Source organism: Arvicanthis niloticus, chromosome 10, assembly GCF_011762505.2.
Source record: "Arvicanthis niloticus isolate mArvNil1 chromosome 10, mArvNil1.pat.X, whole genome shotgun sequence".
Taxonomy (NCBI): domain Eukaryota; kingdom Metazoa; phylum Chordata; class Mammalia; order Rodentia; family Muridae; genus Arvicanthis; species Arvicanthis niloticus.
Genome location: NC_047667.1, coordinates 25040913 through 25099009, shown reverse-complemented (window position 1 = coordinate 25099009; position 58097 = coordinate 25040913). Strand labels below are relative to the sequence as shown.

At 48.8% G+C, this 58097-nt stretch overlaps 1 protein-coding gene across 6 annotated transcripts; it reads left to right on the top strand.

The window, feature by feature from the left end:
• Positions 1-15418: 15418 nt before the first annotated feature.
• On the top strand, positions 15419-46516 carry Igfn1 (immunoglobulin like and fibronectin type III domain containing 1). 6 transcript variants are annotated; one of them, XM_076941261.1, is made up of 24 exons: positions 15419-15484; positions 16744-16792; positions 17205-17327; positions 19069-19208; positions 20767-20866; positions 22161-22205; positions 22409-22454; positions 23033-23210; positions 24019-24132; positions 25363-25531; positions 26703-26975; positions 27716-32158; positions 32627-32751; positions 33186-33327; positions 33666-33965; positions 34567-34866; positions 35389-35562; positions 36532-36660; positions 38719-39021; positions 39788-39876; positions 41999-42194; positions 43133-43318; positions 44104-44430; positions 44926-46516. In XM_076941261.1, the coding sequence occupies exons 2-24, from the start codon at positions 16786-16788 to the stop codon at positions 44937-44939; spliced, it is 7923 nt and encodes a 2640-aa protein (XP_076797376.1). In that variant the 5' UTR covers positions 15419-15484; positions 16744-16785; the 3' UTR covers positions 44940-46516. The 6 variants fall into 6 exon arrangements, with proteins under 6 accessions (XP_076797376.1, XP_076797374.1, XP_076797379.1 ...); XM_076941259.1 differs by having other exon boundaries at positions 43019-43318; positions 44926-46515; XM_076941264.1 differs by lacking the exon at positions 38719-39021 and having other exon boundaries at positions 43019-43318.
• The last annotated feature ends 11581 nt before the right edge of the window (positions 46517-58097 follow it).

Sequence of the window (58097 nt, the reverse complement as noted above, 5' to 3'; positions counted from 1 at the left end):
GTTTGCTGCTCCCTGATAGAAGGTAATTCAGAGTGGGAACTGTGTGGGCACTTTAGCAGGCTGCAGTGGTGTGCCAACAGTTTCTGTGTATGATGCTAACCAGATAAGATGCACCCTGGGTGTGTACCAATAGGGAATACTGCCTCTCCTACACACCAGAGGCCATGAATAGACAGAAACCAATGGCTAGGATGCTAGGATGCTGTCTCAAGAGTAAGGATCCCTGTAGGTGTTTAGGCAGCTATGTTCACCCCCGTCCTGTTTAGACAGCTGCCTCCCAGGGAAAGGAGTCCCATAGGACAAACACCTTATGTTCTGTGTTGGAGCTCACAACCTCACTACACCTTTTCTGATGTACCCAGGAAAAAAAACACAATGTAAGTCCTCACTAGCCAGCGTGTAGCCTCTGAAGAGCTCATTGTCGGGGGCCTGCTGCTCAACAGCATTGAGGAAGTCCTTACTGGAGAGGAGCCCTGAGGAATCATCTCCAAGGGGCTGGCCTTGCTTTGATTTCTTTGGGACGCTCTGAAGCATCTATATACTCGGTCTCTTCCAACTTCAGCCCTTAGCTTAACCCTTTTTATTCCTCCAGCTCCTCCAGGAAGCTTCCCAGATTGCTCCTTTTCTGAAGTCTTGACTGAGGTCACTGTGTCTGTTCCCATCAGATATTCCAAGTCCTCCACCGCTGTCCCACTGTCATTGTCACACCCCTGGACCTGGAATCACTGTCTCCTCTTGGTGATTCATTCATTCATTCATTCATTCATTCTCTCTTTCTCTCTCTCTCTCTCTCTTTCTTTTTTTTCTTGCATTGGTATTTTGTTTGCATGTCTGCTTGAGGGTATCAGATACCCTGGAACTAGAGTTACATCCAGTTGTGAGCTGCCATGCGGGTGCTGGGAATTGAACCAGGAACCTCTGGAAGAGCAGCCAGTGTTCTTTACCTCTGAGTCATCTCTCCAGCCTTCATTGTCTCCTCTGAATATTCTCCAGGAGAGGAAATTGGACCCCAAACCATGTGAAGACAAGGACACCAACCCTTAGCATAATTCGTGAATTATGGCAGTTGATCAGTAGATGTTTATTAAAATGGTGTCAGTGAGTGAGTAACTGTTCCCATAACTATCATAGCAATGTCTCCATTATGTTCCTTACAGTGTTTCCTAGAAGTATGAAGGAGCTGAGACCCTTCCTTGTCATAGATCTAAACTCTCCCTTTTATCATTGGAATAAATAATTCTGGTTTTTCCCTAAAAGGGGTGAGTATGGACTCACTGTACCCTTCGATGGCTCCAATGGTAGTTAGGGTTAAGAGTTTCATGCTTCAGCAACTTAAAGGAAGCCTTCAGCAACACCTTCCACCACTGGAGAGGCTATGGGCCAAGGTTTACTCTAGAAGCTCAGGTGACATCCCTGGGCCATAGCAATGTCTCCTACAAGGCAGGAAGAACTTTCCAGATAAGGCCGTATAGACCTATCAAATCCTCCTATCAAATGGAAGGGGCAGAGGTGTCTACTGCAGAGCGTGGGACATAGGTGGAAGGTGACAGTGAGGACTTGGTGCCCCATCATGTCTCTGCTTAATAACCACCTATGATGGGGAGGGGGAGAAGGGAAGAGAGACGTGTCTCCAGTCTACTCTGACCACCTCTCACCAAGCCTGTCTCTCATCTCTTTGCAAACTAGCCCTGTTCTCTTTTTTACCTCCTCTTTTTTTAGGCCCACCACAAGTGACCATAAGTGCATCCCTTGTGCAGTATGAGGCTTGTTGCCAGGCATTACAGCCTTTAGTGAGATGACCTTTGATGTATTCTTGGGGGAAACCACAATGAACCATCCTGGCAGCTCAGCCAGATTATGGTTATGAGCAAAGCAAGCCTTGATTACAAGTAAAGCATGTTTATTGGTATTAAAATTGATTGCAAACAAATACAACATTCTCTTTCTGTCCCCAAACCTCTGACTCCTTAATTGGCCATCAGGACAGTGGCTTGATTTTTATTTTTTCCAGGATTCCTTTATTTCCAGAGTCTCCACAACTCCATGCCATGGAAGAACTGTACCCCCCCCCCACACACACACACAACCCGCTCAATCTCCGATGATTCCAGCTTCTCCTTTCTTCTCTCCTTACAGGTCATCCGTAGCAGAAGAGCTGAGCAGTCAACTCAGCACCCAGACAGCTCATTCATGGCCACAGTAAGAGGTGCTAAATCTGTAGTCAGTCAATGGCAGCTGCTACAAGCCAGATCGGTAGAGTAGGTCTGTCTCAAGTTCTGAGATCAGCTTCGCTGGGCAGTGAGCTTAACCCCTGGCATCTGTAGTCTGGGTTGTCCATGCTTACTATCCTGCCCACTCCTTGCTGTGCCTCAGTGCTATCATTCGGTAAACATGTGATATGTTTAATCTGCTCTGATCTCTGCCCTTAAGGATCACATCTCCTGGCACAACCCTCGAGGCTGAGTAATTCTCGGACAGCACCCAGGTTGAGGCACTGTGGGGGACAGCAGAGAGAGAAGACCTCATCCTTTCCTTGGGGCTATCCTGGGGATTGTGATGAGCGTGCATGGGTGGCTCCATGTGCAGCCTGTGCTTGGCCAGTGCTCATAGGGAGCTGAAGAGGGAGACAAGCCACAGGGAGCTGAACCAAATGGTTTCTAACAGACTGGCCTTCAAGCTTTGAAAAAAAAATTATGCTTGACAGAAAGAAAGATACAAATTCGGGGCTCACACATGGCTCAGTGTTTGAAAGGACCAGGATACAGTACTTAAAGGTTAGGCTGGAGTAAAACTGAACAGTACCAGGGTTTTCTCTCTTTAGCTCAGATACTGAAGAAAAGTGATGATGAGGAGGCACTGAGAAAGGACTTATAATTATCTATAATTATCTTTTAAAGCACCACCACCACCATCATCATTATAATACTCTTAAGACTAAATTTTCATGAAGCCAAAGGGGTGTGTGTGTGTGTGTACGCGCGCGCGCGCCAATGGCAGCAGTGTAAGCTATAGCTGAGGCATGTGACACCCTGAGCAACTCCAAGTCCCCGCCCAGGACAGGAATCTAAAGTGACGGTCGTTAAAGATCACAAGGTGCTTTGGTTTGGTTTGGGTTTGTTTGTTTGTTTGTTTTTCGAGGCAGGGTTTCTCTGTGTAGTTCTGGCTGTCCTGGAACTCATTCTGTAGATCAAGGCTACCCTTGAACTCTGCCTTTGAAGATCTGTCTGCCTCTGCCTCCAGAGTACTCTCTGCCCCCGACCCCTCACCCACCAGCTCTCCATCCCTCAACAGGATAACTAGTTTTGAATGAAGGATTCATGGCATGTCTTTCAGACAGGAAAATAGCTCCAGTTCCTGGCCCCTTTCTGTGGCTCCCTTGCTTCTCGTGCAGACACCAGCCACAGCCTCCTCATGGTTCTCTCTGAAGCACACTCGCACTCCACAGCATGTCTCTCCCTTACTGGCTTCTTTTACCCTTCCTCTCACCTGCGCCCCTCCAACCCTAGCACCACTATCTTCACGTAGCCGTTTCTTCCCTAGCCAAGAACTACCAGGCTATGAACAAGCTGGCATGGAACTTGGACCCTTAGCGCCTCTGGAGAACACACGCCTTCAATTGCACAGCTTTCAGAGTTCCTGATGCAGTCTTTCCCCGCGGAGGCAGCTTGAGCCCATGTGGCTCATCTCAGTGGGGAGCATATGTGAAAAAGCCGAGGCTCTATTTCCTCATCTTTGGGCCTCAACCTTGCGACTCACTACCCCATCATGCCTCCCTGTCAATGGCACGTGATTTTTCAGGCCACTGGCTAAACATGTTCTCCTCCTTGTCCAGGTTAGTTTTGTGTCAACTTAGCAAAAGCCAGGGACATTTGGGAAGAGGTAATTTCAATTGAGAAAAGCCTACCTCTGATTGGCTTGTAGGCAAGCTTTCAGGGGCATTGTCTGGATTAGTGATTGACATGGGAAGGCCTGGCCCACTGTGGGCGGTGCTACCCTAGGCAGATTATCCTGGGTTATATAAGAAAGCAGGCTGAGCAAGTCGCGTGGAGCAGGAGAGTAAGCAGCATTCCCTCCTGGCTTCCGTTTTAGTTCCTTCCTCCAGATTCCTGTCTTGTTTCTCGTCTTACTTCCCTTCATGGTGGACGGTGATAAAGAAAGAGTAAGCCAAATAAACCCTATTCCTTCCCAAGTCGTGTTTGGTCAGGGTGTTCATTACAGTAATAGAAACCTGAGACTCTTGTCTCCCCTCTGCTTCTGTCTCTACTTTTCTCTCATTCTCTGCTGCCTTTGTCCAGTGGCTGCAGCCCCATCCAGCTGACCATAGCTGATGTGCACTTGCTATGGAGTCAGACCAATTGGACTGAGGGGAGGGTGGAGAAGAGGCCATTGATGTGAAGGCCATTGGTACATCTTGCCAAGGAGCTGCCCAGGTACATATTCCTTCACTACATCGCTGCCAAGTTAGACTCTGTGCAGAAAACTCATTGTCCAATATGATAAGCATGTGATTCTTGCCCTGGAGAACTCTTTATTAGTGGGTTACACAACCCCTACCAACAATTACTCAGTTAGATATGCTTAGCACAGCAGTAGATCCCATGGCTCATACACACATGCACTAGGCCTGTTCACCACTTCTGCCCATGCTGGTCCTCTCTCTTCTAGACTGGGCTACAGACCTACCCTTCCTCCACTTACCTCTACTTCCATCTGATTTCAGTCCAGAACCTAGAGAGCTCCTTTAGTAATGTGGTATGTCTCGTCATCTTTCTGTCCAAAACCCTGCAGTGGCTTTCCATTCAGAGTCAAAGTCAAAGTCATTTCTCCATCAGACGCTATAGTCTAACATGGCTGCCATCTGCTTGCCTCTCCCATGAAACCTGCTCACTCCCTCTCTGTTTAGTTAAGTCCTCCTCATCCATTCATAGACGGCAGATAGTAAAGTGGAATTCAAACCTGAGGTCTGTCTGGTCTAAATGCCCACACCCTTTCCACTGATGTCTCTTTCATGAGTGGAGCATTACCAATGTGTTTCAGTCATATGACTGGGAAATGTCAGAGACAGGTCTTGAACCCCGGTTCACATAATTGTAAATCCCTCATCATTTCTGGAAGATCCTGAACATCCACAGTGTAGGTTTAGGAAGTGATGTCGCTGCTAGTTCAAAGCACTGCGATCACCACAAGCTTTCTGCTGTCTTAACTTCTACTTTGTTTGTGGTCTTGGTCAACTTTCAGCCAAAAGTTGTTTTTAACTGATCTCAGGAAGTCAGCCAGGAATGGGGAATTCCTTTCTTTAAATTCTCATGCCACCCAGGATATGAAGGCCAGTTTCTTTGAGATGTAGCTCAGGCTAGCCTAGAACTTACTATGTAGCCCAGTTTGGCCTCAAATATTGGTTGACAGGTAGACCCAATTAAAAAATAAACATGTGAAATTGTATGGGGTTTTGCTGTTTGTTTTATTTCTCTGTGTTGAGGGTCAAGCTATCCCTGCTTTCTACATTGAAGGTGCCCAGGGCCAGGAGAGAAGCTGATGAAAACCTTCATACTGCCATCTGTAGATGCACCATGAGGAGACAGAGAAAAGCCAGCAGATAAGATAACTCTTGGGGGAACCACGAGGCTCAGAGAACCATCCTCATCCCTATGGATTGTGAGTAAATAGGGCTGAGAGTCCTGGAGAGCTTCCTCTAGCACGGGAGAGGGAACGCACAATTATTAACTCCAGGAGAGACACAAACCGTGAGCATCAGCTCTTCAGACGCTCAGTTCTGTGAAGCCACCATGCTGTTACACTGCCAAGTGAGTTCTGATCAGGGACACAAATCAGTCACCAGGCACCAAAGTCCTTTTCCGTCATGGGCATTAATGAGACTCAGCTGGCTCCTGTCAGTCCCCTAGGAACAGGCGTCTAACAAAGCAGGTTGACAGGTGGTCCCCCAGGGCCCACTCTCAATTATCTGAGGAACTCCCTGGGTACTTTCCAGAATTAAAGGGAGGTGGGAGGCAGGAGAGTTTCAGGAAAAGAGAGAAAGGAACCTAAGAGAGAGGAGCACACTGTGTGTCTAAAATCAACCAATGCAGGCTGGGCAGCTGGGCCATGCAGCGGTAAGGGGTACCACGGAGCTAAATAAGGGCTTCCTGACGTTGACAACTGCACTAACAGTAGTCTTCTGCTGATGAAAGGTGATCAATCTCTCTCTCTCTCTCTCTCTCTCTCTCTCTCTCTCTCTCTCTCTCCCTGTTTTGTTTTATACATGGTCAAGGCCCTGCCCAGAGAGCAGAGGCTGTGTGCTTGGCTCCACCCCCAGCAGTCCTGCATCACCAATTGATGCTCATGCTATCATCACTTCCCTAATCCTCAATTCCCTACCTACCACATGGGGACAGGAACCCCGCCTCCTGAGGAGTGTGCCACACTTATGTGACACTGCCACTCGGGGCACTTAAAAAAAACCACACATACTTATTTACTTCTTTATTACTTTTGGAGATGTGCTTCAGCACTGTGTGAGGTCAGAGGGCAACATGCAGGAGCTGCTTCTCTTCTTGCATCATGTAGATTCTGGGGATTTGAACCCAGGTCATTAGGCTTGGCAGCAATCACCCGTACCCCCTGAGTGTTTCTGCCAGCCCTCTGTTAGGTACTTAGCTACTGACCTATACTAGCCTTCAGATCTACCTAACCTTATCATCATTCACTGGACTCTGAAAACAGGTCAAACCTTCTCTAGAATGTTGAGTTTGACTCCTGCAAAAGAGCCCCAACATCCATTTCTAGTCTTGATTGAGAAATTAAATAGGTAGTAATCAGTTATGGTGAGGGCACATGCTAAGAATGAAAGAAAACACAGGAATTTTAATAGTAAGACCTCCCAGAGCTGGATCTTACATCTTACAGAGTCAAATGCCTTGCATATCCCCAAATGCACCCCACATTCTCTTTCTTACTTTATGGTGACTCGAGTAGCATTTTGGGTATTTGACAGTCTTTAATTAATTTGCCTCTCAAATTCTGGTATGGTAATCAAATTCTGGTATGTGTTGTTTTCGCCAAACCATCACCAGTAGGAAGTTTGCTCTTTGCTGTGTCTCTCTTTAGTTCTTCCGCTGCCAATCAGTTCTCATCTCTATTCAGGAACTAGATGGGATGGCTTTGGCAAGCCACTTGGTAGCCCTGTGATTACTGGGTAGTATTACCATGTGGGCTGAGTCAGGAAAGGGCTGCTGCGTTGATCCTGTATTCTCCTTCGGGCCTACACTTTGAGCATTTGACCAAGCACGTTTCTAAACTGAACTTCCAATCACAGTGTAATTCCATTGGGTCCTATTGTTTCCTAGTGATTATAATTCTCATTTTCAGACACACACACACACACACACACACACACACACACACACACACACACACACGGCAGTCTTGTTATACAGAGCCATAACAGGGAACTTCTCCCCTTGAACATCACAATTACAGACAGGTCTCTAAGTGTCTCCAGACATAAAAATCACAGAGTCATCATGCAGACACTATTCTTTCATGCCAAGTTAGAGCCAGGATCCCACATAGAGACTATGCTTGTTAGTGCCTTTGTTTTTGTTTCTGTTTTTGTTTTAACTCAACACAAGCCCAAATCATCTGGTAAGAAGGAAGTCAGCTGAGGAGCTGCCCCTATCAGATTGGCCTGTGGGTATGTCTGTGGGGCATTTTCTTCATTAATGATTGATTTTAGAGGGCCAGCCCACTGTGGGTGGTGCCACTCCTAGGCAGGTGGGTCTGGGTTGTATAAGAAATCGGGCTGAGAAAGGCATGAAGAACAAGCCAGCAAACAGCACTCCTCCCTGACCTCTGCTTCAGTTCCTGCCTCCTGGTTCCTATCTTGAGCTCTTGCCCTAGCTTCCCTTCATAATGGACTATGACTTTTAAACCAAATAAACCCTTTGTTCCTCCAGGTTGTGTTTGGGTGAAGGTTTGATCAAAGCAGCAGACACTTAACTATAACAGAAACTCTCCAAGTTCCTGTTTTCGCCAAGAACTATTTTCAACTCAATGAACAAAACCAGATCCCTCTTGAATGGGCTTTTACTTTGAGGTGAGAAGAGAACCTATCAGCATGGGCCCTCATCTAATTTTTTTTACATGGATAAGATCATCTGAATGGCAAGAGCTCTGTAACTTTGCATTGACTATCAAAGTCCACACTGGAGCTCTGAAAATGAGTGGGCTAAACAGAGGCCACACTGTGCAAGTATCTTTCCTCTAACCCATGGTGGAAAGAGAATAACTGAAGGAGATGATAACAAAGACGATAACACCAAATGCCCTGCCCAGTTATACACCATGTGTGTTTAACGCATTCTGTTTCCATCTTGGCTTCGCAGAGTAGCTGTCAGAGTCAACCACAGCAGTGACAGATGCTTTCCTCTTGTGACCTGACAGTGGGATTGTGTCTCCTCCGACAGCAAGTGTCTGCCTCTGACATCACACATGGGAATTAAAGGGTTATCTTTTTGATAAGGGAAGGGTCCTCTTCTCTTCCAGCTCTTAGGGGAGAGTGCTTTCCCTGAATTTCTTAGTCAGAGGATTTAACTCCCAATGGCATAGCTTCCCCAAAACATAAGAGACCCAGTCTTTCCTAGCCAGCTCCCTGCTGAGTCCCCAGCCTAACTGCGTCTCTGGTACCCAACACTAGCCAGAGCTCCAGGGCCAAGCCACTGGACAGGAATAGGGTTTCAACCTGATCTTTAATACCAGCTGCATGTGGCTAGTCTGCTGGGAATCTGGGAAGTTGGTGCCAGAGGAAAAACAGCTGATCCTAAGGGAGACGCCATGGTGGAGGCAGGGGGATTGAGTCATGGAATCTCTCTCCTATAAGCCTGGGTGCCATCTGGTCAGCAGGAGTGAAGGTTCCCAGTGACAACACATGCCCTCTCTAGGCCTCAATATTCACATCAGGTCTATCAGTCCACAAGCTTCAAACCTTCCCTGGTTGTGTATCCAGGCTTAAGAACAGGGGTTGGGAGTCCTTGTCCTTATCTTTGGTGCCCCCTGTCTGCCTTCAGGAATGTCAAGCCAATAGATAGAGACAGGGCAGCATACCTAGGGGCTCTTTCTAAGACAGTATATTTTATTTCTCTGTGTATACACCTCTGTGGTTCCTCAGCCATTCTCAAATGAATGCCTAATGCATAGATAGAGACAGGACAGCATACCTAGGGGCTCTTTCTAAGACAGTATATTTTATTTCTCTGTGTATACACCTCTGTGGTTCCTCAGCCATTCTCAAATGAATGCCTAATGCTATAACAAAGTACAGAGGATGCCTCCCAGCCTTCCTTATGAAGCTCACAAGATTGATGCAACGTTGAGCTCGCTCCTACTCTAGAGGAAGAGAGCTTGAGGCTCCTATATGGAATCTGTTAAGCAAGTGGTTGACCAGGACTCTCTTCTTTATAAACAGAGCTCCTCTGTTCAGGATGGGACAGGGAAAGAGTACATAGCTTCTCTCCATTACTGGGGCTCTAGCCTAGGAAAAGGCTCTGTTAGTGAAGATGCCCTAGGGGGATCTTGTCCAAGGAAGAAGAGGTACTTTTTGTCCTTAGTGATATTCCCAGGACCGATGGAGACAGAGCACGCCTCTAGGACAGTTCTGAGACATGAAACTCAACTGAATGGATGCGGTCATGTGGAAATGTCACTTGATATGGGGATCACAGGGCAAGGACAGTTAGCCTTTCAGACAGGAGGGAGAATGAAGTCAGGAGACAGGTCAGCTTGTTGAGTTGGAGAGGAGGGGTCAGTGGGCAGAAAGGCTTTGAATGCTATCAAAAGCATATATTTGTTGTATACTGGATCCTCTTGGAGGGGGCAGGAAGAGAGATTCCTCTGCAAACTTAGCCCTGGTGGAATTTGTTTCTAATAGTCTGTCAGGCTGGTCTGCTGGGCCAGTTCCAGGAATCAAGGTTCCTAACTCCCCCACTCTTTGTCTTGGCTGTTTATTTTATTTTATATATTTATTTTTCAGACAATGTCTCACTAGTTCCAGCTCTCCTGGTACTCACTCTGTAGACTAGGCTAGTTTGAATGCACAGAGATCCACATGCCTCTGACTCCTGAGTGCTGAGATTGATGGTGTGAGCCATCGAGCCCAGCACCTAGCTCCCCCGCTCTTACCTCCCTCGGATTCTCTTGTGTTTCACCTAGTTCATCCAAATGTCCTCAGTGCTTCTTACTCGGCGTCCCAAGCTCACCCGGATCTAGTCCTTCCACCTAATAACGCAGCTTTGAGGTTGCTTCAGGTGTAATTTAGCTAAGAACTGAGTGAGGATTCCAAGAGACTCTTCAGCAGTGCCTCCAGATAGTCTTCTCTATCTCTTGCACACCCCAAGTCTCTTGCTAGGAGGCTGATGTACCAGAGTGACAGCTATGTGGTTGTCATGAGCATGCTGCATGGTCAACATGGGCTCAGAGGTCAGAGTGAGTTCCACCATCATTACAGTTCTAGGGGAAGATGGTTCAAGGGCACCTTCCCAATAGGCTTGTTCCTCTTGCATCATGGTCATGGTGAACAGGCCTGCCTGATAGTTTGGTCATAGAGAAGGGAAAGATGACTTCCTAGGAACCGTAGATACCTGCCCTCCTGCTTCCTTCCCAGGGGGAACCTCTTCTGGTGTTGATCTGGGTGTGCTTCCCCAAGAACACCCAACACCATATTCAGTGGGTTAGTCCCATAGCTTCAGTGGGTTAGTCCCATTGCTTCAGAGAAACCAGTGACAGGAATAAAGGAGAGGATGCTCACTTCTGTTACCAGCATCCCTGTATCACCCCACAGGTGGGAACCAAAAATTAACCACCAAATAAATCCTGTCACAATCCATGAATGGCACAATTACATGGTAGGGCATTTTGCATTTGTGAGTTAAACATAACAATTGGTTAAATTTATGATTACTGTCCATTTGTAAAGAAGGCTTAAAAATCACAGTAGCCAGAGTCTTCTCAACTAGTGATAATTCCTATCACTATAGGAATAGTATAGTCCCTCCAGCCCCTTTGTTTTGGCCAAGGATGGAACCCAGGGTCCTGTTCATGCTAGGCAAACTCTTCAACACCGAGCTACATTTCTAGTTTATTTTAGGAGACTTTTTTTTCTTCTGGGTTCACCACCAGACATAGAAGCAAATAGAAGCCCTTTATCTTTTTATCTACTTTTCAAGGTTCTGAATATCTGGTCCAGAGGTAAGAGTAGAGGGATCCAGTTGCCTCGTTCGCATTTCAAGCTGTGGGACCGTAGGGATATGGCTTAATCCTGCATCCTTAATGCTTCCTGCTCTGCAGATTGGAGGTAATACATGTCTATTTCATGTGGGCTACATGAAGTGATCAGTGTAATGACTGTCACACATACACTCAGGGACACCGCACTGTGCTGTGATTTTATAGGAATGGGCAAGGGTCTCATAAAAGGATGAGCTGTACAATGTTAGCAATGGCAGCAGCAGAGGCGGCTCGTGCCCTGTGTAGCGGGGAGAGAACAAATTACCTCCTCAGCCTGATGGAGAAGGAGGGAAGCAGGTTTCCAGAATGACTTGATCCCAACCAGGGAGATGCCCTGTCTGCTTATCACTTCTCCTTGCCAGGTCCCGGTACCTGTCTCAGAAGGAGCTGTAACTGCATTAGATCCTCAGGATTCTACTTAAGAATGTATACTTGGCTGTGGTCCAGACCCACCGACTAGCTGTTTTAATTTTTTTTATTAATTTATTTAATTATTCGTATTTATGTGTATATGTGTTGTGTAAATAACAACAACAATAACAATAAATAAATAAATAATTTATTTAATTATTTGTATTTATGTGTATATGTGTTGTGTAACCATATATTTATATGGGGTTGGGGGGGGGATCATGGAGGGTGGAAAAGGGCATTAGATTCCTCAAAGTTGGAGTTACAGAGTTGTGATCCATCATGTGTGGGTGCTATGATTCAAACTCTGATGCTCGGTTCAAGAGCAACAAGCACTCTTAAACACTGTGCCCATCTCTCCAGCCCCTAGATAATATATTTAAAGATGCAAAGCACTGTTTGGCATGCAGCAAGGGTTCAATGAAGGTCAAATACTGTTTTCTTTTCTCATTATTGATCCTCCTATGAGGTCCTGTCCAGCTCAGATCTTCTGTGACAGTCTACATTGCTCTAATAAACCACCCACAGTGGTTTCACTCCTCCTATAAGCTAGAGCAGGGACCCTTCCCCAGCCTCCCCTTTCTGAGGGTGAAGAGCTCCCTTTTGCAGCCTTGAGGTCAGCGGGGCTTCCTTGGCAAGGTCTTTAGTTATTCTGTGGCTGAAAGCAGCTTTGCAAGTATGAAAGTGTCCTTGGGAGTCATCATTTCTTTCAAGCCACATGGGATTCATTAAACTGAGGTTGACTTGATGCTGGGCTGGACTGAGATAGGGAGGTATGTTGCCCTGAAGTGGAGCTGGGAGACTGGGAAGGGTAGATGGTCCTCCGGAAGTGGTAGCTCCAGAAGCATCCCTGACAATGACCTAGGGAGGGCAGCTGTGAGACTCTGGGGATGACATTGTCTTCATCAGCTCTTGTAACTCAGACTTCTCAGAAGACTGTGGTGAGTGGAGTCTTGAATATGAGCTCAGGCCCTATCCTCTGATGTCATTGGAATATGGAATAAATACATGGTTTTCCACTTCTCATGAGAATCCAGTCCTGCCCGTGTGTGTGTGTGTGTGTGTGTGTGTGTGTGTGTGTGTGTGTGTGATGTGTGTGGATATGCTTTCAAGTCTCTATTTGGACCCATGAGGGTGAGAAGAAGATGTGGAGTACCCTTGGTTGGCTTATTGAGCTGAGCAAAGGAATTTACACCATAGCATAGAGCCATGATAACCCTCGAGTGTCAATTTAAACCCTCCACGTTATGTGGAATTACATACTCTCAAGTCTGGGAAATTTGCCCTTAAATGACGGGACCATTGCATGTTAACACTGGTATGTCAGAGACCCTATCATCAATTATATGCTATGGGGGTGGTGTCAAGGGACCCCAAAAGGAAGACTTTATGGTGCCTGGGCCTCCTGCTGCTTGCCAAATAATGCATTTCTCTCTTGTGGAGACAGGGCAGATTTAGCTTAGAGGAAGAGTGGAGAGCATATCCAAACTGCCTGCATTATTCTCTCCTCAATGAAGGCAAAGACTTGGGAGACATAAAATCAGGTGGTGTGCCACCAGAAATAATGGGAAAGGTCACCAATGACATCTGTGTATAGGAAAGTCACTGGGAAGAAAAGAAAAGGTCCTAGATCTGTTGTCTTGAGTGGTAACAGAGAGATTCCAGGAGGGGCTGGTACTCCATCCTGTCCTTTCTGGCTGCCAGCAACAAGGAAAATGATCAGTCCTGCACAGGGCCTCCTGCACAGTTGGAGGTTCTCACTATCACACAGCCTACCTACAAAATGTTTCTGCGTGTCAGATTTGAGAATCTGTGAGGTCAGGGAAATGACTTGACTCATGTTTTTTCTTAGAGAACCAAACTTCCTATCTTGCTGCAATGAAAAGGATCTAAATGCAATGCAGTACACAGAGCAGAAACATCCTTAACATGGTTCCTCTTAACACATGGGAGATAGAGGTTGGTCTGTAGTGAAAACCAACTCAAGGCCATCCCTGGGCCTCAGAGAAGAGTGCATCATCTCCCTGAGGACCATCAGAGACATCTGAAATACCAAGGATTATCTTGTGTCCATAGCCCCCCCGCCTTTCCACCTTTTACCACAAGCTGGAATACCATGGGCCTATGGAACTGCCCCCATGAGTGCCAGACTCTATCTATCATCTGTCTTCCTCCAGTTCCTTCTCCACGCAGCCAGTGTGAGCATTTTTCAAACTCAAGTTGGATTCTGTCCTGACTCAACAGCCCTTTGGGGGTAAGCTAGGATCCTATAGTGGCTTCTAGACCCTACCTGTCCAGACTGAGCTGGGGCTGCCCTTTCGTAGCTTCCTACCTTCAGGCATTCTTGGTTTGCTCTTGGTTGTTTTAGAGCCTGTTCAGTTTGCAATTGGATGGTCAACATCTTTCTGTTCTATTAAACTTCATGAGGGAAAGACTCATTGTTTGCTTAAACATGTATACCCAGGGCCTAACAGCACCTGAGTCTGGGGCTTAGACTTTGAGCTCCACACTTCACTCGCCCTGGGTCTTGTGATTCAGTCTCAAAGTTTGTTGACTGTTTGGTACCCCTATGGGATACAATTATCAAAAGGACAGTGGCTTTATGTATCAGTGTGACTTACTGTGTCAAGGGTCCCAAGGGATGAGCTTAACTGAAAAACTGAGGTTGAGCATGATGAGAACACCCCCACTCAAAGGGATCAAATAAATGAGGCATCATGGAGTAAATGTGCCCTCAGCTGATCGGGTAAAAAGCTTAAGACTCTGCAAAACATGAGCTGGACCAGTAGATGCCACAGGACCCTTCCATATCTGGCCTTCTCTCCAACTGGTCCCTTAGCCCTGGGGGCCTTACCCTGCCAAGCATGGGCCACAGGAGGAGGAGGAGTAGGTGGGGTGAGTGGGAGGGACAGAGAGAGCAAGCAAGGCGCCTGCAGTGACCTACATCTGTTCCAACTCTGCCTGTCCACCGCCAGACGGCTCAGAGTCCCTGGCAGCCAGCAGCAGCTGGAAACCGAGAAGGAAGAGGGTGAGGAGGCTGGAGGCTGGTGGGCCATGCAGGTGAGTGACACTGTGTACCTGGCTGTCCACCTGGTCTGGACAGTCAGGGAGAGAGGCTCTGGGCTGTGATCTAGCTTTTCTAAGCAGGGAAGAGCAGCAATGGGCATCGGAAGAGCCCCATGAATATCCAGCTGACTGGTCACAGGCTGGGGTGCATTTCGAATACTCCTGGGGGGCCTCAGTATCTTTAGAGTATCCTGGAGGAGGGAATTTCAGTGGGTCCTGTCTAAGTGGTTCTGCTCTGACTCTGATTTTCCAGGCACTGCCTGGTAGAGAATGAATTACGACAACTAAGTTAAAAATCTTACTAGCAGTTCAGAGTATCAACCTCAAGGCTGAAGCAATTAAGAGGAATTCTGTATTGTTGTTCCTTTCGTTGAGAAGTTGAAGGTATCACAGACCTAAGCTGTCAGAATAGAACAGCTTCTGGGGCAGTGGGTGACAACTATGGGTCGTGGGAGACACGGTCTGAGGTCCCGAACTCAGAGTCTGGTTGAGATAGGCTGAAATGAGTGCTTTTGAGAAGAATTAGGAGTCTTCCCAAATAGGGGAATAAATCATGAAGGAAAGAATTAATTGCCTTTCCCATTCCCCCTAATTAAGCCTACATCCCTCTGTTCTCTAGCCAGACATGCCTCTCACTCATTAGTCTTTGGATTTGTTCTTCTAGAAGAAGCAGCGTGACTCTGGACCCTACTACGTTGTTGGTTCTTAACTGGACCCGCAGGAGGTGAAGGTAAGGGACTGGTATTTGGATTACTTGACATATGGCAAATACCCACACAGTCTACTAGAGTTCATGGTGATGGTGACTCTGCTGTGTTAACCTCGTGTGGCTGGGTGCCTATGTGCTTCCATCTAGCCGATACTGACCTGAGGGAGGGAAGAGTGGAGATCTTGGGTACCTTTCCCCACTTAGTGTAGCCAGCTGAGCCCTGTTCATTGGAGTCATCTTCCCTCCTGTCTACCCCTGTGACTCCTTTCAGTGCAGTGGCTGGGTCTCCTGTGGTGCTTGTGACTGCTCCAGAACGCAGTTGGCACACAGCGACATTCCAGCACACAGGGAGGCATGACTAGGCTGCAGAGGGGGCCAGAAGTGCCAGTAAGTGGGCAGTTGTGCAAGAAAGCACTGAATTTGCTCTGTCATGTGTGATTCTATATCAATGACTGAGTTGTTTGGGCAGCAAGTACAGCGCCCCCAAATGGAGCCACCTGACCCTGCTTCGACCTCTCAGGTGGGAGGTAGGATTGCTGGAGGATTCTTACAAGTCTCCCTTTAACTCATTCATGGCTTTCATCCAGTTCCAAAGCCCACCCTACTCCTTGCAGTAAAAGAAAATTGGAGATGGGGGGATATGATAGTGAAAGTATTTGGAAACAGCTGGGACACGCTCCTGTTTACTTGACTCTGTAGTTCATAAGCTCAGAGAGCAGTGGGTGGGTTTCTGATGACCTTACTGGCTTGTGGAGAGAAGAGCTTAAGAGTCATTAAATCAGGTCTCATCCCCACAGACCTTGAGATTTGAAAGATTCCACATTGGTTAAAGATAGGGGTGGGGGAGGAGAAGGCTCCTGGGCTGCAGTAGAAAACCTAAGAGATCGCTGGAGAGTTTGCATTCCAAATTTGGGAAATCACTATTGCCGAACAAGATTCCTGAATGAGTTTGGTCTTACTCTCTGAATGGTGATGGGCTTGGGTCCCACCAGGAAGCCAGCAATAGATTAAACAGTCCAGGCACCATATTCTCTTTCCCTCAGGAACTGGGCAGCACCTATTTCTTCCCTGGGAAACTGGTCTAGTGGAGCCATTTTAGGGAATAAAAGGAAACTAACCATTTTCATTTTAGGGGTTAGACAACTCTTTAGGGGCATCACCTGCCCCCCCCACGCCATATTCACCTAAGATCATGGTCGTGTCCCTGGTGGCGAGGGAGGGGTGGAATGATAGCAACATGGACTATGGACTATCATAAGCAATTCATCTGTCATCCTCAGGAAATCAGTTTCCACTCAGAGGAGCACAAAGAAGCTGGGACTATGGCTGGTAAGAGAACTAACTGCCCCTCCATCCCACATTGTGGTTCCTCACATGGCCAGAAGGCAGAGAGGATGTAGAGCCCCGAGCTCATTGGGAGTACACCATCTCTGCTTTTTCAGCGTGGGCTTTGGAGTTTGCTGTGCTTTACTGAACCTCTGCAGGAACAAAACTCCTATTTTCTGAAGAATGGCCCTTTCCTACTCTCCTTTACTCAGCTTTTCTCTACCCGCACACCCAGAGTCTTCCCGGGACACACAACCAGAAAGGAACCACCAGATCTCCACTAGAAAGCTTAAAGCATTGTTTACAGACAACAAGTGGGCAGGACACACCTACCTTGACTGCTGGAGAAACTAGGGACCTGGTTCTCTGACTGAGTGGGAAGAAGGTCAGGATGAACTCCTTCTACTTTCTCCAGGAAAGCCCCCTAAGAAGTCCTCCATCCCGGGAGTGAGCATCAGGCAGCTGGTGGACGAGATCCCAGAAGGCTGCAGCACACCAGATTTCAAGCAGAAGCCTGTCACCTTGGCTCTACCAGAGGGTGAGGCCCTGTTGGATACTGCTGAGGGAGTCATGGCTCCTGCTCTCTCACTCTCTAGAAAGCACAAGGCTTGTCCAACTAACCTTTCTGGGTACCTAGTCTCTCCTAGGTCCATCACCTATGTATCTAGCCTTCCTATATTCAAGTGACGTCTGTCTGTCTGTCTGGATACCGAGGAGGGACGGGATCATGAGGAGACTATAGGGAAAAGGAGGGAAGAGACTCATGCTAAGCTGATGTGGGGGAACAATGACTGGCCAATACTAATCAGGGAATCAGGCCCTCAGGTTCTTTTCTCTCCTCTCCTTGCCTTAAGGTGTTTACAGGAAGAGGCTAAAAATTCTCTCCTCCCTGGCTGCCAGTAAAGTGTCTGCTCTGTAAGCCCAAGGATTTAAGTTTGGTTTCCCGGTATCTACATAAAAAGCTGGATACTGGAGTGCACACGGTCTGCACACTGGGGAGAAAGAATTAGCAGGGCTCCAGGGCCTTTTTATACAGCCTGTCTAGCCAATTGAGGTTCACATATTGAGACCCTGTCTCAAAAAATTAGTGGAGGGGCCTGGAAGGATGGCTCAGTAGTTACGATGGATGTTCTTCCAGAGGACCGGGGTTTGGCTCTCAGAAGCCATGTCACTGCTCATACCATTTGTAATGTCAGTTCTAAGGGAGATCCAATGACCTCTTCTGGCCTCTGAGGCATCGCACATAAATGATACTCAGACAAACACTAAGGCAAGTGCCTGTACACATAAAACAAAAGTGAAGGAAAAACATATTTTAAAAAATGGAACATGAACAAGGAAGACACTTGACCTCTACATCCTCCCCCCCCCGCCACACACACACACACACACACACACACACACACACACACCCAAACCACTGTTTCTTTCAACCTTGCCCTAAAGGGCCACACATCTAGTGGCCCACGGGCCAGTCTAGGCTCAGGAGCACCACTGTAAAGAACCCACTTGGCACTGGTGTTCCTTCCCTAGCAACAACCCCTGCTGTGAATTTTAATTAATAACATTCTGACATAAGAAAAATAATGCTATCCTATTATGCTTTTCTAAATCTGAAACAAGGTCACAAGATAGAAGGGATGGCCCAGGGACCTTCAGCCTCTCCTGCTGAGATGTTTCCGACAGGAGGCAGCAGGGTTCTGTGAGGGCAAAGTAACTCCCACACCATTTTGCCCTGCATGGAACTATAGGTCTTTTCTGAGGCTGGAGTCCGATGTCTCGGCACCAGCCCCTTTGAGTACAAGTTGTTGCTTTGTAAGATTGTCTTGCCCATCTTCCTAGATAGGGGGAACCAAATTCATAAAATGCCATGCACTGCCTTGGTTTAGGAGAGCCCTTAACCTGCACACACACACACACACACACACACACACACACACACACACACACACACACACAATCTAGAAAAAATCCAACTCCCACACTCCGCCCTCCTTACCCCCACCCCCCGCACCCACTACCACCATAGACCATCCAGCCACATCTTTCTCTTGGGAACACCAGGCCTCTGCATGATGGAAGTCAAGCCAGCACTTCTTCTGGGTACCTGGAAACTATAGTCTCCATCTGACGTCATGAGTCCCAAGTAAGGGGATCAAAGTCAGGTACTTCTTTTGGAGTAGAGAGCTGGGATGCCTACGACAGGCAGGATGATATAAAATTAAATCCAAATAACATATGTGGCCTCACTACCCCCATGCTGCTTCTTCCTGCCACAGGAAAAAATGCCATCTTTCGTGCAGTGGTCTGTGGGGAGCCCAGACCTGACGTGCACTGGCAGAGCACCAAAGGAGACCTCACTAATTCCAGCAAGTACCAGATTTCCTCTACTCCTGGTAGAGAGGAGCACGTGCTGCAGGTAAGCCCTGCAGCCATTTCTACCCACAGTTCATGGGTCTCTTCCTAGTCCCTTAACTTCTCTATGGTGCACTGTCCCCAGGTAAAGAAGAGATATTCCCACAGTTGGGTCTATTCAACTTCGACCCGTAGTTTAAGGTCTCCTGAGACAAGAGAAGCCCTGGTGGATTTGCTGTTATCTCTCTAATACTCAGAGCGCCACCTGGACCATAGTGGACCACAGTCCCAGGCCTACAGTTTTGGCTTTGGAAACTTGCTTACTTGCCTCGTACTGTCTCCATTTCTTCACCTATAGAATAGCATAGTTATAGTACACACTTTGAGGGGTTATAAGGATTAAAAGATTAAAGTGTCTAGCCCGTAATTCTCAACCTGTGGGTCGCCACCCCTTTGGGGGTCAACCAACCCTTTCACAGGGGTCATGTGTCAGATATCCTGTTATATCAGATCATTACACTACAATCCATAACAGTAGCAAAATTAGAGTTATAAAGTAGCAACAAAAAAGTGTTGTGGTTGGGGTCACCACAGCATGAGGGTGGATATTAGAGGGTCACAGGACTAGGAAGGTTGAGAACCACTCACTGGTCAGTGTGCCAGCTTAAGCTGAGTACAGACAGCTCTTGATTTACCATGGCCCCACTTGCAGTTTTTGATCTTGTGTTGGGGGGAAACAATGTGCATTGAGTAGAAACCACACACCTAGTTTTCAGTTTTTTCAGTTGGATCTTTCCATGGGTTAGAAACAATGTATCTGTGAGGCAGTCTGAGCAACGGCAGCAGCCTGCAGCCTCCATCAGTGGGAAGATAGCTGCATGCTATAGCGTGCTGTGCTCACTGACTTACATGAGGTACTTAACTCTTTTTTTGTAAAATGGACTTAATCATCTTGCCCAACCACAGGCTTTTGGATGTGCTATCTCACATTACAGTAGGCAAGGCTAGGGTAAAATTCGGTAGGTGAGCTGTACTAAATGCACTTTCAGTTGATAATGTCTTCAGCTTAAAGGAGGTATTCTGGAATGCATCTTGCCACCAGTCAAGTAGCATCTGCACCCATAAGCAGTTGCGGTTGATGTTAGTTACATTCTAGACACTAACCGTGGAACACTCACAAGTGTTAGACCCAAACATTTATCCCAGAGGACGTGAGTTAATCCTGACCATCCTCTACTTTTTAAGGAATTCTTATCCTCATCTTATAAGTGATGAAGAAATTAAAAGCAGAGAGGCCAGGGAACTTGCCCAAGGTCCCAAAGCCAGTAGTGCGTGACAAAGACTGTCTGTTTTCAGTGCTGGAGTCACTTGATCCCCCCAACCCCACCCTAAGCACAAGCTCTTTCTGCAACCCACATTACCTTTGATGGCAAGAACATCTGCCCTCGGTCTGAATCCAGAGTTTGTTTTGCTGTCTGCATTTCTTGATACAGACTGAGTTTCAGAGGGGCAAAACTTAGATCTGTGCATCCTCATAGTTCCAACACACAACCATGTGTAGCACACGGAGTAAGTACAGTAAGTGCCAGCCTCCTTCCCCTGCCCTCCACCTCTCTCCACAGATTAACAAGTTGACTGGAGAGGATTCAGATCTGTACCGCTGCACTGCACTGAATGCCTACGGAGAAGCCACATGCTCAGTGAGGCTTACCGTCATCGAAGGTGAGTTCGTCCCATGCGCCTATCAGCGATAGAGCACCTGCTTTTTCCAGAGAACACTCTCAGAGGAACCACAGGGTGGCAGGAGAAGAGAGAGGAGCCAGAGACTGTTGCTATGGTTCCCCATCTCTTGCAGGAGCCCTGGTTCCACTTAGTGTCCCTCAGCTTGCATGTGCCTAAAAGGCACACCTTCAGCCATACCCTGTGGCAGATGTTCTGAATGGGGCCAGGACCCAGCTGTTGGGTTTCTAGTCCTGCATCTTCTGCAAAGTCAGTTTCTTTTCCCACCTGGATCTCAGTTTCCCCACTCTAGAAGAGCTATTTTGTGTAGGCCTATATCAGAGGGGACAAACCAGCAACACAAAGACTAAATCCTATCTCAGACATGCTTGGTTTGGTTTGCACAGCGTTGAAGATTTTTAAAGTTTTAAGTTGTGATAATAGGATAGTTGATACCCCTAGAGAAAGTAGGCCTAGTCTCTCAAGTGAGTTAGCATTCATCTCATCTCTAAGAATCCAAAAAAATTCTAAAAGAAGTCCAAGAAATAAAGATACTAAAATTATTTCAGTGAAATTCTGAGTTTGAAGTCCAGGGCTCATTTACAGCTCTGGGCTGTCATGGGAGGCCAAGTTCTTGTCTCTCTACTCTGTCATCATTAGCAGGCTGACTGATCACTGAAAATCTAAACTTATTCCATACTTCAAGCAGGAAGAGAGGGAAAGGGGAAGCCCAAGTACCCCTGCCTCTCTCATGAAGGGAGCAAAAACTTAAAACTCAAAAACGGGGAGATTTTTGTTAACATGCCATTGGCTAGAACTCTGTCACATGATAGCTATGGCTTACAAGGGGAGAGTGTGTACTGGGTTTCCCTGGACCCTCCATTGGAAGCAGAAGACAAAGAAGAGGATTATGAATGTCTGTGGGAACAGAGAGAAAGCAGGGTCTGATGTATTTGGCAGTTTGGGTCCCCTCCTCTGCACTGGCAACTCTCAGATGCTCTGTGGATGCCCTGAGTTTGCTGTGGTTGTTGGTGGTTGCTTCCCTTATTCCTGTCAATTTCCCTGTAGACATGTGAGTCTCCCCCTCATGAAATGATGCTCACGGTGAAGCTTTGAGGTATCAAAGCTCATGGAAGACCCCACCCTCATCTCTTCCTTTTGCTGTAACGTGCCTTAGAATAGGTGGGAGGCCAGGGCTCTGGGGCTTGGTTCTTTTCCCAGGAAGACCATCCAAGTGTCTTGCTTCTCTCCCTGTCTGTCTGCACCGCCTCTCTCCTCTCTTCCTTGGATGGTCCAGTGGGTTTTCGGAAGAACCGAAAAAGGCAAAAGGAACCTCAAGAGGGTAGGTAGAGAGGTTGGAACATCCCTCTGGGGGCCTTTGCATGTTGCTCCTCATCTGATATAACCATACACACACACATACACTTATGGGCATTACCAGAAAATAAAAAATGAAAATACTGATCATTGTTCCTGACACATATAGCCTTTCTTTGGATCCTAGACATCCCACCTAGGATTCAAGACTTATTCTTTATTTTCTAGACCTCAAGAAGGAGCTGATGGACTTTCGCAAGATGCTGAAAAAGAGGTGGGTCTGGGACTGTCTAGAGGATTTTGGAAGCTCATATGGTACCCACCTCGACTCCTTCCATAAGGAAGCTGGGCTCACTCTTCACTTCTGATACAAGGAGCTAGACTGCCATCAGTAGACGGAAGGACAGAAGAGCACAAAACTGTGCATCCTGTATCTGGCAACTTTCAAGCTCTGTAGCCTTGAGATAGCCTTCTTTCCCTCAGTCCCGTTTGCAAATGGAAACAGGACTTTGAGCAGTAATTTAAAAAAAAAAAAAAAAGTATGGTTTGAAGCAACAGAGCAATTCAATTCTAAACTCACTTCTGCTCAAAGACCCGTTACTTAGAAATCAACGTTGTCGGTTTTTAGAGGCCCAAAGTCTTCTACAAGCTGACACCACAGGGTAAGGCTTGCCTCTTCCAGTCTCCTCCACTTGAGATAGTGGTCCACGCCAGAGATTTCAGTCCCTGTGCCTGCCCTTCAAGAACTCAGAGCACAGCTTTCCCAGGCCACTCTGATTGCCAAGGTCAGCGGGTCAATACCTGAAACACCCCTGACCTCCTCGCCTCTGACCCACTTGCCTTGATCCCCAGGGCCCCACCTCCAACCCCTGATAAAAAGATGGAGTCTGAGCAGGTGTGGCAGCTGTTGCTGACTGCAGACCGGAAGGACTACGAGAAGATCTGTATGCAGTATGGTATCGTTGACTTCCGGGGCATGCTGCGCAAGCTGCAGGAGATGAAGAAGGAACAGGAGGACAGAATGGCCCAGGTATTCTGGCCCTGCCCCCATCCACCACCTGGAGCACAAGGTCAGGAAGAGCCTCACCCCTGGAGCTGGCTCTGGAGACCCCAATACAATAGACAGTCTACCTCCATGGAGCCCCACCGGGAAGTCTTCCTAAGGAAGGATCCAGCCTTCAAAGCTTGCTCTAGGTTTTGATACCTAGGTCTGATACTTATCGAATTCTGGACTTCAGAAAAGTTGGGGCTTCAGTGTCTTAATTTCTTCATATGCAAAACAAGGACTCTAGCAAAATCTAACTTTGTAGGGCTGTGAGAATAAATAAAAGAATGTGGTTTTTCGCCCATTCTGGAAGTAGCTTTTTATCATTCAACCATTCTTACTTGTATCAACACAGGGCCTAGCACACAGCTTTGTTTTGTTTGAATTATTTTATGTATATGAGTAACTGAAGATTCTGTAGCTGTGAAGAGGACACCAAATCTCATTATAGATGGTTGTGAACCACCATGTGGTTGCTGGGAATTGAACTCAGGACCTCTGGAAGAGCAGTCAGTGCTCTTAACCACTGAGCCATCTCTCCAGCCCCCTTTAGCACACAGTTTTGCCTAGTGATGCTCACCTAATGTTTATTAGCAGGAGAAACAGATGGATGGACACCCAGAGCCCTCTCTTGGATTTCTCCCTCACCTGACTTCTTATCATTGAATTTTCTTCCTTGAGGATTTAAGTATCCTCACTTGAGACCTCCAGAAATTCCTGCTATTCAGGGGTATTGCAGGTCAGGGCTGAGACCAGATTCTGCACTCCTCTAACGGGTTTGTCTGTCCTCTAGTATGTCAGTGCCGTTGCCAACTTGAGACACATCAAGGTCACCAAAGAAGGGGTCGCTACATTTGACCTGGAGCTGGATCTCAAGAACCTTGAGAGCAAGATTTACCTGTACAAGGTGAGGCCAGAAGCCCTGACAGGGATGGAAGTGATGGATCCCATGGAACAATCCAGAACACCCGGGTGTTAAGCATTCACCCATGGGGTTTCCAGTTAGAAGTAGGTGACACCCTGTGTGCGCAGTTTCAGAAACCTCCTTGAGCCAGGCTTGTCACTCTATATAGAGTCTAACGCCAGAGCATGGTTAAGAACAGAGTTCTGAGCACATGTGAGGCCAGGATGGGTGTGTGGGATTGGGGGGCTGCAAAGCATGCATCCCTCCTGCAGCCAAACTCACCCTGACTCCACCACCTCAATCTAGATATCTTTCCTGTGCCCTCGGCTTCCTAATTTTTGAAATGGGGGATCAGAAGAGCTACCTCATAGAACACTGCAATGCCCACATGACACTGCATGCTTATCTGTTCCGGGAACCTGGCTCCTCCCCCCTGTCTCTCCTCTTCCTTCTGCCCTGTCCTTGCTCCTTGGCCTTGTTCCCACCACATGGCGTGCTCATCCACAGCCATGTGGTTAATTCTCTCATCTCACGTCTGCTTAGCCCCCCTGTTCTACCCCGGTGCTTCTGAGCCCACCACCCCCTTTCCCGCTTTGTTCTTCTTAGTTTTACTTTTCCATATACAAATTCATTACTTATTTATGGTGTTTATTGTTTCTCTTTCTCTCCTACGGGGTTTTAGCTTCCTCAGGGCAGGAATCCTTGGCTATTGTAATATCTCAAGTACCTGAAATAGTATTTGGCACACAGCAGGCAGCTAAGTGTTAGTGAATTGTCGATTCTCGGCGAGTAACAAATCTGTATATGGCTGAGCAAGGATAAGTGTATGTATAAATGACTACATTTTGTGCATTCCTGAAGACACTCTCTGAACACTTTTCTGGGTGATTGAATGAGTTGGTCCCAGGTCATAGGATTACCTTTCCTGCTAACACACAGGTCTGTGTAGCAGCTCTCTTCCAAGCACAACTTGTATCAGCAATCTCAGATGTCTCTGCATAAACGGCATAGTTTTTTTTGCACTCATGGGAAAAGGCCTGGACACCATTTCCACCTACCTCCATCCATCCCTCCACATCCATGCCCTGTTCTCTGCCCTGATCCCACAACCCCCATATCTTTTATGGTTCTAGAATCATGTTGTCTTTGACCTGGGCCAGTAACCAGATTGAGGCTAGGATAGGAGGCTCTTTGAACTCACTGAGGTCCTGAACCACCCTTTCTTGGCTTCAGGATGGTGAGATGATCCCTTACGGCGTTGACAACCAGACCAAGCACTGTCTGAGACGGCTGGGCAAACGCTACCACTTCCAGATCCAGGACCTGCGGCCCGAGGATGCTGGCCTTTACCAGGTCATGGTGGAGGATGCTGTGGTCTTCTCCACAGAGCTAGAGGCCAGCAGTGAGTGTTCTTCATCACAGAAGTTTGCATAGAGGAGAGGAGAGGGTCCATGTTGGTGTTATGGAGAGGGATACATGCCACAAGGCTGCACTGCAAAGACAACTAGGAAGAGGGACAAACCCAGATCTTCCTGTTGGTACCCAGCTGACTCTACACAGTGATTCAGGGTCACAGTCATATATGACATGCCCCTGCCCACAGACCTTCTATTGTAGCTGATTATTTTCAGATCAGGCCCAGACTACACCCTTTTGCTATGACATCATCCCTTCTGATGAATGTCTGCCTCTCCCACAATTCCCAAGCAAGAATTTCCACCTGGGCTAGACAGACCTATGTGACCTCTTCTAGTGCCACTTCTTATGTTCCTTCTCCGTTTTGTGCCCCTCCTTGAACTCTGTCTTGTATCCATGGAGGTCCTGTGGCTACACCATCTACAGAGCACCTGACCAGGGGCCTCTTAGGAGGACAAGGAGAGACCTAGAGGAGGAGGCCTTAGGAAGATAGGTCATAAAGAACAAGGCTGAACTAAGGCTGAAGAACAAGAAGAGAGAGGGTCACACAACAGGCCTAGGGTGCTAGGATGGGCTTTGAAAGCCCAGTAACAATGTGACATCGGCAGAGGAACATGACCTTGGGAGTGGGCCACCTCTTAGCTGTCAGGATGGGACAAGTCATTTTTTGAACCCAGGGCCTAGCTCATTCTAGGCAAATACCAGTCCCTTAGTTCTTTATTTTATTTTGAGAAAGGCTCTCTCTAAGGCTGTCCAGGCTGGTCACAAACCCACTATGGTATAGGCTGGCCTTGAACTTGTGATTCTCCTTTCTCAGCCTCCCCAGCAGCTGGGATTATCAGTGTATATTGCTCTACCTAGATCTTTTAATTTCTTAAGCTGCAATCTCCTTGTTTGTAAAAAGAGAATTTAAGGTCTCTCGATGATCATAATATGATGACAACCCTACATTTTATGTGTGTATGAGGGGACTGATGCTTTCAGTAAGGACCTGGTGGTAGCTACAGAAAGTGGGTAAGGAGATAACCTAGCCAAGCTGAAAGGAAGATTGTGGCAAACTGCACCGAACTAGGTTTCTTAATTCCTAGCCCCAGTGCTCAGACATCCGGGTGCCACGATACAGAGCTGATACACCCTCTTTCCTGTTTCTATGGCAGCCATCCCTCCCAGAGTGGTGGTCCCACTGGCAGAGGTCCACTGTGAGGAACGGGGTGATGCAGTCTTTGAATGTACTCTCTCCAACCCTTGTCCCAACGCGACCTGGCATTTTCAGCACCGACCACTGCGGCTCAGTGACAAATACGAAGTCTTTGTGTCCCCTGATGGGCTAACCCACCGGCTGGTTGTGAAGGGGGCCAGTTGCTCAGACATGGGCCTTTACTCACTGAACACCGGGCTCCATGCCTCCAGTGCCTGGCTGGTGGTTGAAGGTGAGTGGACACACTTCTGAATTCCCCTGCCTTTACTAAGACAAGGACTCAGAGTGCAGACGGGAGGGTTTGCTTCCCTTTGACATCTGCTTCTGTATACTTCCCTCACTCAGAGAGAATGAGGAAGGCTCCTTAGATCTATTGATTGAGTACAACATAGCCTCTTCATGGTCCACCAAATCCAGCTGTGTGTGCTCCATTAGGACCTCTTAGGGTTACTCAGGAGCCTCAGATCCAGGATGACCCCCCAAGACTTGGGATAGGGCTTATACTAGTGGCCCATGTTTAACGGGTATGAGAAGACCTGGGATGGACCAGGAGACACCCTAATCATCTCGAGTATTGGCATCTGGGGGCAACATGATCCCCAGAAACTGTGATTTGGGCTAAGGCGAGGCAGACAGTAGGACAAATGGGTCTTCTAAAGCCCACAGCAGCTTGATAAATTCACAACTTTGACACATGAGGTTTTCCATGCCGAAACCACATGCCCCACGTGGCAGGATGGGGTGGCTTGTGGATAGAGGCCAGGAGGAGGAGGAGGTGATGGATGTAGCTACCAATGTGCTGAAACATCCTTGGTTTCTTTCCCCTCTCCAATGGGCAGGTTCTCCACTGGGGAGGGGGAGGGCTAGGCAAAGCAGCCGTGTCAGACAGGTGCTTTGCCCTCATTTAACAGGGTCTTTTCTCTTGTCTCTCTATGGGCTAATGACCTCTGTGTAATTAACACCTCATGGAAGGTGGGAAGGATAAAGGCCCTCAGACCACAGATACTGATCACCGGCTGCAGACTCCAGAAGCTCTGGCCTCCGAAGCAGAAGACTCTGGAGGCATCAGCATCAAGGGAGGGCAATCCAGAGAGCAGGGTTCCCTCAAGGAGACTAGTGGGGCACAGCTCACAGCAGGCTCAGACAGGGGTGCCTTTGGCAAACATGGCTATTCTTTGGTGGTGGATGAAGACATAGTTAACTCCACTTGGGGACCTGGGCAGGATGAAAAGGGCTTTCTTAAAGGAGAGCGAGGCAGGGTCACTCTTCCAGGGGACAGTCAGCCCCACAGAGAGGGAGACTGTGGCAGAAGCCTTTCTGGAAATCTGCATCTCCAGGAAGGGGACACAGAATCAGATTTGGGATTTTTGGAGAGAGGACAACAAAGGCCTGGTAGAGATGACAGTGAGAACGGCAGATGGGAGACAGCAGGCAGCTGGAGGGCTGGCTCCAGCCACCCTCAGGATGGAAGGCTTGAGAGCAGGAGAGAAGGGATGCAGCACAGAGAAGGCCATGACAGTGAACTGGACAGACATGGCCAGGGACAACTCCACGACCCTCACCAGAGTGCTGGGGCAGGACAGGGGATGCTGTGGGGATCCCAGTCTGATACTAAGGGATTTCAGCTGAAAGAAGAGGGGAAAGAAATGTGGGGCAATCGTCTGGATGCGATGGAAGGAAAGGGTGACCTGAGAAGGGAGAGGGGAGCAGTGGCAGGGTGGGCTAACAGAACCCGCCTTGGGGAAGCTCGAGGAGGAAACAGAGCAGGAAGTCCTTGCTTCCCTGAGTTTCCTAGAGGCGGAGCTCACAGCTCCAAGGCAGGCACATGCCCTGAGGGCTGGGGAGCTCAGGCAAGTGAAGATGCTGGCCATGGAGAAGCTGGGGTGTACTGGGAGGCAGAGGGATATCCAGGACAGACATCTGCTGGCAATGACACCCAGAAATCATCACTATCTGGATATAGAAAACTTCCGGGGTGCAAGAGTCCTGAGGCCAAAGATGAGGGCACTTTTCAGGGGGCAGGTGGTCATGGCATTGTGGGGAGGGGCTACAAACTTGGCCCCGAAGGCCCAGAAGATCTCAGGAATCAGAAAGGTGGCCTACAAGAGCTCTGGGGAGGGAATGGCCAAGGCTCAGCTGGAGCCTTGGGCAGGACAGAGGAAGGTTCCAGAAGTCTCCAGTTTCCTCAGAGCTGGTCAGTGGGACAGAGGGAAGCAGGCACACCAAGGTATGAAAACATGGGCTCTCAGGATGACACATGGTCCAATCACAGAAAGATAGGGGCCCACTGTGGGTCTGGAGTGCTGGGGTCTGGTGGGAAAGAAGGGGGCATGGACAGTTCCCAAGTAGCTGCCCTGATGATGTCTAGTCAAAGGGTAGATGCCAGAAACCATGGGCTAGTTACGTCCCCAGGCCTGGGTGTCCAGGGCTCTGGGGGAACACTGGGACACATGGAAGGATTAAGAGACCGAGGGGCAGTGGGATCCGAAGAAGAGTTCTGGAATGGGTCAGGGAGGTCCCGAGGAAAAGGGTCCAGAGGTGGGATAGGCTGTAAGGATGGCTTACAAGGTCCAGGGTGGGCGGAGTCTAGGAACGAAGAGGGCTGGGAGTATTCTGAAGGGATGGCTTCTAGGAATGGCTCCGGGATGCAGGAAGGAACAGGATCTGGCCTTGGTATTGGTTGCCGAGCCACCTGTGCGGCACCTGAGGAGACAGAGTCTGGGAAGCAGGGTACTTACAGTCATGATTCAGGAGTGCCTGGGGGGTTGTGGTCTGGAAGCAAAGGTCAGTATGGTCCTACAGGAAAGGTATCTGGAAGCGAGACTAGCCTCAGAAATGGCTCGGGTGGCCTTCACGGAATGCCTATTGGTGAAGCTCAGCATAGGGATGTATTTCAAGGCCACGGTCAAACAGGCCATAACGGAAAGTGCCACTATGTCCATGGCTTAGGGAGTTCTGGGACAGTGGGGTCTGTGGGTGGTATGAAAGACACTGGAACAGCAGGCAAGGTTGGAGACGGATATACAGAAGCAGGACCAGGGCACTCTGGAGGATTAAGTTCTTGGGGTCACACCGGAGATTATGAGGACTTAAGAGTCCTGGGGGTCTTTAGGGAAGGAGACTTTGGCAATGGCACTGGGGTTGCATTATCCATGGGACCAGGGTCTCTGGGGAGAGGGGACAAGGAAGGAGATGGAGAAAGGATTAGTTTTCCTGGTGCCAGGACCTCCCCAGGTGGAACTGGGAATTGGGACAAAGCCAGGCTCCCTGGGGCACCATCTCCTCATGCTGAGGCTGGTTCAGAGAGCCACTGGGCTCAAATGTCTGGCACTGCATTAGGTTATAGAGATGGGTCTGGAATTCCAGAGCCTTGGAGAGCTGGCAACAGAACAGCTTATGGAGAAGAATCAAAGGGTCTTGGGCCTGAAAGAGCAGGACCAGATGGTGAGGTGGCATTTAGAGATGGCTCATCGGGCCTCAGAGGAATGAGACCAGCAAGTGAGGCAAGTTATAAAAATGGAACTTGGGGCTCCAGAGCCATGGGTTCAGGGTATAAGACAGATTATAGGGATGATACTGGGTGTTCTGGAATTTTGGGGTCAGAGAGTAAGGCAAGTTATAAGAACAACATTGAGAGTCGTAGGGTCGGGGAATTAGGGGGTCCAACAGGCTATAAGAATGGTTTAGGAGCTTCTGAACTTATTTCATCAGGGAATGAGGCAAGCTTAAGGGATGGTTTGGGGAAAATAGGAAGAATAGAATCCAAGAATGGGGTTGGTTATAGGGGAAGCTCAGTGGGGCCTGGGAAAACAGGGCCAGAGAGTAAAATGCACCTTGCAGATGATCCAGGGAGGCTAAGAGGACCAGGGTCACTGGCTGCGCCCAAAGAACATGAATCTGTGGGTATTGGGTCAATTTATCAGGGAGCAGCAGAGATCGGCTCCAAGGACGCTGGAGAGAAAGTCAGAGGAATGGGGCTTGAGGATGCAGCAATGGCTGAGGTCGGCTCTGGGATAGCTGGAGTGTTGGATACTACAGATGGCATAGCACACAGAGACAGTATTATGGGCCCAGAGAATCTGGGGACACCAGAAAGACCACAGATCTTTTCAGGTGGGCAGGGCACCAAGAACAGTCTTGGGGGCTGTGGGTCCTCGGGAATCCCTGAAGCCTTGGGGGCTGTTGGCTCTGTGGAGAAACCAGGTATCAGAGGATGGAAAGATGATTCTGGATTCCAAGAGTCTCTGAGGGACAAAGAGACTCCCAGTGGGGAGGGCAGATCTTTACACCAAGCAGGAGTTATAGGGACATCTAGATTTCTTGATAGTAGGGGGACAGTGGAGGATGGGAGTGGGTCAGGGGTAGCTGCTCTAGAGTCAAGAAATGATTTTGACTTTGATAAATCAGGCTTGGGGACAACAAGAAGGTGTAGAGTTGCTGGCCAGCAGGGAGTGACACCTCAGGGACATGGAGACTCATTGCTGAATGGCAGGAGGAGTTCTGGAAGCTTGTCAGGGGTGGAGCAGGTGATAGACAGAAGTTCTACACCTGGGAGAGAGACCAAGGGGATGTCAGAACCTGACAGTGGGCGAGACATGAGTCACACTCGGGCTGCAGGCTGGGAAGACCAGGTTCAAGGCAGCTTCAGGGCTTCTAGCTCACTGCAGGAGAATGATGCCATTTTCAGGCAAACCCATGAGGGACGAGGAGCCTTCAAGGGCAGGGGATGGGAAACTGGCCAAGAGGTTGCTGGTAAATGTCAAGGACCATGCTCCTCGGAGAGTAGGGGCTCAGAGTTTGTAGGAGGCAAGGCTGGTTTTACAGACAGCTCAAGTGTCCCAGGCAGAAGGGATTCCACTATCTATGGAGATGGTGTCACTTCAAAACCTCAGGAACTCCAGAATGAATTAGACAGTCCGTTAGGCAGAAGGGACTTCAAAAGTGTATCAGGAGGAATCCAGGAGCCAGGTTTTCAACTAGAAACAGGACAGGGAGAAGGAAGAAGATCCCTCCAGGAGTCAGGGTTCTGGGATGCTGAGATTGGCAAGACCCAAGGATCCAGGACCTCAACAAAGTTTGAAAATCAAGGAGGGAAAGACACTGGCTGGTCAGGCAGGAAGCCTGGTCCCTGTGGAAGCAGGCATCAGGTGCATTCTGGAACTGAAGTTAGATCAGCAAAGAGAGGGACCACAGAGGGGTCCATAGGTCTGGGGCCTTGGACTGGCAGTGAGGACAGAGGGTCTCTGAGAGAACCTTGGAGTGAAGACAGGAGGCGAGGCCCCCACAGACATCATGGCAGCAGGAGAGATACCCAAGAGGGCAGGTCAGATGTCTGTGGCCAGGCACAAGATGCTACTCAGAGCCCCAGATCCAGATACAAGCCTGGCACTGGCCGCTCTTCTTTGGAGGCCCAAGGTAGGTATTCCCAGCTGGTGGCTCTTATAGGGTGGAGCCAGAGGGTAGCGTCCTTGGACACTGGGGTGCCTACATGCCAGTTCTACCTCCAGCACAGGAACTCATCCCTATCGGTGTCTCTATTTCCCAGAATCCCTTGCAAATTCAGGGAGCAGCCCCTCTTTTCCTCTCCCCATGCAGAAGGGACCCAAGCTGTGTGAAACTCAAAGGTCTGCTTGGTATTAGCTCTTGAAACCCCATGTCCAAAGTCCGGAGTATTAGCTTGCCTCTGTGACTCCAAATACCTATCTGTGGGAGTTGGGTGGGATGCTCTTCATCTACCTTATACCCTCATCTGTGTACCAGCCTGAGGAAATGAGAGGCTGAGCATTGGGTCTTCCTGAGCCCTGTGGGCAGGACCATAGAGGCTCCCCAGAATTCAACACAGGCCAAGGCTGGGCTTTGGGGACTTCCTTTGTATCTCTCTAGGCTCCATGGACCACTTCTCTCAGGGTCTGACTGATACAGAGGTACAACTCGGGGAAGCTGCTATACTCTCCTGTACCCTTGCCAGTGACCTGGGACCTGGCACCTGGTTCAAGGACGGAGTCAAGGTACTGACACCTCACACCTCATATCCCCTCTTTCCTAACTAATGGGATCAGGGAGCATGGAAAAGAAGTAGACAGAAGAGACTTTCTGGGAGTTTTCGCTGTATTTCACTATTTTACTGATATTCCTACTCTGGGAGACATTTAGACAGTGCGTGTGTGTGGTGTGTTTTGAATAAACACATTATGAATGATGAATGCCACTCTCCCATCATCCTCTCTCATGAGTTCCACTCAGCCTCCAAGGGCTCGTACAAGCACATTGGTCTTGTCCTGACCAGCAAGGCTCACTGGTCTCTGTGAGCAGCCACTGCTCTCTGAGCAGTACCAAGAGGCACAGTGGCAAGTGATAACGACTATCTAGTTCACAGAGCCGTTATTAGTGCTGAACAGGACAAGGTGGGAGTAGCCGTCTCCATGGTGATCTTTGCCTCCAGCTCACTGCCCAAGATGGAGTCATCTTTGAGCAAGATGGGCTCACGCACAGACTGATCCTCACCCACGTGGAGGGCAACCAGGCTGGGAGATACACTTTTGTAGCCGGCCGCCAGCACAGTGAAGCCAGCCTGACCGTGCAGGGTGAGGCCCAGCCCTTCCCTACCCACTAGTCTCTGCACCAGCTGAAAATGCCTCCTCTGGAAGCCCTGAGTCCGTGACTTATCTGCAATCTTCTCAGTCTGTGAAGATTGTTTATGACGCCAACCCATGCCTTTCCCAACCCAACATCTTATCTCCTTCCTTACCAGAAAGTTCTTGGTAAGGTCTGATCCTGGCCTTTCCTGCTGCAGACCCAGCCCATTCCCTTTGCTAGTCCTCATGACATAGGGTAGGGAGTTTCTTCTCTAAGCTCTTCCCATGATTCCCAGCGGCCCAGGGCTTGGTCCTTTCTAATTCTTTTACTCTGTTTTTGTCTCTAGATCCTCCCACCATTGCTCCAGATGTGACAGAGAAACTGAGAGAGCCACTGGTGTTCAAGGCTGGGAAGCCAGTCACTGTGAAAATCCCTTTCCAGAGCCACCTCCCTGTTCAGGCTGCCTGGAGGAAGGACGGGAGTGAGGTGGTGGGCAGCAGCCACAAGGGCATCCAACTGGCTCTGGGAGATGACTATACACGGCTGTGCCTTCCCAGCGTGTGCAGGAAGGACAGTGGCCGGTACAGCGTGAAGCTGAAGAGCGAGGGAGGCTGTGTGCAGGCTGAGTTCACCCTGCAAGTTATAGGTGCTGACCCTGCCTGTTCTCCAACCAGGGCCCCAGGGTGCTGGGGTCTCAGGACCTCCCTAGGAGCCTGGACAGGACTAGGGATGGGCTCTGTTAGCCTTGGTCTTCATTTGCATGAGAGTTGAGACCCAAAGCCAACCCTACTGTTCCACTTCCCTGTTCCCAGACTGCCCTGGAAGAAGACATAAGCTAAGGCCAGGTACAGGCTGGCAGACCCTGTTGTGTGAGCTCTAACACAACAGTGTCTGGGGAAGATTAGTGGAATGGTGGCCCCTAGTCTGTACCAGCAAAGTCAGATCGCCTATACAAGAGCACTAATCAAGAGGCCATGCTGGCCACTGAATGGGGTGGGGTACAGGTTGCAGGTTCCATAACATCTCCTAAGGCAGCACTGGGGAAGTAGAGACCAGAGACACCAAGAGTCATTTGGAACCTTTCCATGAACTGCACCTTGCCTCGGCCTCTGGCTGTCAGGAACCGTGTGCGTCTCTGAGCTGTCCACCCCTTTGCAGACTTATCCGATGATGATGGGATAAGTAACATGCCCCTCCCAGCTTCTCTGACTCCTTTTCTCCTCCTGCTTCTCTCCATGGGTCCTCAGACAAGCCTCAGCCTCCACAAGGACCCCTGGAGGTTCAAGATTGCCACAGAGCTGGTGTCTGCCTCCGCTGGCGACCCCCGAGGGATGATGGGGGCCAGGTCATACAACACTATGTGGTGGAGAGGCGACAGGCTGGAAGGAGCACTTGGCTGAAGGTGGGCGAGCCTCCACCAGACAGTACCAGCTTCACCGATGCCAGAGTGGAGCAGGGCAAGAAGTATGCCTTCCGTGTGCGGGCTGTGACCTCAGAGGGAGCCGGGGATGCCCTGGAGTCTGAGGAGGTGTTGATGGCTCCTGAGGGTGAGAGAACAGATGGCATTTGGATACAAGACTCCTCTGCTCTCTCTGCTGTGGCTGGAGTACAGCCTGGGGGTCACTAGCTATGATTGGGGGATGGTAATGGGGTGGGGCTTGAGGCCTTTGTAGAGCACGATGGACACTCCTTATTATGGCTTCTTTTGGGATTTGGTAGTCTCTTACGGTTCTTTGAGGCTGAGGCACAGAGCCGCTTTCTCTCAGGACCTGCATATTGGTCAACATCATTCTCTATCATGTGTCCTTGTTCTGGATCAAGCTATCAGTGGATGAGGTTAAGGGATCTCAGAACTGGCTCCAACCAAGGCTTGAGAGCATTTTCTGTCCTATCATCTCTGTCCCAGAACAGCCAGAATAGTGTCCTAGGGAAAGCTGACTCGGCACTGGAATGCTTCAGAAAGCAGAGTGTGACTGCCCCTAGATTCCCCATGCCCTCTCCCCACAACGTTACCTCCCTTGAGCTGGTGATTGCCTCAACCTCTGCTGACTGACACCCTCTGCCCTCAGCTCTCCCGGGGCCCCCTTCTGCCCCAGCCATCCTGTCAGCCTCCAGTCAGAGCATCACTCTCACATGGGGGGCACCGCAGGGCCCTGGCAGTACCCACATCTTGGGCTACCTGGTTGAGAAGCGCAAGAAAGGGAGCAACACCTGGATGGCTGTGAATGAGCAGCCCGTGTCTGGTGAGTTGGTCTGAGGGCAGCTTCTCGCTGACCCCAGTCCATGCTGCCTTAGAGCCCCTCCCAGCCACAGGATCCCTTGGTGTCTGCAGATCCATTTAACATAGTTGCTGTTCAGCCGATGTGGTTTTGTCCCTTTGTGGGGGCATTTAGCAGTGTCTAGAGCTATTTGTGATAGTCACAGCTGGGTGGAGGGTACATGCTCTTGACATCTTGTGTGAGGAAGACAAGGATACTGCTAAGCATCCCACCCCCAAACCCCAAATATTCATCCAGCAAGGTCTATTAGAAGAGCCAAGCTTGAGGACCTCTAGGGTCGAAGTCTCAGACTGGAAGCCAGAGGTAAAGCTGTCCACTCTGCCCCCCCCCCAACACACACACACACACTTCAGGCTTTGGCCATGGGCAGTCCACTTCCTCTGTAAATCTCAGCTTCCTTGCTGATAACACAGACAGAAGTGACCCTAACCCTCTAGCGAGCATCCTAGAAACTAGCTGCTTCCAGAGATAAGAAAGAATCGGGAAGAGACTGAGGCTGAGACAGGTGTTAAGGAAGCCTCCGTGCATGGCTGTGCTCTGTGTGTGCTGGAAGCCCAACACCAGGCTCAGGACAAACTCTCAGGAGTCCTGTAATGGCAATGTCACTTAGGAGTTAAGGCTACTTGGGGACCATATCCTCACGTCTCTAATGTCATCGTTTAGTATTTAAAGTATTATGACTCTGTGAGGCAGCATGAATCAGAGACATTAAAGTGCCTTCATGACCATCTGGCAAGGCTGAGGCAAACCAGATGGTATGGGGATAAAAACACCTTTCACCTTGGAAGCAGCTGTGTCAGATCTGGTTGGTGCAATGCAGGAGGGCTGTGTTAGACCCCATGTTTGGTCTTCTCCTGAATAAGGGGGTGCTGAGATATGTCCTCATTTTCTGGTCCCACCATGGGAGACTAATATGGGCTGTGATCTTCACAGAAAGGAAGTACACTGTGGTGGATCTGCGACAGGGTTGCCAGTATGAGTTCCGGGTCACAGCCATGACTCTGTCAGGCCCTGGAGAGCCTGGGCCTCCTTCGGATACTGTCTTTGCTAGAGACCCCATGAGTAAGTAAGGCACCAATCCAGGATGTTGGGGAGGGATGTGCATGGGATAGCTCTGAAATGGTGGGGCAGAAGTTCACAGGTCAGGTGCAGTCCAGAGGGAGGTATTATAAAGAGCTGGAAGTCAAGGTTGAAAGGCCACTGGGATCTTAAAGGGTCTAGATCGAAATCAAATGGGTCCAGGGGCCAGACAGGAGGAATGGGAACTTTGCAAGATCATGTCAGGCACTCTTTGACCTTGGGGAAAATCAGTGTCCATGCTAGCCCAGTGGTATCACCCATTCACTAGTGGGGAGTCTCATCCCTGGGGGACAGGTAGCAGGGAATCCAATTCACACTATTCATCACATGCAAAGAGGCCAGCATTGTAGGAGGAACCTCCACCTCAGCCTCTGACTTTTGTGAACATAGTCTAGCCCGGTATTTTCTTGCCTGAGGTCTCTGCAGCATCAGAGATGTCAAAAGTCATTCTCTTTACGACAGAAACAGCAAAAGATTTGTCATTAAAGATAGGTATGACAGCAGCTTCTCATGTGCCCATGCCCCACATGCCTAACTTTGATTTAAACCCCCGATTCAAGTAGAGACTAGCCTTCTCACAAAACCCCTATTAAATGTTTCACTCCAAGGCATAGAGTTTGGGTGTTACTCTGAGCCCCTCAAATGAGCCTACTGATGACAAGTCATCCAGGCAGCAGAATCAAGGCACTTGTAGAATCGGCTGTGTGATGGACTGTTTGTACAAGTCCAGTAACAACAGAATGTTCTACAAGGGATAGGGGAGGTGAGCTGGCCCGTGTGTTCTTTCCTTGCAAACAGAGCAAATCTATCCTGTTTCACTGTTGATCACTGGCTCTCTCATCAGTGATGGGGATGGAGGAAACAGGATGTGCAGTGTCTGTGGCCGCCACAGCAGTGGACCTTATCTTCTAGAACCTTACTACTGTGCAAAGTCTGTAGCCTGGAAATGTCACTTGGGAAACTTGTAGAATCGCAGGCCATGTGTAGTGGCACATCTGCAATCCAACCCCAGCATTAAGAAGTTGAACAGAAGGAGACACATATTTCATATAGATAGATGATGATGAAGATAGATAGATACATACATAGATACATAGATAGATACATACACAGATACACACATAGATACATACATAGATACATAGATAGATACATAGATAGGCAGAAAGAAAGGAAAGAAAGAAAGAAAGAAAGAAAGAAAAGGAGAGAGAAAGAAAGAAAAAAGAAAGAATATCTTATTCTGCATCTCAGAACTCCAGAATTAGAATCTGTGTTTTCAATAAAGTCCCCAGTGATTTGAGTACAAATTCAAGGCTGAGAAGCACTTCCCTAGACCAGTGATTTTAAACATATGTTTAAAAATACCAGTGTTTTAAAATACCATATGTCTAAAAATACCAGTAATCCCTTATCAATCCTAGTGCATTTGGAGCTGGTATCTCACAGACAGAATGTTTAATATGCAGCTAGCCTTGACAGCCAGAATATCACACTGCAGTGCAATATACAAATCTCTGTCTCTGTCTCTCTCTCTGTCTCTCTCTGTCTCTGTCTCTGTCTGTCTGTCTGTCTGTCTCTCTCTCTCTGTCTCTCTCTGTCTTTCTCTGTTTCTCTCTCTGTCTCTCTGTCTCACTCTCTGTCTCTCTGTCTCTGTCTCTGACACACACACACACACACACACACACACACACGTCATGAATTTTGCTTGTTCTATGGTCCCCATAGGCAGGTAGTGCTGCTGGTGTTCCTATTTAACAGACAAGGAACAAGAAATCCATGCTGGTGTTGTTCCCAACTAGGAGTTACAATTCAGCATACAGACATAGAACTCCAGCCCCTAGACACAACGGAGCATAATGTGTTCTTAACTGAAAATACCAGCTGTCAAGAATTATAGGATAGTTAGGGGTTGGCAAGTTGGTGGATGAGTTGAGGAGGTAGCCAGGGACCCACAGTTCTGCAGAAACCCCTAAGTCCTTGGTAGGAAGACTCCTCAGAGGAAGATGACACATTCCTGAAATTTCCATGGTGCTTGCCCAGGACCTCCAGGGCCTGTGCGGGATCTCCGGGTTACAGACACGTCAAACACTAGCATTACTGTGAGCTGGATGGTGCCAGATGCCCAGGATGCTGATGAAGCCCAGGGATATATTGTGGAGATTTGTGGTTCAGACAGCCATCAGTGGAGCCCATGCCACGTGGGCACTGTGCCAGGGACCACCTTCACAGCCAAGGGGCTTCGGCCGCAAGAAGGCTACTTTGTGCGGGTGACAGCAGTTAATGATGGGGGCCATAGCCAGGCCACTTCTCTGGACACATTGGTTCATGCCATGCCTGCCACTGGTGAGTGTCACCCTGAATGCTATAGACCCTTCCTGAGAGGCACTGATATGCAGCCACCAGCTGCCTTCTTCACAGAGGTGTGGCACCGAGCACAGAGCTAAGTGGACCCCTCTCAGAAATGCGCTCTTATTACAGCTCCTGTCCTACATGGTTCATATTTTTGATCCTCGATTTACAGAGATGAAAACAAAGGCCGGAGATGCTTCACCCAGGGTCTCCCCATTGTTACGACCCAGAAGCAGGATTTAAAACAAGTGACTCTGGGGTGTAGGCACTGCTTAGTTTGAGACAGCACATACCCCAGCTCCCTGTTATTGCAAGGTGGATTGTTTCCCTTTGGGCATTAATCACTAGAAGCAGATCCTTTGTCTTTGTGAGCCTTACCAATCCTCTCTAGTTGTCACTGACAATCAGGAGACAATAAAAAGTAAAAAGCTCCTGATTCCAGAATCTTAGATGCTTGTCCTGGCTCTGTCTTTTAATGGATGTAACCAAGGTCACTCCCTGACTCGAGCTGATGGTAGTCTCCACCGCCAAACAAAAAAATGCAGTTTTCCTGCCCTTCCACACTAACCTTCACCTTCCCTGTTGACAACTTTGACCCTCACACAAGACTGTCCCTGTCTCCTGACCTTTCTCCTCAACACGCCCTTCCAAGTGCTCTCTGCCAGGCCAATTCTTTGGTTCAGCCTTCTATCTACATCTTGGATGAGCTAGCTGCAGGCCGACTGTGGAGGGAGGTGACAAGTCATCTTGTGTGTTCTAGTCTGCCCCAGGTTCCTCATGGACTCCAGCACAAAGGACACACTGATGGTCAGGGTTGGGGACAGCGTTCGAGTTCCTGTCTCCTTTGAAGTGAGTATACCCGGAGCAGTGTGTGGCAGGCATTGGGCAGTCCCCAAGCAACCAGGAAACTAGACAATCTTGGAGTGTCTCTTCATCCTCGTTATTCTTTAGCCTTAGCTTTAGACTTTGACTTGACTCAGGAATCAGGCCCAGTATGAGATGGGTAGGAAAGAAAACCATTCTTGAATCCAAGCAGGCGTTTGGCCTCTTGGACGCCATGCTGCTTTCAGGTACAAGTGTACAGGAGCTACACATCCCTCTAGTGGTAGCTTCTGGTACTGCACCTCCAAATTAGACTATCCTCCTTCCCTCCCCATCTTAGTCTGGGAAATGAGGTAGATAATCATTTTTGCCTTTAGAATATATTTTTGTGCAAGTGAATGATCAAGAGTCTGACCCAGGATGATCCTCAGCCAATGTCAACACCACACAACTCTACGTACCGTTGCTAGTGTGGCAGTAATATAGATTGCCTCATGCAGTCATTGCTCACTAATTTGACTCTGGACAATATATTAACCTCTCTGTATAAATTTCCTTATCTCTCCATGGTACTGAGTTCTTCCATCTCTTCCCTAAGCTTACCAAAGGGTTGAGAAAGTGATGGTAGCAACCTGGGCCCTGTTCTCTGTGCTTTCCACAAATTGTTAATGCCTAACCCCCCCCCCCCCGGGACACCCCCATGGGCAATTTACTATTAGTGATCTCAGAGTGAGCACCATGGGGGTCCCATAGGCAGTTAGTAGCAGCAGCAGCTAAAGAGGCCACTGTTAGATTATAGGCCTGACACTCAGATACTGACCCCTCCATGAGATCAGATACAAGACCTGGGGAAATCGGGCCACTCCTCCTTACAATTTGGCCCTTGAGACAAAGAGCTGACAGCTCCTGCTGCGACCACACAGATCTCAAGGGGGAGGGGAAAGCACACTCACCCCCCCCCCCAAGACAGGAAAGGCAGACCTTTGTTTGGAGGATTTCTCTGAAGTTATTGCCTCTACATGCTGCCCTTGATGGCCGACTGCTACTCTCACAAAGCTGTCTCTCCCAATGATCCCACGATGCCTCTAACGCTCTCGAACCTCAAGGGCCACCATGCTGCTTCTGGTATGAGGTACTGTCCATCGCATTCCCACTGTGAGGCTTGAACAGGACCCCTGTGATCTCGAGGGTGTCTCTCCTAATAAAGCTCACTCGCAAGGGGAAGGGGAATCTCATGCCAGCTCCTTTCCTAAACCTACCCCTCCCCTCCCCTCCCCTCCCCTCCCCTCCCCTCCCCTCCCCTCCCCTCCCCTCCCCTCTCCTCTCCTCTCCAGTCACCACAGTTCCAGGCCAGCTGCATAATCTACTTCCTGCAGCCTCTCTCTATTGCAGGATTTCCCCCATGTCACCCCTGGCTTGCCTTGGGTGGCAGGGAGGGAATACTCCCTTCCCAATTGGTTTCTTCCCACTCCCACCAAGTGTCCTCATGTGAATCCAGAACCAGCTGCACTGTCCTGTGATTATTAACAGCAGCACCTCGCTCAGGGACGTCTAGATGTCTGTGTGGGTGTGAGGCTGAGGGCCAGAACCGATTCACTGAGCCCCTCTCCCTATCCCAGCATCCTTCCATATCTATTGGCTAGCCCCACAAGTCACCGCCTCCCTGAGAGCCTATTCCTCCTTGATCTCCATGTGCTCAGCCGCATCTCCTCCCACCTAGAATGCTCTTCTTGCCCTTCTACATTAGGGCCAGCTTGTATACTTTTCCTTTCACAAAATTTCCTCCATGAAGAACAAAGATCAGGGAGGAAGGAATCACCCAGGACAGGGGGCAAGAGAGAGATGGCCTTAAGGGAAGAAAGAAAAAAAAAAAAACAGCATGTTTTCTCTAGTGTGTGTGTGTGTGTGTGTGTGTGTGTGTGTGTGTACGTACACATGACTGTATGTGAGAGAGAATTGTGTGAGATGGAATCAGAAGGTCTATAGAAGTGAATGTCAGGAAGATTCAGCGATACACACGCAATAAAATGTCATCGGTAAACCTATTATTTTATACGCTAACTACATAATTTATTTGAATAGACACTTTAAAACAAAAACACAAAAAAAACTTTCCTCTTCTCAGTTTGTGTTTGCTCTTGGTTCTCAGGCTGCCCCCATGCCTGAGGTGACCTGGATGAAGGATGGTTTGCCCTTGCCCAAAAGAAGTGTGACCACTATGAAGGATGGCCTCACCCAGCTTCTGATTCCTGCAGCTAGCCTCTCGGACTGTGGCCGATATACCGTGATGCTGAGGAACTCACAGGGAAAAGAGGCTACCTACAGCTTCTTCATCAGTGTGGCAGGTGAGGCCGCTCAGCTGTGAGCTCCCACCAAGGTGTGAAGGCTGCCCCTGTCCTGAGTGTAGCTCATTGTGTTGAGTATACAAGCTGACCCACTGCTGAGCCTACACACTTTAAGACCCAGGAGGTTGGGTAGAATGAGAGTCCCTGAAAGCCCCATCGTTCTGCCCTACAAACATGGAGATATCACACCCTTACTTCTTAACTGCATTTTTAAAAATAAGAGCAATATGGCTCCCAGCACTGCATCACTGAAGGACGCCATGGGAAGAATCTGCTCATGACTCTAGTGCAAGTTAAGGTTGTCCCTTCTCTAGAATGACTTCATTCCCTAGCCCTAAATATCCAGAAATGAAGGAACAGACTAACAGTGGGCATTAGTGGTTTAATTTTATGAAAACTCTAACTTCTGTCCATGTCCTGCCATTTTATCTGTAAAAAAAAAAAAAGTGAGTTAATAAGTAATTTTGTTGGAAGTCAGCTGTGGTGGTGGGTACCTATAATCCCAGACTTCGGAGACTGAGGCAGAATCCAGAGTTAAGGCTAGCCTGGGTTAATGTGGGTGAAACCCTGCCTCAAAAGAAAAAAAGAGCATTCTTTGGGGGATATTTTTCACCTTGCAGAGATAATTATATATCCAGACAGTTCCCTCTGGCCTATCACCTTCCTGACAACACTGTGTTCTGTAGGACCCTCAGGAGAAGACACTAGCAGAATTTCTGTGCTCCTCCTCTACAACATGTCTCCTCTCTCTCTCTCTCTCTCTCTCTCTCTCTCTCTCTCTCTCTCTCTCTCTCTCTCTCTCTCTCTCTCTCTCTCTCTCTCAGCATGCCCACAGGCACCGGGCTCCATCTACCTGCAGGAGAATGTGCCTGGGACAGTGACGGTCCAATGGGAACCGTCCCCGGATGAGGCTCAGGGCATCCCCTTGCATTATACAGTGCTGATGCGGTCCTCGTCTCACGGATCCTGGCATGAGGTGGCCGACCGTGTCCGCACCAACCGCTTTACCCTCCTAGGGGTCCTCCCTGGCCACGAGTACCACTTCCGGGTGCTAGCCAAGAATGAGCTGGGGGTTAGCAACCCTTCAGACACCAGCCAACCCTGGTGTATCCCCAGGCAGAGAGGTAAGAGTCCCCCAAAAGGGAGGGAGAGGCTTAGCTGTCTGCCTCTCTGCTTTGGGCTGTGGAGTGTGTGGAGTGGGACCCTTCCGCCTAGCCAGATATGTAGTGGTCCTCCCGCCTCCTGCTCAGTGCCCGCCTGTACTGATGCCCACTGCACTGGAGTCAGGTTGGGCCCCACTTGAATGGGCAGGAAGAGTCGGGCTGTGAGTGTTGGACTGTCTGGGGGCCTTTGAGTGAATTCTCAAAAAGAACAGGAAGCAATGAGTTAAAAATAGAAGTTGATATTTCTATAAAAACAAAGCATATTTTATAAATCAAGTAGGTGTAAATTTTTAAAGGAGTCGCTAGAAGAAAAGATTGCAATACTGGCTGGATCATTTTACCTCTACGAAATACAAAAATATCTAGAAAGTGCTAAAGCAAAATGTCAGCTACAGTCATCTATAGGTAGTGAGATTATAGATTTTTATTCCTCTTTCTCTCTTCTCTCTCTCTCTCTCTCTCTCTCTCTCTCTCTCTCTCTCTGTGTGTGTGTGTGTGTGTGTGTGTGTGTGTGTGTGTGCATGTTCCGATTTATACACAATAATGTTTAGTTTTTAACCATTTTAAAAATCCAAACAAAATTTAGGAAAAGGGTAAAAACAGTGTCAGGCTATGCAGATGAACTGTGGGAAGAGGCTCAGCCCCTGGGCTCTCAGCAGTACCGTGGACTCTGCAAACCTGGCTCTCCAGTCAGACCTTCTTTGCTTGCTAACCATCCTTCCTTCTGCCCGGGGAATACACCACAGACAGGTTCACAGTGAAGTCTCCAACATACCGGGAACCTGACCTGAGCCAGAAACCCCGCTTCTTGGTGGGTCTGCGGGCTCACCTTCTGCCCCAGGGCTGCGAGTGCCGCATGACCTGTGCCGTGCAGGGCTCACCCCAGCCCCATGTCACCTGGTTCAAGAATGACCAAAGCTTGGACAGAAACCCTGCGATGTACACTACTGACTTGCTGGGTGTGTGCTCCCTCATCATCCCCAGCGTGTCCCTTAAGGACAGTGGCGAATACAAGGTTGTGGCCAAGAACCCACTGGGACAAGCTGTCAGCACAGCTACGCTCATTGTCACAGGTAACGATGGCTGCCTGAAGGGGACCAAGTGGGAACAGAAAGGAGATCCAGAGGTATACTCAGATGGTATACCATGAGACTTGCATTTCTGCCTGCCTTTATGAGCGTTCTGTTATGTATTTAACCTGACCATCACAGAACCTCCTGGGGTTTGATTTGCTCGATTGTAAAATGAGACGTTGGCTACCTTAGGGACCTACGCTACCCACCTAAGAGTCCCTGTGTGGGCTGACACATGTCTCAGGATAAGACATAAGCCTCTTGCTCTGCAGGTCCTTTTATAACTGTGTCAGATAGGATTATTTAAAAGACCATGCTGAGTCTCTCATTGGCTGTCTCTGTTCATCAAGGTGAATAATACATGCTGATAAGAAAAAAAACTTTGGTGGCTCTGGGTCAGCCCACGCCCAGTATTGCAGAATCTTCATGATGAGGATAGGTGTGAGAGGGGCCTCTGTCCCTTCAGGATCATCTGAAATATTCCTTGTCTTGCAGAATACAACTCCTAGGCCACTTGGCCTGGAATGCTAGCCTTGCCCCACCCCGCAGTATGAGATGGACGGCAGATCTCTGAAGCTTTGCTGCTGATAACCACACTGGCCCGAGGAGTGATCCAGCATGACCCAGGATGTTCCTGGATGAGACAGGAACAAGGGGACTTTTGGTGAGATGTGACCAGAAGGGATGAAGTCTTTGAAGAAGAAATAGAAGAAGAGTAGAGGATATGGTTTTGAGCTGAATGATGGTTCAGAGTGACCCTGTTACTATGGGTGTCTTTGTTCTGCACCTCTGGACAGAGCTCCAGAGAGAGTGGTCCATAGGGTGGAAGCTGAGCCCACCACAGGAATGGAAAGTCATAGAGGGCAGAGGACCTGGGTGAGAGGGTATCAAGGATATGGGGCGGGGAGGGGGGAGTGTAAGCTATCTGTATTTCATTAAAACGACAGACTACAGAAGGTGAATTCTTTGCAGAGTAACTTGGGGTTGGTTGGTTGAAGGAAAGACCCCAAAGCAAGCCTCTGAGTGGAGAATGTCTGGGCTTGCAGGAGAGAGTGAGTCAGAACGGTGTTCATCTGTGACAGGTCAGAAAGCCAGGGTAGGGGAGACAGTCTGTGAGGCCGAGGCTTCCTTTTCCTGGTTAATGCTTTCCACATGCGTTTGCCCTGCAAAAACCCTGGGACCAGCAGGATTTAAGCCTCCCTAAACGTGTGCATAGAGACTGTGAGGCAGTTGTCCCTCCCTAGAGCCGGCAACGTTCTGGACTGGAGAAAAATTCTACTGCAGTCTATTCTGTCAGCAGAGCTAGGAGACTATCAAGCACATAAAGACTTGATTCTCATGCAAGGCTCCATATTCACTCACCCAATTTCTGCATAGCTTCACTGTCCCATGTCACAGGTAGGATGGGTCCATCTCTATGTGATCCACTTCCATCAAAACGTATAGGCACACCTGTACATTTGTATACCTATATCCTCCTGTAGGTATGGTCCTATACCCTCCTGTAGGTATGGTCCTATACCCTCCTGTAGGTATGGTCCTATATCCTCCTGTAGGTATGGTCCTATATCCTCCTGTAGGTATGGTCCTATACCCTCCTGTAGGTATGGTCCTATACCTCAGGACACCCAAGAGTTGTTCTGAAATTTGCAGGGATAGAGGAATGACTGAGCCCTGAAGAAAGCCAAGCCCACCATCTCCTAGAATGCTGCAACCAGGTCTGAAAGATTACCTGACTAGAGGGCACAGTCTTCTCTGCCTGCCTTCTGTTTATGGTCTCCCCTTCGCCAAAATGCATGGCAGACTTGGGCAGAAGAAACAGAAATCACTGGTCAAGGAGCTGGGGATGAATGCCAAGAGCATCTTCCTATAACAGATAATGTCTGATTGAGGTGGGCATTCCACTAGAAATGTTCAGTGATTGCAGAATGCCTTCGTATGGCTGTCGTCCATTCCCACCTTGCTGAGAAAGCTGACTTGTCCTCGGGATTTCCCTGCTGCCATTGCTTGTAATTGCAGCAGAACAAGAAGGAAATGCTGGAGATTTGAGTTTAGGTCCCATCCTTGTGCAGCAAGCACTTTACATACTAAGTAATCTCCGCAGAATCCAACCCCCCCCCCCATTTTTTCCCAATTGGATATAGAATGTCAGGTTGATTGCTTTTTGTTTGCTTGCTTTGAAATTTTTGTTTTTGTTTGCTTGACTTGGGTTGTTGGCTTTTTGGCTTACTTAAAACAGAGTCTCTCTAGGATAGCCAGGCTGGCCTCGAACTTAAAATGTTCAGCCAGCCTTACTTGCGTCAGCCTTTCCAGTTCTGAGATGACAGGTCTGTACCACTAACATTAAGTGTTGGCTTGTAGTCTGTAACGAGGTCTGCCGCCATCTTGGTTTTCATCAAATACAGGCACTCCCATTAATTATTCAGTTAAATCGTATCTACTTGTGAGACCTCAGTTTCCTTTACAGTTAGACTGCTTGATAACTCTCCCTCAGCTCAGGAGGGCCCTGCTCATTTTTTCCTCAGTCTCTCTTTCTAAATGTTGTTTAAATTTGGATTCTTTATACAGTCACACGTCTGAGCTTTAATCGTTGTTCGTCAAAACCTAACCTATCCTTTCTCTCACTCACTGTACAATGGCATCGATGCAGAGCCTGTGTAGCTGAGCAGGACCCTTGGCAACAATTCTCCCCAGCAGCCTCCACAGCCCCTCTGATACTACAAATGCCATCCAGCGGGGCAGGAGCTCCCACCTCCAGCCTCACTCCATTTCTCTGTGTCCCTTCGGCAGAGTATACAGCAGTAAAGTTTTGGCATCTAGTTCTGGGATGTAAGCCACAGCAGCAACAGTCGCTCACTTTATTCTTTTGGAGGCTTCCTATGCTCATCGGGAGATAGCATACCCCTAGCCCTGGAATTTTATTTAACTACCCTTTCGGCTTCTGTGTGTGCCTTTTGTGTTTATGACCCTTAGCTGACATCCTCACATGTGCAAGGGATCGTATCAGTCTCTTTGTAGGGTGTTGTTTATGTATCACCCTCCTAAGAATCACACCACCGTGCCTGGGCCCTGCACACTGTTTAGGCTGATTCCCTGTTCTTGCTCTGTTATGGGTACTATCCTGCCTTCCAGATGCTTCTCTAGGTCTGTAAAACACTCAGGTTGGTATTATTGATGAAACCTTCTTATGGAGGGTGGGCGGGCCCCCTGCTGTCATGGAAGTAATGAGGCTTGGTCTGAGAATGCAGCAAGTAAGATGCCAAGGCGGCGGGGTGGAGGTGGGGGGAAGAGGAAAAAAATACAGTCCAGTGCACCATAAAGAGACCCCACTGCTTGCCCCAGCCTGCGGGGTCCTCAACAAGGTACCCTAAGAAAAAGGGGGAGAGAATGGAAGGGAGAGGAGACACAAAGAACGGGACCAAGATAAATTTTCTGATCAGGGTCCATTGAGCTGTATTTTCTCAGGCAATTTATGCAGGCAGGGAAGGGGATAACGTGTTTGGAGGAATTTCACAGAAGCTGGGCATTCTGCCACGGTGGATATTTTGCAGCCCTGATATTTTTGTCTGGCTCAGGGCGCAGCAACCACTTTCCTTAGGGCACAGTGACCACTGGACATCTCTCAGGAGTTGATAGCTGAGGAAGAACAAAACCTAAAACTATTCTTTTAGGTCATGGAGTCAGGTTGGCTCCTGGCAACTGCTTATATTGTTTCCTCAAAAAAAAAAAAAAAAAAAAAACCAACAAACAAACAAACCCCCAGAACCCCAAAAGACCCAGCAGTGCAGGATTCAACACTGTGGATGAGAAGCACTATCTCAGGTAGCTTTCTGTAGCCCACAGTCATTCTCCTTGAGTCATCTGTCCTACCTTCATCCTGAGATGCTGCTTCCGGGTTGCTGTGCATCTCTGCGCCCTTGAGGGACTAGGTGGGCTTCACTCTTGCTATTCTGCCTGGATTGGTCCAGGCTGTGTTCTCTCCTGTTGTGTCCATCACTAAGCTGCAGTCCTTGGACCAACCCCATCATCTTTCTATTATCATCCACAGTGGGTTGTTGGAAAGGTCTCAGGCTGGTGAAGCATCTCCATTCCCAGGACACCCTTTTCAGGAGAGAAATGCCCAGAGGATGCCTTTGGAGAAGGAGTTCACATCACTGCTTCTGATGCCCCAGGGGCTGCCAGAAACCAACTCACATTGGTTCCTGGCCAAGTCCTGCATGTTAATAGGAGACTAATAGATCTTCAGTTCAATACGGGTCTTGCAGGCAATGTGGCCAGTACTTTCCTTCAGAGGCCTGGTGGCTGTGGCTCCCATTCCAAGGAGCTCCCTCTTCTCAGCAGGAGGTAATCACCCACACCCATTTTACCCCATTGATGAACTATAGTCCAGGCTGTAAAGCATTAGAAGGCTTGCAAGCCCTCACTTTGACTCTCGCCCCTCCCTGCCCCCTAATAGACTCTGCCCTGCTACAAATCTTGCCACATTTGCTTGCAAGAGACCCAAACAAGCTCACCATTCGCTTTTTCTTTTCTCAACTCCTGAGTGCTGTTGGTACCTTAGGGGACCGATCTACCTGTAAGTCCTCTGGACAACAGAGCCTCTCCTACCTCGGAAAGACAATGTTGTCCCACTATAGGACTCAGTCTCCATGTCTCCTATGAATGCAGTTTCTCCAGCCCAGTGAAATGCGCATCAGGCTCCACTCTCTCAAGCCCGATTCCCAGTGATGTCTGTCCTCGTGTGATATCTTCTGTCCCTGATATTCATGAGACCCTCTGCTGTCGATGAACCAGTACCCTGTCTTGTCAGCTAGCTCTATGTCTCGCACGAACCATGGCATTTTAGATGTGGAGTGTCCCAAATGGTCAGTTTCCTATATTGGATCATAACTATGCCCCCATCTACACTACATGCTGAATCATGTTGTAAAAGTTATTTTCATTTCTGTGTGAATGTATATATATATGTATATATATATATATATAAATAAATTATACACACACACACACATATACATGTTACTTTTAAGGACTGAAATATATTCTCTAGTCCATCCGCCATTTAGGGGCATTCTTCCCCTCACACTGTTGGGCTCATTTACTGAAAGGCATAGCACTCCATTCTACATAGAGAGCCACCCTGGAAATCCCCCCAGGGATACCCTACCTTCAGATGGAGAAACCTTGGTTATGTACCCCATTATAATAGCAGAGGTAAGATGACTATAGCTCTCAAACTCATCTATCCCAGCCCTGTGGTGTTCCCCCTCAGGCATCAAGTATTGCGTGGATTTTCCTGATGAGTCTGTTTCTATTCATGAGAGAGCTAACAGCTAGGCAAAGAAATAACAGCTAGGCAAAGAAATGCTTCTGCCCAGCTCTAGCTTGGCAAACAGAACTTAACTGGAATTGCTTACAGGAGCATGGCATTTGTAAGTGACCACACTGCATCATTACTTACTTATGTATTCATGGGGATGGGGTTTCATACACCTTTGTGCCTGTGTGTCCTACGAGCCTTGTGAGCCTGCCCTTCCTCCCTTCCTCCTTCCTTCCCTTCTTTCCTTCCTCTCTCCCTCCCTCTGTACCTCCCTCCCTTTCTTCCTTCCGTGACAGAAGGTTAGTGTGTCCAACCTTGCGAGGGTCTCATGAGAAATCATAGCTGTTCTGACTTCAATACGGCCATAGCTATGCCATGCTTAAAGAGCAGAGTTCCACAAACACACACTACTCAATGACTCTAACAGGACTCTGGATAAAAGAATCTAACTAAAAACAGTTTGTATTTCCACCATCAGCAAAGATCAACTAGAAAATATCACTTTAAAAATATTAACACTTTGGATAGCAACAAATACATGAAATGACTAAGGAATCAACTGGATAAAAGATGAACAAAACCCACATGGAGAAATTATAAAATTTTACTTAAAACATAAGGCGTGAATAAATGAATATACTATGTTACTGGATAGGAAGCTAATATTATAAAGATAGCGGGGTCTCTATGATCACTTTGGAATTGCTATTTCCCCCACAGCTGAGTATAGAAGTGCCATTAACCATTATAACCTCCCCAGCCCAGCTTTGTAGCTATTATCCCAACTGTGTTTATCCTACAGTTAGGTTGTACGTGCAGCACCTGCTCTCTGCCCCAACACTCCAGCTGCCCCTTGCCTTAATCCCTTCCTGGTCAGACTCCCAGTGTCTCAGTAGAGTCAGAGCCACCATGCAACCCCCCCCCCCCAGGGTGGTACTAGGTAAACCACGAATGAATCTGTTGTGTTTTGTAAAAAGAAAGAGAAACCAGGGATATGTTTGGTGGAGGTGCAGTATGGTGTGGGGGAAGGGGGTGCCTCTGAGGATCGTGCTGAGGCATCCTTCCCCCTGAGGGGGAAGGTATAGTATAGAATAGTTTATTTAGGGCATGGGGAGGAGAGTTAAGAGAAAGGCAGAGAAAGAGAGAGAGACAGAGAGAGCGACAGAGAGACAAAGAGAGAGAGGGAGGAAAAGAAGGAGGAAAAAGAAGAGGAGGAAGAAGAAGAGAAGGAGGAGGAAGAATAGGAGGAGGAGGAAGAGGAGGAGGAGGAAGAGGAGAGGCTGGACATAAACACATGGAGAGAGATGGGGAGGGGAATGGGGAAAGAGGGAAGGGGGTAAGGAAGCAAGGGCAGGAGAGCAAGAGGAGCCAGAAAATGAGGAGGGGGCAAGCAGCCCCTTTTATAGCGAGTCAGGCACACCTGGCTGTTGCCAAGTAAATGTGGGGTGGAGCCTAGAAAGAATGCCAACAGCATCTTCCATTAAGTTCATGAGAAGCTCCTGCCTGGGATGGAGGTGAGTAGCTGGAGGTCAGGTAGACAGACGTTGGTGGAGTCTCCGATGGGTAGAGAGGGATCGGGTACTGCTACACAGTCCTGGTTTCAAACTGCCTCTTGTTTGGCTTCTTCAACAACACATAAATTTCTTTTCAACCAGAAGGGGCCTAGTAGTTTCATGATGCAGTGACAGGCAAGTTGGGTGCAGGATGGACGTGGCCTTGAGCCATCATTCCGAGCAACGCGTGTGCTATTGCTATGGGTACTTGGGCTAACAGAACCACGGAGGTCAGAGAACAACTTTCGGCAATGGATTCTCTCCTTCTACCGTGTGGGTCCCAGTGATCAAACTCAGGTTGCCAGGCTTGTCAGCAGGCAGGTCTACCTACTAAGTCATCAAAACAGCCCCTTGACATTAGCTTTGTCAGTGTCCTGAGGTCATCCACCCATAGACTTTTTTGTTAGAAAAAGCACATGTCTGGCCTGTTGCGGTGGCACACATCCAGAATTACAAGAGGATAGCAAAGCTGAGATTAGCCTAGGCTGTACAGCAAGACCTGGTATCAAAATACAGGGGCCGGGTTCCAGATGAGTGGTGGAATGTCTGCTTAGCTTGGTTCAGGATGGAGATTCACAAGCAAGCTGCACAAGCAAAGAAAACCACACATATTCAACTCTCCTGGGGTGCCTGCCACTCGCTCACATTAGCAGCTAGCTCTCTTCCTGTTGTTATAGCTGAGGCTCTGACTGCCCTCTACCGAGGCAGTGCACTGCCTCCACTTGAGATTTGTCTTAAGGCTACTCTTGCCTCCTCAGAAGTCTGTACCATTTCAAGTACCTTCCCTACTCCCAGGAGAGATATAACCAGTGAGATCAAGATCCTGAAAGGGGACTCTGTACCCTAGTGACATTCTGACCATCACGTTCCGCGGCTCCTGGCCTCCAAAGTGTATCACCTCCATTTTGCTACTGCTGTGCCTAAATGAGGATTTGTCTTCCCCCAGGAGCCTTCCCTCCTCTGACATTTAACTGTGGCACCTTTTTCTGAGGCACTTGGAAGCTAAAGGTGGGGGTGGAGCACACTGGAGCTTTTGAAAAGGGCAGCACTGAAGCCTTCTAAAGGAGGCGCACTGGACTGTTCTAAAGGGGGAGCACTGGACTGTTCTAAAGGGAGAGCACTGAACTGTTCTAAAGGGGAACCCAGGAACCTTCTAAAAAGGGGAACACTGAAGCCTTCTAAAGGCGGAGCACTGGCAGAAAAACAGCACTTCTGGGTAGGAGCAGCATATGCAAACAAGAGAAGCGACTCATTTCTTCCTGGTTTCTCCACTCCCATCCCCTGACTCTGGAGGCAAAGGACAGACAGCCTAGTGGGAGAATTCACTATTTTCTCTGGCCAAGGGAGCCACCCAAAGTCTGCGGATGTCATGGGCCAGAGGAGCCCAGGAACAGAGCAACGCCTCATTCTCAGAGAACACGGTTCAGCACTCCACCTTGTTTCCCACAGCTTCTGCTGAATGACCGAGCTGTCTATGCTCTCTGAGCCCCAGTTTCCTTTCTTGTTAAGTGAGAATGGACAGTGCCTCCCTCACCCGCAGCTTGCCATGGTTGGGTCGAATGACATGGCAGATGAGGAGGGTCCACTCTCAGTAGAGCAGACATCTGGAGATTTCCAAGGATTGATGTCTTCCAGTAGGTTGGGTACTATATCCAGCTACATTACCTTAGGGAGGCTGTTCTAGGCCCTACTCAACCCTTCTCAGCCAGCCCACAGCCTTGACTGTCTTTGTTCTGGTCACACGAGTCTCTCTGCTGTTTGCTGCTCATAACACTCACCCTCCAGACAACCCAGTGGCTTATACATCCTCATTAGGTCAGTATACTAATGGTACCTTCTCCCGGAGGCCCTTCTTGAATACCTTATCTAAAATGGCAGCTTTCTTCCCAGCAACCCCACTAGTGTATCTTGCTCCACACATCTATGTCCGTTGTTTGACACAGTTGTTTTTATTAGTCTGCATTGTAACTCTTTCCTTCAATGAGAACTACAGAGCCACAGAACATGTTGGCAATCAGGCACCTCCATGGCCAGCCCAAAGGGACCCCAAGACAATGTTAGCAATCAGGCACCTCCATGGCCAGCCCAAAGGGACCCTGCGACAACAAGACATGTCATCAATAGCTGCCCAGAGGTAACACAGTCCCATTGACACCCATCACATGTCCTCCTGATCATGTGCCATGGTGGTGGTGGGGCACGTTTTTCCTCCCCCCACCCAGAGACAGCCTCTGCACCCCCTTACTCCTCCTTTTAATAAACCTCCCACGTGAGACCTGTTACAGCGTGTGATTTCATAAGAGTTTGTCGCTTAGTTCCATCAGTTGTTGTCTTGCAAGTTCATTGCTCTGTTTCCAGGCTCAAACTAGTGTCTGGCACATAGTATGTTAGCATTTAGTCTAGGCTCCGCCCCACAGTTACCTGGCAACAGCCAAGTATGCCTGACTCACTATAAGAGAGGCTCTTGCCGCTCCTCTCTCTCTTGCTTTCTTGCCCTTGCTCTGTCCTCTTGCCCCTTACCCCTTTTCTCTCCATTACCCTCCCCTCTCCACGTGCTCATGGCCAGCCTCTCTCTCTCTCTCTCTCTCTCTCTCTCTCTCTCTCTCTCTCTCTCTCTCTCTCTTTCTCCCTGACTTTCTCTGTCTCTACTATACTCTGAACTCCTCTCCCCATGCCCTGAATAAACTCTATTCTATACTATACTGTCACATGGCTGGTCCCTCAGCAGGAAGGGAATGCCTCAGCATGGGCCCACAGAGGCACCCCCTTCTCCCACACCTTACCACACCTCCACCAAACATATTCCTCCTCCTCTTTATTTTTATAAAACACCACACAGAAGATTGCCAAATATTTAACAAGTAATTAGTGTGGCAGTGATTAAATTATAAGCTCAGGGTCAAACTGATGCCTCAGTTCACCAGCTGTGGAATGTTAAGTAAGTGGTTTCCATTCTCTGAGACTGGACTTCTTTATCAGTGAGAAGGGATGCAAAACTACTACTCCTTTCAAAGAGTTGTTAGAATTAAAAGTGCTTAAAATGTGTCCCTGAGCCTGGCAGGAAGAGGTGGTGTGTCTGTTCTAACTCTAATGTAGCAATGTTGTAGGACTTTTCTTTTTTTCTTAAAAAAAAAAAAAAAGTGTATTTGTTTTATTTTGTTTGTATAACTGTTCTGCCTGCATGCACACACTTGGACTGTGGTGGCCCTGTTGTATTCCCCTAGAACTGGGGTTACAGATGGCTATGAGCCATTATGTGGGTGCTGGGAGTTGAACCTGAGTCTTCTGCAAGATAGCTCTTACCTACCCTACCACCAAGGCATCTCTCTGGCTTCCCCGATTTTTCTTAAATAGGAAAGTATCTTCCTGGTTCGCTGAGTTCAAAGCTGTGGCTTGTAGCCATGGAACAAGGATCTGTCTGAGCTTCAGATGTGCAGGCCCCACTGTGGCTGCAAATTTAGAAACCACAGGATTGGACAGGCAGGTTCTGGCCAACCACCACTTCTTCAACGAATGGCTGCTGGTATTCTGGGCTAGAGTAAAGCTGCTAGGGCAGCTGGCCGACTCTATAGGAGAGGTGTGTGTGTGTGTGTGTGTGTGTGTGTGTGTGTGTGTGTTGGGTGTTTTATCGCATGTATGTCTAGGTACCACATTCATGTCTGGTGCCTGCAGAGGCCAGAAAAGGGCATCAGATCTCCTGGAACTGAAGTTTCAAAATGTCACAAGCTATTACTACATGGGTACTAGAAATCAAGCCCAGGTCCTTTGGAAGAACCAAGTCTTCTTGTCCACTGAGCCAGACGCAGTGCAGCCCTGGGTTATACTGATGAAGGTATTAAGCTCTTATCTGGAGTGTCTGACTTGGTCTCTGACCACCAGCCTCGAGGAGATCCAGCCTCTACTCCAGCACCTGGGTAGAGGAGTGTGAGGCCCGGGAAATGATCTGGGGGCTGGAACAGAGATGAGAACTGCTGCTCTTGCACCTTAGGGACCCTCAGGGATGGTCCTGTGTCATCTTCCCACTGTGCTCTGAGGATGACTATTCTTGGGTTGAACTGGGGCCCTCCACAGGCCCCCTGTGCTACCCAATCCATGCAAATGCTGGTGGCGACAGTTATGACAGACTAAAGGAGACTTAGAGGCCAGGCTCATTTCTAGCCCTGTGGATGTTTGACCAACCTCAAAGCCCCTTCCCCAAACTGCCCCCCTTAATTTATAGGTTGCCTCAAGCAGTGGGTACACAGTACTTACAACCATTTGGTTGTTGAGGGAAGCTTTAGCCTGTGCCCTAGATGGCCCTAACCTCAGGGCACTGGCCAGAGGCCAGCAGTTTCAGGACAGTTGGGTCAGTAGTGGCTTAGATAAGCCCAGGGGAGCCATGGCAAAGCACCAGTGGGAAATCTAATTCACACTAAGAAATCAAGAAAGGCTTCCTGAAGGAGGTGACACTTGAGCACAGCCTTGGAGGACTTGTTGGTCAAGACAAATCTCCCAACCTATGTCCAGATCAATCTTCCTATTGGCTGGGTAGGAGGGCTAATGTAAGCAAAACCCAGGAGCCTTAGGCCTGCCCTCAGTGGTAGTGAAGGACCACATGGTTCAGAGCGATGTCGAATCTATCTTCCTGCTCCATACTAAGGGGAATGTTAACTTCCTTTAAAGAACACTTTGAAGGAGCAGATGGAGCCCTTCCCACCTCTCACCAGGCAGAGCACACCTCCACACAGGCAGCCCAGGGGAAAGGTTTTGTGTCCTTAGGAGCCAGCCTCGGTTTGCTGGAGCAGGATAGTTGACCTTTAAAAATGTACAGCAGGTCCCCACTCTGCCAACCCACCCCTTAGTTCTTTTGTCCCAATTGTTAGTCAATGGCTGTAGTCTCAGAAGACTTCATCATGTTAGGAAATAAGTCAATGCCCCCTGTCTCCATGGAAACCCCTTTCTATAGCATCAGGACCACAGACGATGCCTGAGCCCTAGACCAAGACCTGAGGTCTGAGAGACATTACCAAATTCCCACCCCAATCTGTGTCTGTCTATTTCTCTGGACTAAACCTACACATGGTTCCTCCCTGCTTGCTCTGCTTCTGATGCTGCGGATGATCCTGGGACTGGGCCTTGCTCCCTCCTATGTGCCCTCCTGCCCAGAGCTGGCATGGTCTTACCTACTGCCCTGTAACAGGCACCTTCCCCGGGATGCCTGTGACCTAGGCATCTGGTGGGCACCAAGACATGCTGGAATTGGTCATACTCACCCAGCAGCAGCCTCTTCCCAGCCTTTGTGTGACAAAACCATACCTTCAGAAGAGGAGCACTACACAGGGCAGGAAAATGGTAAACTGAGCATGAGGCCAGTACTCAGTGGTAATAATCAGGGCCCAGTCTCACAGAGCCTAGCACAGCTGTTTGGGTTTTAGGTTTATTGTTCGTTTGTTTGTGTGCATGCCCCAGGCAGCTACTTGGTACAATAGCTACTGGATGTCACCGGGGGTGGGGGTGGGGTGGGGGGTGGGAGTTGGGGGGGGGGAGTTGATGGGAGACAGTTCTGGCCATGAGGCCAAAAGATAGCACGTCCTGGCCAAAGCCTGGAGATCAGCCTTAGCTCAGTAGGTAAGAGCGCCCTCTGGTGACCAAGAAGGAACTGTAGCTTCCCAAGTGTGAGAAAAGGCCCTGAAAGTAGCTTCCAGCTTCAAGGTTTCAAGGGAAATAAATGCCAGAGGTCCTTCCTGGAAAAGAAAAGCTGGGAAAAGAAGGCCGCTTCCCTGAGCACTCAACTACAGTCTGTCGGTCTGCTTTAAACACAACCCCTTAAGACCCTCGGGTCCCACTCAGTCGTACGTGAGTATTGAGGGTGGGGGTTGCAGCTAGCCTACTGCTGGGGCAGTAGTTGGTCCCTAACCCTGCCAAGTCTTTATCTAGGCATGAGCTCAGGGCAGTCATGGAAACAGGGTAGTCTAACCCCCTCAGAGAACAAATAAGGCCCAAAGAGGGAAAGGTCCTTGCATGGAGTTCTACAGTAGGCGACAGAACACACCTCGCCTCTCCTAGCTAATTCTGGATTTGCGGCTATGCATTCCACAGGCACCTCTAGCTCAGGGCTCCCTGGATGACTTGGTTAATCCTGGCTCCATCGGTCCTGGTCGCATTGCCTTGGGCAAGTTAGTTAACGTTGTTGAGCTCAGTTCTTCAACTGCAAAATCAAAGTCCTAGTCAAATCTCTCTAGAGTTTCCGTGAGAACCAATGCTGCTTTTCTGCCAAGGTACTATGGTTATTTCTAAATCTCATTGCCACGCCCACCCACCCTCATCCCTCATTCTGGGGGTGGTGGGCTTAGGGCAGTGTGGCCCTGCTCTCTAATGTCATGGAGGAGCTTCTGGAGCTGCTGTAAAGTTGCCAGACCAGGCCACAGTATCACAAGGCCCTCACAACAGAGGAAGGGTAGAGGCTGTGGGCAAAGCTGGGAGGAGCCAGGTGCCTTGGGTTTCCTGGGACACTATCGCCCATCACAGGCCGTTCCAGGTGTGCCACCAGGGGGTGCTATAGGCCTTACAGTTGAAAAAGAGAGGTTCTTGATATCTAGTGTGACAGACAGATGGGGGAAATGATGTGGGAACAGCCTGAAGATAGGGAAGCAAAGTGGAGGTCAGGTTGGAACTGTGAGTACCAACAGATTGCTGTTCGTTCTCTGTAAGCCTCTCTAGGGAGAATTGCATGCTGTCCCCATGGGTCCTGTTTCTGGCCTGGAAAGAGATGTCTCCTTTCTCAGCTCCTGCCTGTTTGCCTTCTGTAGTCCTCT

Bases quoted from the DNA above. Each gene is read 5' to 3' on its own strand.
- Igfn1 (XM_076941259.1), top strand. The intron at 34,867-35,388 runs GTGAGAGAACAG...CTCTGCCCTCAG, and splicing joins GGTGTTGATGGCTCCTGAGG to CTCTCCCGGGGCCCCCTTCT. The intron at 42,195-43,018 runs GTGAGGCCGCTC...TCTCTCTCTCAG, and splicing joins CTTCTTCATCAGTGTGGCAG to CATGCCCACAGGCACCGGGC.